The 68,590-nt window shown below is 40.1% G+C and overlaps 9 protein-coding genes and 1 non-coding gene across 13 annotated transcripts; 7 read left to right on the top strand and 3 right to left on the bottom strand.

Moving 5' to 3' along the window:
• Positions 1-8,279: 8,279 nt before the first annotated feature.
• LOC122022372 (DEAD-box ATP-dependent RNA helicase 27-like) lies at positions 8,280-13,305 on the top strand. Of its 4 annotated transcripts, none has more exons than XM_042580340.1 (14): positions 8,280-8,496; positions 8,606-8,674; positions 9,271-9,715; positions 9,936-10,121; positions 10,387-10,572; positions 11,077-11,160; positions 11,315-11,356; positions 11,434-11,505; positions 11,585-11,884; positions 11,953-11,991; positions 12,079-12,183; positions 12,260-12,328; positions 12,405-12,530; positions 12,840-13,305. In XM_042580340.1, the coding sequence occupies exons 3-14, from the start codon at positions 9,347-9,349 to the stop codon at positions 13,017-13,019; spliced, it is 1,758 nt and encodes a 585-aa protein (XP_042436274.1). In that variant the 5' UTR covers positions 8,280-8,496; positions 8,606-8,674; positions 9,271-9,346; the 3' UTR covers positions 13,020-13,305. The 4 variants fall into 4 exon arrangements, with proteins under 4 accessions (XP_042436274.1, XP_042436275.1, XP_042436277.1 ...); XM_042580341.1 differs by having other exon boundaries at positions 9,294-9,715; XM_042580343.1 differs by lacking the exon at positions 8,606-8,674.
• Positions 13,306-13,727: 422 nt separating this feature from the next.
• Positions 13,728-16,192, top strand: LOC122022375. The gene is made up of 3 exons (XM_042580345.1): positions 13,728-14,440; positions 15,063-15,240; positions 15,508-16,192. The coding sequence occupies exons 1-3, from the start codon at positions 13,895-13,897 to the stop codon at positions 16,014-16,016; spliced, it is 1,233 nt and encodes a 410-aa protein (XP_042436279.1). The 5' UTR covers positions 13,728-13,894; the 3' UTR covers positions 16,017-16,192.
• Positions 16,193-16,411: 219 nt separating this feature from the next.
• LOC122022374 (probable aminotransferase ACS12) lies at positions 16,412-20,840 on the top strand. Its single transcript, XM_042580344.1, has 4 exons — positions 16,412-16,933; positions 17,031-17,165; positions 18,252-18,412; positions 18,492-20,840. Exons 1-4 carry the CDS (start codon positions 16,487-16,489, stop codon positions 19,330-19,332), a joined length of 1,584 nt encoding a protein of 527 aa, XP_042436278.1. The 5' UTR covers positions 16,412-16,486; the 3' UTR covers positions 19,333-20,840.
• LOC122022376 lies at positions 19,535-20,674 on the bottom strand. The gene is made up of 2 exons (XM_042580346.1): positions 19,886-20,674; positions 19,535-19,665 (listed from the first exon to the last, which is right to left on the bottom strand). Exons 1-2 carry the CDS (start codon positions 20,672-20,674, stop codon positions 19,600-19,602), a joined length of 855 nt encoding a protein of 284 aa, XP_042436280.1. The 3' UTR covers positions 19,535-19,599.
• Positions 20,841-21,598: 758 nt separating the features above from the next.
• On the bottom strand, positions 21,599-22,913 carry LOC122023100 (GDSL esterase/lipase At5g41890-like). Its single transcript, XM_042581191.1, has 3 exons — positions 22,731-22,913; positions 21,932-22,190; positions 21,599-21,825 (listed from the first exon to the last, which is right to left on the bottom strand). Exons 1-3 carry the CDS (start codon positions 22,911-22,913, stop codon positions 21,599-21,601), a joined length of 669 nt encoding a protein of 222 aa, XP_042437125.1.
• Positions 22,747-23,699, bottom strand: LOC122024110 (GDSL esterase/lipase At5g41890-like). Its single transcript, XM_042582657.1, has 2 exons — positions 23,432-23,699; positions 22,747-23,198 (listed from the first exon to the last, which is right to left on the bottom strand). The coding sequence occupies exons 1-2, from the start codon at positions 23,697-23,699 to the stop codon at positions 23,026-23,028; spliced, it is 441 nt and encodes a 146-aa protein (XP_042438591.1). The 3' UTR covers positions 22,747-23,025.
• A 291-nt stretch (positions 23,700-23,990) lies between these two features.
• Positions 23,991-28,091, top strand: LOC122024109 (C-terminal binding protein AN-like). Its single transcript, XM_042582656.1, has 7 exons — positions 23,991-24,653; positions 25,446-25,614; positions 25,725-25,855; positions 26,415-27,212; positions 27,293-27,340; positions 27,479-27,595; positions 27,792-28,091. Exons 1-7 carry the CDS (start codon positions 24,066-24,068, stop codon positions 27,861-27,863), a joined length of 1,923 nt encoding a protein of 640 aa, XP_042438590.1. The 5' UTR covers positions 23,991-24,065; the 3' UTR covers positions 27,864-28,091.
• A 518-nt stretch (positions 28,092-28,609) lies between these two features.
• Positions 28,610-28,933, top strand: LOC122023101 (late embryogenesis abundant protein 18-like). Its single transcript, XM_042581192.1, has one exon. It carries the CDS (start codon positions 28,610-28,612, stop codon positions 28,931-28,933), a length of 324 nt encoding a protein of 107 aa, XP_042437126.1.
• A 212-nt stretch (positions 28,934-29,145) lies between these two features.
• TRNAM-CAU lies at positions 29,146-29,230 on the top strand. The gene is given in 2 exon segments: positions 29,146-29,183; positions 29,195-29,230. It is a non-coding gene; the product is annotated as a tRNA-Met (tRNA).
• Positions 29,231-44,762: 15,532 nt separating this feature from the next.
• LOC122024586 (rust resistance kinase Lr10-like) lies at positions 44,763-47,254 on the top strand. The gene is made up of 3 exons (XM_042583239.1): positions 44,763-45,507; positions 45,703-45,872; positions 45,966-47,254. Exons 1-3 carry the CDS (start codon positions 44,804-44,806, stop codon positions 47,093-47,095), a joined length of 2,004 nt encoding a protein of 667 aa, XP_042439173.1. The 5' UTR covers positions 44,763-44,803; the 3' UTR covers positions 47,096-47,254.
• The last annotated feature ends 21,336 nt before the right edge of the window (positions 47,255-68,590 follow it).

Here is a 68,590-nt window from a genome sequence, read left to right on the forward strand (position 1 = left end):
TACCTTTTGCCCAATTCCGTGGAGAGAATTGAGGATGTCTTGAATTCTTGCGTGCAGTGAACTTGCCGTCTCACCTTCTTGCATTTTCAGATTATATAATTTATTAAGTAAAAGATCTCTTTTACTTACCTTGGTGTCGGAGGTGCCCTCGTGGAGTTCTATCAGTTTCTCCCACAGCTCCTTTGCGATTGAAAATGGACTGACTCTGTTGAGCTCCTCCTTGGTAAGACCACACTGGAGGGTGCATGTAGCTTTGGCGTCGGCTTCCACCTTCTTGATTGTGGTCGGTTCCCATTTTTCGCAGGGTGTCAGTTTGTCGTCTTCGTCGGATGGGAGTTGTAGTCCGGTCTTGATTATCATCCATGTATCGAATTGCGTCTTCAAGAAGGTTTCCATTCGCCCCTTCCAATATCCGAAATCTTCTCCGAAGAAAAGTGGGGGGCGAGCGATACCGAAACCTTCTTGTTGGGTCATTTGTAATATGCAACAACAAAAAGTAAAGAATGTTTCAAGACTAGGTCTTGGATTAGCAGTGCGGGAAAAATAAGGGAAAACGAGCTCGAGTGGTATTGTACCAATCTCAAGCAAAATCGATTCGATAAAACAATTAGAATGTAGCTAGCAAGCTGATTCTAATTTGACTCCTAAAATCGTGAAAATACCACGAAAATTTGTTTTGAAAGGTGGTTGCACCGATTCAAAACAACCCGCTCTGATACCAATTGTTGGATCGAGAAGCACTAGAGGGGGTGAATAGCGCTCGTGGCTATTTCGTTCGATTCGTAAAACTATCGGAGTTAAAACACGCAGTGGAATAAAGAAAAACAAACAGAAAGAACACAAGGATTTACTTCGTTCGGAGCCTAGATTGACTCCTACTCGAAGGCCCGCGATCCTTGATCACTTTTAGTGGGCAACAACTATAAGCTCGATAAGGTTTACAAGTATAACAATTTATAGCTTAATTTAAACCAGAAATCTTATACCGACAACAATGGATGAAAAAGCGAAGCTCCAGGTCGTCGGTGTCAAGTCGCAGCACTTCAGAGTCGTCGATTTAGCAGCACGCAGCAAGAGGATCACTTGGAATTAGTTGATTAGAGCTGCTGGTCGAACCCCTCTTATAAAGGGTGTTCAAGGCGCCTTGAAAGCCATCCAAGGCGCCTCCACGCTGGCCGAGTCACACGCTGAGATAGGGGCTGAACTGGTCGAACCTTATCAGGTTCAAGGCGCCTTCATGCTTCCTCAAGGCGCCTCTATGCACCAGTCCAAGGCGCCTTGAGCTTCCTCCAAGGCGCCTTGCACCCGAGGCGCCTTGCACCCGAGGCGCCTCCAAGCTCCATGGAGGCGCCTCGGTACTGTTCATCCGAGGCTATTCTTTGCACTTTGGTCCCTGCAAGATACATTAATCCCAAATATACCCTGCAGCACAAAGTTAGCACATAAAACATAATAATATGAGTGAACGACAGTCATCGGACTGTCCGAGTCTGACTTCGGATTTCCAACCGGAAACCCTAGGTCGACCCGACGCCTACTGTTCCCTCTACGGGGAACGTGTCCTCACCTACTCCACTCAGGAGATTTACCTGTTGCCAATGCGATCCTCCAGATCGACTGGACTTTTGCTCGGTGCTCGATGCTTCCGGACTTTCTGCTAGACTTCCACTTCCCGGCTGGTCCAGTCTTTCACCTGGTTCGCGACACCAAGACTTTCCACCTAGGGTTACCCCCCTAGGACTTTTGCCTAAAGCACTCGACCCACCAAGACTTTCCGCATAGGGTTACCACCCCCTATGACCTAGGGTTACCACCCCCTAGGGTTTTTACCTTGCCTAACCACAATTAGGACATACCTGAAACACACAATCAAGTACGTTAGATCACAACACACCTTAACTTTGAATCCTTTGCCATTATCAAAACTCAGGTTCGATCGTCGGATGCTTCCCGCACCAACAATGCATATAATCAGAAAAACTATACGGACACATAGAAACTAATTTTGTTCCATTCTGACCTCTCTAACATTAATTTATAACTTTAATAAGTTCCACTAATTAATTTTCCTTTCTAACTTTGATATGTTCAACTGTAATTAAAATACATCTATTTTACTTAGGTATGAAAAATATATATATTTGGTAAAAAAAAATTATTTGGCGACATTTATATAATCATGAGAATGAGACGAACACATAGGAACTTATTTCATCTCATTACGAGCTTCCTAGGTCCATTAACTGATCTTGGAGTTTTTTTTTCATCACCAAGGTTTGCAACGAATCTAGAAATTCGTTGCAAATTGGCGACGAATTTTAAATTCATTGCAAACTTTGATTTTATACATGCAGAGCTAGTTGATGGACCTAGAAACGTCGGAATTTGATGAAATCAATTTCTGTGTGTTTGTATATTTGTTCTGATTATATAAATGTTCTAAAAAAAAATTTTGTTAGTATTTTTTTTTTTTGATTTTTAGATCACCTACGTGCCCGAAAAATATATTTCGGGGTTTAAAAATCACACATCCAAAATCTATTGGGTCAAAATGATTTTTGAAGACATGTGTATAATAAAGAGAACTATACGGATACATAGAAACTAATTTTGTTCCATTCTGACCTCTCTGACATTAATTTGTAACTTTAATAAGTTCCACTAATTAATTTCCCTTTCTAACTCTAATATGTTCAACTGTAATTAAAATACATCTATTTTACTTAGTTATGAAAAATATATATATTCCATCAAAAAATTATTTGGCAATATTTACATAATCATGAGAATGAGACGAACACATATAAATTTGTTTCATCTCATTCTGAGCTCCCTAGGTCCATTAACCAGCCTCGGAGTTTTTTTTTCTCATCACCAAGGTTTGCAATGAATTTCAGAATTCGTTGCAGATTTGCAACAAATTCTTAAATTCATTGCAAATGTTTGCAACGAATCTAGAAATTCGTTGAAAATCGACAACAAAATCTGAAATTCGTTGCAGATTTGCAACGAATTCTAAATTTGTTGCAAACTTTGATTCTATACATGTGGAGTCGGTTGATGGACCTAAATACATCAGAATTCGATGAAATCAATTCATATGTCTTCGTGTATTTGTCCTAATTATACAAATGTTCTTAAATTATTTTTAGTTAGTATATTTTTTTTGTGATTTTTAGATCACCTACGTGTCCGAAAAATATATTTTGGATTTTAAAAATCACACATCCAAAATCTATTGGGTCAAAATGATTTTTGAAAACATGCGTATAATCAGGAGAACTATATGGACATATAGAAACTAATTTTGTTCCGACCTCTCTAACATTAATTTATAAATTTAATAAGTTTCACTAATTAATTTTCCTTTCTAAGTCTAATATGTTCAACTGTAATTAAAATAAATCTATTTTACTTAGCTATGAAAAATATATATATTTGGTCAAAAAATTATTTGACGGCATTTACGTAATCATAGAATGAGACGAATATATAGGAACTTGTTTCATCTCATTTGAGCTCCCTAGATCCATTAACCGGCCTCAGAGTTTTTTTTTTCATCACCAAGGTTTGCAATAAGTTTCAGAATTCGTTGCAGATTTGCAATGAATTCTAAATTCGTTGCAAACTTTGATTCTATACATGCGGAGTCGGTTGATGGATCTAGAGATGTCAAAATTCAATGAAATTAATTCCTGTGTGTTCGTATATTTGTTCTGATTATATAAATGTCCTTAATTTTTTTTAGTTAGTATATTTTTTTTGTGATTTTTAGATCATCTACGTGTCTGAAAAATATATTTCGGGTTTTAAAAATCACACATCCAAAATCTATTGGATTAAAATGATTTTTAAAGGCATACGTATAATCAGGAGAACTATACGGACACAGAAATTAATTTTGTTCCGTTCTGACCTCTCTGACATTAATTTGTAACTTTAATAAGTTACACTAATTAATTTTCCTTTCTAACTCTAATATGTTCAACTGTAATTAAAATACATCCATTTCACTTAACTATGAAAAATATATATATTCGGTCAAAAATTATTTGGCGACATTTACATAATCATGAGAATGAGACGAACACATAGGAACTTGTTTCATCTCATTCCGACCTCCCTATGTCCATTAACCGGCCTCAAAGTTTTTTTTTTCATCACCAAGGTTTGCAACGAATTTCAGAATTTGTTGCAGATTTGCAATGAATTCTAAAATTCGTTGCAAATTTTTGCAACGAATCTAGAAATTCGTTGTGAATCTGCAACTAATTATGAAATTTGTTGCAGATTTGCAATGAATTATAAATTCGTTGCAAATTGTGATTCTATACATGCGAAGCCGGTTGATGGACCTAGAGACGTCGAAATTCAATGACATCAGTTCCTGTGTGTTCATATATTTGTCCTGATTATATAAATGTCTTTAAATATTTTTTTTAGTTAGTATATTTTTTTGTGTGATGTTTTGGAGTTCGTTGGACCTAGTTAGTATATAAATGTTCATTACCGGTTGATTTTTTTTTGGACCTAATTAGTATATTTGCAACGAATTTCTGAATTCATTGGAAATTTGCAACAAATCCAAAAATTCGTTGGAAATTTGCAACGTATATCCTATTTGTCGCAAATTTCAAGTTAAAATTTATTTAAACAATATCTGTAACGAATCCCGAATTCGTTGCAAATTTTGCAACGAATATGGTTTTTGTTGCAAAATTTGCAACGAATATGGTTTTCGTTGCTAAATTTGCAACGAATAGTTTTTTGTCCCAAAACTTACAATGAATGATTTTTTTTTGTCACCGATTTTGCAACAAGTCTATTTTTTTTTGCTAAATTGGAACCAAATTTAGCGGCGAAATATTTTTTGTTGCAGATTTGCGACAAATTAGTTCGTTCCTAAATTAGTTGCTAATTTGCAATAATATTTATGTTTGTTGCAAAATTCGTTGTAAATTTGGGAAAAAAATTATTCGTCGTAAATATTCATCCCTAAATGACTGTTTTTTTTAGTGAAATAACATAAAGCTTTTTGATGATCTTATTACTAAAACAAATAAACTTATTTATACAAATTGACCAAAATAATAATGGAAAGATTAAATAAGGCATAGAATCATAATAATTATAAACATAGTAATATAATAGACTTGGAAATATTATTTTTCCTATTTGATTCATGTCGATCTTGAATATATGCCAAATATAATAAATCACAATTGATTAAAATCAATTAGAGATTATTTCCATTATTGTCATTATCCCTCGACAAATTCAACGAGAGTGCCTAAACGTTGAGTTTGAGTGCTAACTTGGTGAAATGTTGTCTAGATAATGACTTAATAAATATATCAGCAATTTGGTCTTCCGTAGAGATATAAGAAATCGAACGTTGTCGAGTCGCCACAAGCTCGCAGACAAAATGAAAATTAATCTCTACATGCTTGGTATGAGCATGAAAAATAGGATTTGTCCCAAGATAAGTTGCTCCAATATTATAGCACCATATTTTAAGCGTAGCAATTGGGGAAAAGTGTAATTCTGAAAAGAAGATATTGTAGTCAAATAATTTCTGACGTTGCGTTAGCAATAACTTTATATTCAGCTTCAGTACTCGAACGAGAGACTAAAATGTCCTGGAGATGAGTGGTTAGACGGATGAGAATCAGAATTAGAAAGTGGATCACCACTAGCCGCCGAGTCTACAGGAACTTATGGAGATGAAGCAGGACCCAAGATACCATCCCCCTTGTACTTTCAATATGTCTTAATGAAACAATATGTGGGACTTCTAGTATATTGCTTGGTGATATTAGATAGTTGCCTTGATTATCTGAGGAAGGATTTGAGATAGCAACTGCAAACAGAAATAGAGATTCATCAAAAGTAACATGTCGATAAATATATATCCGATCGATCGAAATATGGAGGCAACGGTACCCATGATGCAAATTACTATAACCAAGGAAAACACATTATAAATAGCGAGGGTTTAACTTGTGCTTAGAGTAAAGTCGTAGCCAAGGATAACATGCGCTATCAAAAATACGAAAGGAGTAATCTGGAAGACAATTATAAAGTCTTTCCAAGTGATACTTATTTTGAAGTAGTAGAGTGGATAAGCGATTAATAAGGTAGACTGCGGTTTGGACGACATCATCCCAAAATTTAAGTGGAACCGAGGCATGATTAAGAAGAGCTAAGGCAATTTCAACCACATGACGATGTTTTTTCTAGACGGATCCATTTTGTTCAGGAGTGTGGGGACAAGAGACTCGATGGATGATGCCAGAGGAAGTAAGATGACGATGAAGTGCTTGATACTCTCCACCCCAATCAAAATGAAGGGAGAGAATTTTAGGATCAAAATAGAGCTCAACTTGTTTTTGAAATCGACAAAAAATATCAAAGACATCAGACTTTCTTTTCATCGGAAAAATACAAGTAAACTTGTTGAAATTGTCAATAAAAATAACATAATAAAGAAACCTTGATTAGATAGAATAGGCGTGGGACCCCACACATCAGAGTGAATAATTTCTAAAGGAAAAAATAGAAGTGCGAGAAGAAGACACAAAAGGTAATTTATGAGATTTTATTTTCATGCAAGCTTCACATAAATGAGAAAAGAAGGCTAAAAAAATTGGTAAACCATACTGGTTAATGATATTCTGAACAACACGTAGAGACGAATGACTAAGACGTGTGTGCTAAGAGAATTTATTAGTGTGTTCTTCAACAAACGCATTAGTATAGGTGGGCTGAAGTTGATAAAGACCGTCTTTAATATTTCCTCGAAGTAGAATATTTCCTATTGTGGGATCCTTCATAAGACAATGATGAGGATGAAATTCAAAAAACACATTATTATTAAGAGCAAACTGACGGACAGAAAATAAATTTTTAGTAATAGAAGGAACATGAAGAGTGTTGCACATGCGAAAAGTACGACTACATGAGTGAAAGGATGTATTTCCAATGTGAGTAATTTTCACACCTGAGCCATTACCTATTTGTACCATGTTGGGTCCAATATAAGGTGAAGCTTCTGTGAGAATATTATACTTTGGTGTAACATGATGAATTGCTTCAGAATCCGGATGTCATCTTGGGTTCTCAAGAGTCGAAGAATGAGATTACCGAGCTGTAGAATACCAAGAAGGTGGTGGTCGATTTGAAGATGCATGCTCTCCTTGTGATATAGTTGGTTGTCCCAATGATGCAGGACCACCGACAAAATTTGAGTCAAATCTTTTAGGACATTGAATATCAATATGTTCAACTCTGAGACAAATTTGACATCTTCTCCGACTATAAGACCAATCAAATCTTCTAGAGCAATGACTACTAGTATGACCAACGATGTGACAAATTTGACATCAATCTAAACCTTGCTTTTGGCCACATTAATATCATTGAGTATCTGACATCAAAAAATAAATAATGGACTTCGACGAAAAAGATGAAAAGTAGCGGTGATGGAACCTCGAGATGTCGGTGCCAAAATTGGCAATAAAGGATGTTGGCGTCGAAATCGGCAGCAAAGGACGACGACATCGAGATTGGCAGCAAAAGAACGTCGACACCAAATACAAAGGACGTCGACGTCGAAATCGATAGCAAAAGACGTCGGTGTCGAAATTAGTAGCAAATGACGTCGACGTCGACGTCGAAATCAACAGCAAAGAACGACGGTGCCAAAATAAGGAGACTTTTGGCAGAAAGCTACTGGAAAGAAATCTAGGAGGTAGAAGGTGCGTAGAAGAATGTCGACTTTTTGGAGTAGAGAGAGATCTTCAATTCTTGAAGAGAGAGAAATAGAAGTCGTGGAAGAGAGGCAAAAAAAAAAAAAAAAACCGAAGAATTATGACTCTGATACTATGTTAAATTAATAGGTAAATGAGAGAAATAACATAAAGTTTTTTGATGATCTTATTACTAAAGTCAATATACCTATTTATAAAAATTGTCCAAAATAATAATAAAAAAGATTAAATAAGATATAAAATAATAATAATTATAAATATATTAATATAATAAATTTAGAAATATTATTTTTCTTATTTAATTCATGTTCAAATATAATAAATCTTAATTGATTAAAATTAATTAAAAATTATTTTTATTATTATGCGCATGAGCAGTAGCGTCATGGAGACGAGTGGAACGGAGCATCATAATTTGTGCAGACATTTCGGCCCATCTAGGAGTGGGCTAATTCTTATTGGGGCCTCAAGTACTATAAATAACAATTACTTCGAGTACCATAAACCCTAACCGTTATTCCATTGCAGCAGCGCATGCGCATCTCCTCTCATCCTCCCGCTTCGCTCCGTCAACCGTCCCGGTCGTGGTGCTCCTCCGACGCTTCTCTGGTTTGCCTCCTCAATCCCGGTTCTGTTCTTCTCTCGAAGGTCTAAGCTGTTGACAATCTCACTTCTCCTGGCGTCGTCGCCTCTCTCTCTCTCTCTCTCTGCGAAAGGGAAAAAAGTGGTACTTGTTTCATAACCTAATGCTATCTAGAAGCACATCAATTTCCATTCATCTCAGTGGTTTATGGAAAATTTTGAATTGAGCAATACGCGTAACTTTTTATCATCAGGTTGACTCTATTCTTACTGATTAAGACTGGCTTTTGCTTGGATAGTGATTTAGCGGGCATACTTGTTTGGTTAGTGATTTAGTTATACTTGTTTGGCATTTTATATAAGTTTTTAATGATTTGTGGCATCATTTTAGTTCTACTCGATTTTGTGCAATTCCTATCCACCTTTTTTATAAAGTTGAATTCCTTTTTAACTGAGTTGTTAATAATCTATCTTACTTGATTCTTAAGAAACTAACTCCAATAGTTGCCTTAATATAGCTCTATACAAGTTTTAGCTACCTTCGTATTGTATTTGACTTTATGCAACTATTAAAGTATATAAACATGTCAACTTATGAAGTTTATGTGCACTATACTTTAACAAGGATGGGTACTTTACATGGGAAATGTAAAACTTAAACATGGGCAAACTGAACCATGATAAAAATATTAAAATTTTGTAAAACTATATTACAAATTATTTTTTTGTTTGGTTTTAACTTGAATGCTGATTTTCTCTGTCATTGCTGTATGTTAAGCTTGTGATCGAGAAACTTAGTGCCAACCTAGTTCCTCTCTCCATAACTTGTAGAAGTATTTGCATTTTTGTACCAAATAGATTTCTTCATGCTGCCTTATTCCTTTTTATTGTCAATTATTATAGTACCTTTTCTTAGCAGTAGCTGACTGTGCAACCAATTAGGCGAGTAGGAGCAAGCACTGCAACCATCTCCTGTGTATTGTACAACACTTCCCATGTCTTCTGCCAAGGAGCTTCGTGAAGTGAAAATGAAGAAGTCAGACAAGAAGCGTAAGAAGAGACCAGATCCTGACCAAGAGGAGGCCAACGCCATTAATAACGAAGCTGGCGGGCTTCCATCAGAAGAACAGAAAGTAGATAAGAACGAGGATAAATCCTCCAATGGCTCCAATGTGAAGCAGGAGACCCATGTGGAGAGCAATGGAGATGATGTTGCAGAAGGCGTGGAGGGGTTAACTACTTATGCTAAGAAGAAGAATAACAAAAGTCATGGGATCTTGACTGCTGAGCCTTTCTCCAGGCTCCCACTTTCTGAGCACACAATGAAGGCCATCCAAGAGATGGGTTTCGAACACATGACACAGGTCATTTTTCATTTATTCTTCAATAATGATATATTGATATCTTCAAACAACTCCATTTTGTGATTTTTTTTCTTACTTCAACTTTCTCCCTTCCCCATACAATTATGTTGCTACCCATCTTTCTTGTTTTTGTTTTGGTTGTGCTGACGAGTTTTTTGTCTTCTAATAATTTAGTTGTAGAATTGTTTTGTGTTTACCATGTCTCATCTTGCGATGGCAGATTCAATCCAGAGCTATCCCACCTCTCTTGGCCGGAAAGGAGGTGATGGGTGCAGCTAGAACTGGTTCCGGAAAAACTCTTGCTTTCTTGATACCTGCAATTGAATTGCTGCGTAATATTGGTTTTATGCCTAGGAATGGAACTGGTGTCATCATTATCTGTCCAACCAGGGAGCTTGCAATTCAAGTAAGACTTTTGTTACTAGTTCGGTGTATGTATTAATGTATATGATTTTGTTCAAACAAAACCATGGATGATTTAGTTTCAGATGGACAAGTTACTTATAGGGATTGGTTATTTTTTATTTAAATTTAAAATATGGATTTGATGATTGTGACTGTGTTTCTCTTGTCTGCAGTGATTCTTATTGAGAAAGTCAACAGAAGTCTTTTAAATGTTTGATGCAATAAGCAATCTAAATTCTCCTACTAACTTATTGTTCAAATGATAGACACATGCTGTAGCGAAGGACCTTTTACAGTACCATTCTCAAACCCTTGGCTTGGTTATAGGCGGAGCGGGGAGAAGAGGTGAAGCTGAGCACCTTTATAAGGGAGTAAATTTGTTGGTGGCTACACCAGGAAGACTTTTGGATCACCTCCAAAACACAAAAGGGTTTATCTACAAAAGTTTAGCGGTATGTTTTTTTGTGTAACGGAACCTACTTCTTTTGATACCATGGAGTTGTTTCATTAGTCATTTTATGGTCCTTGTGTGTTTGTGTTTTTCTTCTGGAATTTGAATGTATCGGTTGGCATTTCAGCATGCCCATCCATATTGAGAATGGATGTGAATGAACACTAGTAAAGTGGTGCTGGCCTATGGGGAGTTGATGTAGTTTGAAGTGGTGGCATACTGAAATATATTATCTTTGTTGAATGTCCTCACTGCTCATTGAGTTCCTTGAACTAAATGATCTTTTTTTCTTCTTGTGTTATTTGCTTGAATCCAGTTCTTTATACTTTTGTTCTACTAATTGCCTGTTTCCTCCATTGCATACCCATTCCGATGGTATTTTGTTAGCATGCCAGTTCCGGCGGCATTGCATGTTTAATCCTAACTATGATATCAATATTATCTTCATATATTCTTTTGATTGACATTCAAATACTAATTTTGAGTGTTTGTGTCTCAAATGTAGTTTCTTATAATTGATGAAGCAGATCGAATATTGGAGGCTAACTTTGAGGAAGATATGAAGCAGATATTTAAGCGTTTACCAAAGGTATGCTATTTAGTTTCCTTGTTAGTCCTTGCAAAAGTGGTGTAAAGTTGGCATAAGATTGTTTAATCATTACATGCATTGTCTGCTCATTCTTTAATGGAATATATAGTCTCCAGCTAACAGCAGCTTAACATATAATAATAATAATATGCAGACAAGGCAGACTGCTTTATTTACAGCCACCCAGACTAAGCAGGTTTGCATTTCATACTTGTTACTATTTTTTAATCATTTTTTTTTTTCATTTTCTTTAATATATAGAAAAATATGCAGGTTGAGGATTTTGCAAACTTGTCATTTAAGGAAAAGCCAGTATATGTTGGTGTTGATGATGGAAGGTCAAAGGTATGTTCCAAATTTGTGCTAATATTGTTTTACTTGTTTGTTTTATCAGTGATAAGGTTGACATGAATTCGTCTCTCAGGTCACTGTCGAAGGGCTGCAGCAGGGTTATTGCGTTGTGCCTAGCAATAAAAGGTTCCTGGTCTTGTATGCTTTTCTCAAAAGGAATCTTTCAAAGAAGATAATGGTCTTCTTCTCCTCATGCAATTCAGTCAAGTACCACTCAGAGCTTCTCAGGTATATACGAGTTGATTGTCTTGATATCCACGGAAAACAGAAGCAGCAGAAACGTACTAGTACGTTTTTTGAGTTCTGCAAAGCTGAAAAGGGTATACTGCTCTGCACTGATGTTGCTGCCCGCGGTCTCGATATTCCTGCTGTGGTAAGTTAAACTTTGCTTCTCTATTGCATTTTCTATTCCTAATGCTACAGCCTCTTGATTGTCTGTAGGACTGGATTGTGCAATATGATCCTCCTGATGAGCCAAAGGTGCGATTAACCAAATCAGATGGAATCCTGTTTGTCTTCGCGTGTGAAAATATATGTTAGTTTGTCTGAATTCACATTATTTTTTAGGAATACATTCACAGAGTTGGTCGGACAGCTCGAGGGGAAGGCAGTAAGGGGAATGCTTTGCTTTTCTTATTGCCTGAAGAGTTACAATTTCTAATCTATTTGAAGGTACATGTTTCCTGCATAAATGTGTCCTTATTTTGATACAGAAGTGTGCTAATCTATTTGGTATGGACTCTGATAGGAAGCAAAGGTTCCTGTCAAAGAGTACGAGTTCAACGCAAAGAAGGTGCCAAATCTGCAATCTCATCTGGTAAAAATCTTAAGCAAACATATTAATGTGTGTGTATATATATACAATTGCAAACTGAACTTTGGAGCGTGTCCAGGAGAAAATAGTCGGGGAAAACTATTTTCTGCAACAATCGGCTAGGGACGCGTATAGATCCTACATCTTGGCCTACAATTCACACTCTATGAAGAATGTTTTTAACGTTCACCAACTTAATCTCAAGGTATGAACTAACATTCTTCTCTTGCTTTGTTTCTGTGAAATCTGATAAGCACGCTTAAATATTTTATAAATTAAAAAAATCCTTTCCTGTGTGTATTCCTATTTATCACTATTCTTTGAGGAAGTTTCCTAATAGACAACATGAAAAAATTAAACTATCTATATTTCCAATTATGTTTCTTCTCTCAATATCTACCTTCCTAATGTTCTATGTGCTTTAGTATTAGTACACGCCTCTTGCTTCTTTCTTAGGTTTGTAATAGTTTTCTTTTGATCTCTATCTTTATTATACTTGAGTTTTGCTTAACAGGACGTTGCTGCTTCCTTCTGCTTTACCACGCCGCCAAAGGTGAACTTGGACTTGGAAAGCAGCGCCTCCAAGTTCAGGAAGAAGATGCGCAGAACCGATGGCGGTCGACACGGCATCAGCTCAAGTAATCCTTACGGAAGACAATCGACCGACGATACAAGACAATTTGTGCGGCACTAAGGTGCAAGGGAACCAATGAAGAGTCAGCACAGAATCAGCTCAAGTAGCCCATGCAGAATGAAGAAGGTACAAGACAATTTGTGTTGCATGATAGTTGGGTGTCCAAAATGGCAGTGCCCAAGATGTATTGTATTGTTAGAGGACGGGTTCTGACGGATTCCAATTTTGTTGCTTTGTATTTAACAAAACATGTAGTTACTTAAATCGATGAAGACAAAAGCATCATTATCATTGTAAGGTTGTCCAAAGAAGGGCACACGAGGCTGAGACACTAGTATTTATTTCACTTCCCTTGTCGCCTACTAACTTTATTTCAATCTATTAACGTCAATTTGATGGCTCATTCCTCTTCCTTTACTAGCCCATCAAGATAGTGTTGTCTGTCCTTTCTTTTCTTCTACAACATAGCAATTGCTCGTACGCCGCCGCCCTTGCACGGCACGGTGAGATGATCATCATTAAGAATATGGGCCGGATCATCTATCGATGATGATGAATACACGTGGTGATTTGGAAGGATTTTATATATTAAATGTGGGGATAACAGTTTAGAAGGAATCTTTATGATGCTTAAAATTAATAATTTAGAAAGAAAAGTAGGGCACATTGAAGAAAAGTTGTTAAATCTTGATAGTTATTTTAATAATTTCCTTAAATAAAATGTTATCTCAATTTAACGAGCAAGTAGATAATCATGGAGAAGCTCTTACTTGCTCTGTCCCAAATTCTTCCACTGCCCATTAATAAATGTCTTGGAACAAGATCAAGCCCATCCATCGCCAAACTTGAAGTAATTCAATCGCCGACGAAGCTGCTTCTGTTCTTCCTCCTCTTCTCGCTCTGGCTCTGCCTCTGCCACTTCAATTGTGGCACCGATGGCTAAGCTGCTCATGCTCAAGGAGTACCTCGAGCTCGACGACGACGGTTTCGTGCTGGGCGTCGGCGTCACTACCATCCGCAGCCTCCTCGACGCCGAGCTCCTCAGAGAATCGGCCATGAGGAACGCAGCCCGCAGCGCCGCGGCAGCTAACGGGAACGCGCTCGGTAAATTCGCCGCCGCCATCGAGGCCGTCAAAGCGCGCTGTTTGCCGTCCTCTTCGCGGCCGGAGCGGGCTACATTCTCGGTGCTCTCCTGGAAGAATAAGACGAAGGAGAAAGATAAGAAGACAAAACAGAGGCTCACGGCGGATCAGAACCCGTCCGCCGCCGTCGGATGGCAGTGTCTCCGGTTCCCGTCGGCAGTCATCAGCAGCGACCAGAGCAATTGCTCGCACGCCGCCTCCCCTGCCCCCTACTACCTCCAAGTCAGCTCCTCCACCAGCGAAGAAAGGAAAGAACACTCACCGCCTCCATCATCCTCGTCCCAACCATCGGGGAACGAAGAAGCCACCTCCATCACCGCCACCCTCTCGGCGGCGACGGTGAGTAACAAGACCCGTATTATTTATCTACAAAATTTCACATCGCCCCCTAAAATTTGCTAAAACTTTCCAATTTAGCCAAACATTTAATCTAAATCACGATTAAGCCCAAACAAGCCTCTTTTTCCCTACAATATCCTATTTAAATCACGATTTAGGGAACGCAAGAGTTAATACTCGTGAAGTTTCCTATTATTTTAGTCCCTAAATTTAATGCTCCCTCTATTATTTAGGGCCCCCGAAGTGACAATTAGGTGCACTGCTTTCCAGCGCTTTAATACTATATAACCGTCGACGGGCCTCCCTAATCCACTTTTAAGGGGGACCTAATCACACTCTAACCATCATTACAAAGGCTTCCAAACTGGAAACGATAAAGCACATCATTAGTAGTTAATCCGATGACAGGGACTGATGCTAATATTCCATTAATTATGAGGAGCCACCGAACTGATAAATAGTAGACTCTCTTATCTTTTCCTTTCTGAGCCTGTCCGCAGAAAGAGTGGGGGACCGGAGCATGCGCGATCGGCTTTTGGTCTGGTCTTGTTTCACTTCCACGGTCTGGACCGGCGGTCTGGTCCAATTCGGCTCGACTCATCTTTCTCTTATTGTAATGCAGGAATTTGATGGAAGAGAGTTGGAAGAGAACGAGTCCAACGACGATGCAGAGAAGATTCGAGTGAGTTTAGTTTCGGTGATCGACTATACGAATAAAAAGGATTGTGTTGTTGTTGAGGAGGAAGAAGAGGAAGAAGATGATGAAGAGTCCTTTTATCGCAGCCTCGACAATATTGAAAGTAAGATTTGTTGATTTTAGAAGCAAATTGGTACGTGTCTTGTTTTAGCATATGAACACTACACGCATAATTTCTTTGGATTCTTCGACTTGATGGGCCCCGCGATATTCAATCAAGAGAAAAAAAATAATATCATATTGTCCTAAAAGTGTAATATTGAAAATTGGAAGGCGTAGAGTACAAACAAACGGGAGGAGACTTCGTTTTGAAATTTTGGAAAATTTGGGGTGCGAAGTGAGATTGTTTTCTACTGATCGTGTGGCACAGGGTCGACGGAGCAGCTGCTGCACCAGATCCGACGGTTCGAAATGCTCGCGGAGCTGGATCCCCCGATGGAGTGTTGCTCCCTGTCGTCGGACGGGGACGACGACGTGTCGTCGCCGTCGTCGCACGCCGAGGAGGAGGAGGGGCGGGCGTGGGAGATGCTCGGGCGGCTGAAGGCCAACGCGCCGCAAGGCGGCGGAGAGAAGCTTCTGATGGACTTCTTCATCCAAGGCGGCAAAGCTGACGGCTGTCTTCTTCTGATGAGGCAGCGTGAGACGACCACAACGACGGAGTTGCTCCGCACGGCAAGGCGGTGGATCGACGGGAGTCCGGGCGGGGAGGTGGAGGAGGACTGCGGCCACGGGGAGGCGGCGACGTTGAGGGAGATGGAGATTAACGGACGGTGGAGATGCTTCCATGAGGAGGTGGACGAGCTGGCCCTGCGGTTTGGAGACGCAATGCTTCAGTTGCTCGTGGAAGAATTAGTGAAAGAATTAGCATCACAATTATAACAATAAAAATAATAATCCAAGATTTTCTTCTTTCTTGTTTGCTGTTTTGATTCTTTGATTCGCTGATGGAGATTGCATAGTTTGATTCTGCTGGTTAATCAAATAAGAACAATAGTTTGGTAATATTATGCGGACACTAGCAGCATATTTGCTCAACAAATAGATTCGTACAAATCTACTGTTAGATTTCATCAGGATCCACACTAATCTCCTGACCAAGATCGTGCAGTTAGATCCCAGCAAAAGAAGTGGCTAATTGTGCGAAAAGTCTACAGTAGTCACCATTTTCCCGGTTCCTGCGGCGAATTTAAATTTTTTCAAAAGTTTATTATTATTATTTTTTATATATTCATCGTAATTGTCGATTAATTATTAATGTCTACTATAAAGAGAAAGCAGAGTGGCTTCTTGTTGGTGCCCTGACAAATCAACCACTAGAATCGAGAAGCGAGCGTCCTCCGCCTCCGTCGATGACCCGCCACGGCGAGCCCCCGTCGGAGCAGCCCTCCGCCACCACCGAGGAGCAGGCGTTGATCCCCTGCTCCGGAGGCGGAGGGGCAGCCATGCGCCTCATCGTCCCCCTCCAAGGCATCGTCCAGGGCCACGGCGGCGGCGGGCTGGTCCTCGGCTCCCTCCTCCCCTGCGTTCTCTTTTACGCCTTCCAGATGTACCTGAAGCGGAGCCGCTCGCCGCCGTTGAATCCCCCCTCTGACGTCCCCGAGCACCGCGGAGTCGTCCGCTCCTCCTCTCGCAGGCGTCTGCCCGTCCGCGATGCTGTCCTCTCCGCCCGTGCCTCTTTGATCGCCAAATCCGCCGATTCGTCTTATGCTGCTGGGGACAAGATGTTCTTGGAGGATCCCTACCATCTTTTCGATAATCCCGATGGGGTTATGCAGCTTGGGTTGGCGGAGAACCGTGTAGCTCTCTCGTCCTCACCCCCCAAATTAGTTTTTTAGGGTTCTTTGGTCTTCAAAGAATTCTTTTTCTTTACATCTTTCCCGTCGTTCAATGTAGTTGTCGTTGGATTTGATTGACGACTGGCTTGCCAAAAATTACAAGGATACGATGCTTGACCAACGGCAGGGCGCATTGAGCATTAAGGGATTAGCTACCTACCAGCCCTTTGATGGATCTTTGGAATTCAAGACGGTGAGCAAATGATCAGTCTTATACTATTGTCTAGTGTTAACATGTTTAAGGCATTTTAGGAGAATTTTACGTGAGTTTCCTCGTTATTTTTTCTTTGTGATTTAAAATGCTTCCTAATTGTGCCATTTCTTATTTTCTTTCTTGCAGTTTCATTTCTGGAGTATCATGTTTGTTACTAATAGATGGCCAAGTGATATATTTATTGTAGCCAACTGTTCTCTGGGCACCCAGCAATCCTTTTCTAGTTTTGCCTTTGTTGGCTGTATTAAGGACATAATACTGATTAATGCATCCTTAATACTGATTATTTAGAAGCATCTAAATGTCTTTTCTTTCACATGGAGTATAATTTTCAACTTTTGTTTGTACTCCAGTAACTTACATTAATCAGATTTATGCTTCTAACCTTTCTTTGTGAATACCTTCTTTCCATTCCTCAAAACTTGTTAAATTATAATCAGTGGATATGACTTATAATGCTTGTAGATCTTGTGTCTCTTTATTACACCTTTGTCAGTCACTCATGTATCCAGAACAGCCCTAAAATATGACCTTAAGTATATTTCTAGATTGCTAGTAGTGGATAGTGATGATGCAACAAAAGAATCAAACTCTTTCAAGTATCATTATGAAGTGGATGATCAAGATGGGAGATTGGAGTCCCTTTTGAAGACAATATTGTAGGGAAGTAATAATCTTATACATAAAAGGAGAAAACTATCTTAATTAATCTATGCTCCTGCATAAGAAAAATCTGCCAGTGTAATCTTTTTGTGTAAAATTTTAGAAAATTAAATTCTTAATTGGCATTAAGTAACTTATTATTTTCATGCTTTATTATGGCTGCATTTCTTTGCACTATGATGAAGATGGAACATCAAAAAAATTGTTTGCATATGATCTGATAATGTTTTTGCTTAAAGAAATGATGTTATGATGATGACATTCTTTATAATGCTTCCTGTTTGCTGAAATTGCTTATGTTTCACTTCCTTGTCTTTTTCTTAGTTGATCTAGCACAAGTAGCATACTCTTTGTGATTTGATTTATTTTTTCTTTTCCATTATGAAATATTTTTTCCGGCAGGCCATTGCTGGACTCATGGGGCAAGTGATGCAAGGGTCAGTCTCGTTTGATCCGTCACGCATTGTTTTGACTTCAGGTGCAACTCCTGCAATTGAGATTCTCAGCTTCTGCCTAGCAGATATTGGAAATGCATTTCTTGTTCCTTCACCATATCATCCAGGGTAAATTGCTCCAGTGATATTGCGAACTTCCTTCTACAATTAAGACATCATATTTACAATTCAACATTTCTAACTGCAGGTATGATAGAAATATAAGGTGGCGAGCAGGCATAGAGTTGATACCTGTCCCATGTCGAAGCACCGATAACTTTAGCATAAGCGTTGCCTCACTTGAAAGAGCATACACTCGGGCAAAAAATCGAAGTGTAAAAGTGTGTGGAATTCTTTTCTCAAACCCCTCAAACCCAGTGGGCAACTTGCTTCGTACAGAAACACTGCTTGACATTATTGATTTTGCTACAGAGAAGAACATACATGTCATAGCTGATGAAACTTTTGCTGGCTCAATTCACGGAAATGAGGTGTTTGTGAGCATGGCAGAGGTTTTAAACACAGATGGTGTTGATAGAACTAGGGTTCATATTGTTTATTCCTTATCTAAAGTTTTTTGTATTCCTGGCGTCAGGGTTGGCATTGTATACTCCTTCAATGAATGCGTACTTGCAGCAGCCTCCAGATTATCTAGGTTCTCCATTTCTGCTCCAACCCATCAATTACTTATCTCAATGCTCACAGATGTCAAGTTCATTGCACAGTACCTCAAGATGAACAGAGAGAGACTTCGAATAATGTATGCATTGTTGGTCAGCAGCCTGATGGAGTTAGGTGTTCAGTGTGTCAAAAGCATTGGTGGTTTTTACTGTTGGATGGATATGAGCAAGCTCATGAAATCATACAGCGAGAAAGGAGAGTTTGAACTTTGGAAGGTTATGCTTGATTTGGCTAAAATTCACTTAACATCTGGAACAGCATACCATTGCATTGAACCTGGATGGTTTCGTTTATGTTTCACAACATTGTCTCGGAATGATGTCCCTCTACTTATGGAACGCTTAAAGAGAGTAATCCATAGGCAATAAGTTTATTGAAGCTGAAAGCTAATAATTTTCTGTGTTGGATAAGTACGAGGCTTAAACATACATAAATGTTTTTGATGCAAGGGAAATCCAAAAGCAAGTCTATCTTGACGCCCTTTCCAGCAGCCACTTTTGATTTTGTTAGTGTAGATACTGTTCAATTCTTCAATGTTTCTTGCGGTATATGTGGTTTATATTAGGAGCACCACATATCTTGTGAAGATTACCGCAGTGATACTATGATGAATTTTTACTTACCAGCTTCTGATATTATGCCCTTGTTTTGTTGCTATTGCGGATGAATGGGAAGCATAGGAGCATGCTCTTTGAGTGTTCCTGTAATGAATAAACTGGTTTAGAATGGAGAACCATGAGAGTTTATGGTTTTGTAATCTACACAAACCTTTATGTGGAAGTAAAGATTGTTCTGTTAGTCGTAGCAATTTCTTGTAGACAACAGTGCGTTTGAATACAATATATTTTCTAGCTCTCGAAATATTACCTAGTCGAATGCACTATATTTATGTAGCTAAAGTGATAAAGCAAAGTAGGTTACCATTCTAACGTCAGTTTGTTTGCCTCTATAACTCAATTTCCGACTCAGCATCATGAGTTCCTCGAGCGTAAATGTTTTTGCAATGGCAGTGTGTTCGTGGTTGAATTTCTTTAACAGAAATGGTTCTGCGCAGGCAGTCACTGAAGATGGAGTATGATCTTTGCCATGGTTGTTGAGAAAGCTAGTATCAGCTAAAGAAACTGGGAATAGGTACTTAACAGTCGAGGTGTCCTTGCTAATTTCTGCTTCTGCGCCGCTTGAAATGCTATGATCATCTGTTTCTGATGCAGTGTGAAAGTTTTCATTCCAGTAGGAGCCATCCTCACTGAAACTTTCCCAAGCAGCTGCCATGATGTCGAAAAATTGAGTTGCTTCCATGCCAGGGACTTCATCACTTAACCCAAAAGTGAAGGCCTCAAGATCTGATGCAACAATTTCACCTTCCTCCACTTCGAAAGGATTCAGATAGGATTTGTTCTTCTCATCGACGAAAGGGTTCACATAGTGATCTGGCACAGGAAGAGGATTCGTTACATTAGAAGTGGTTGAATTTGGCACTACCTGAGCCGGTTCCGGATGGAGTATCGGCTTCCCGGGCTTCTCCTCCCATTCAAATGGCACAGAAACCACAAGCTTGGCAGGGGATGGAAGCAAGGCAATGGGGGCTGTCTCGATGCTCCAGTCTTTCTTCAGCTTGCCTGGCATCTCTTCCCAGAGAAAAGGAACAGAAATCTGCTGCTTCTCTCGTCGCGGATGAACACAGGACTCAAAGAACTCATTCGACTCCATCGTGGCTGGTGTTGTGAATTGTCTGTGTTGCTTGGTGCCATGGGCAGAGGCAGGTATATCTAGGACTGGATTTGTTGGTTTGACAGAACTGTTCCTTTATCAATTTGTTCTTGTTCAACTGTACCAATTGTGGAACTCTCCTTCTAATTCTTAACTGCGTCAACTACTTTCTTCTCAAGTTGAATTTTATAAATAGTTTTAAATTATATCAAATTCGTATAAATTTTTGCATAAGGTAATACATACAAATGAGCTTTTGGTTTTGTTTACTTATGTCAAATTGACCCAAACTGAGCCGGCATATGTCACCCGGTTCAGCATTGGGCCCGCTTTATTTTCCTTTTAAACTGTGACGTTGGTTGTTCGAAGAATCGAAGGGACGAGCGATGGCGGTGAAACCGCCGGCGACGTCGCCAATAAGGCGGAGCCCCCAGATCGTCGGTGACGTCGGAGAGCGAGATCCGAGCCGTGGCTCACAAGTTTTCTCCGATCGGCCGCAGGCTCCATATCCTTCTTTCCCTTTCTCCTCCTCTACCTTTTTCTGTCTTCCTCCTCATTCTATCGGAAATGCACGGCTAGCGAACCCAACCCTAGCGCCGAAATCCTAGTTCTTCTTCATCCGTCGTTGGCATAGCGCCGCAATGCTAACTAAGGGTTCGACTTTATAATGCTGAGGCCTGATCTTTGTGTGATCTTTCAGTTGAAGCATCTAGTCTATTTTTGCACTTGTTTTTTTTTAAAAAAATGATGTTTGGGAAGATGCGTTGAGGATCCAGGCTACCAGGTAGGTATAATGGCTATTGGCGGAAGTCATAGCAAAATGTTTTCTCTTTAAGCTAAGTATACTGCTGCAGCAGATATTACAAGTTTATAATCATGTCTAAAACCTCTGGAAGATTTCTCATGTTGTCTTTTCCAGTACAATTAACCACTATACAACCTTCGTAGGTTGAAGGAAGTTGCATTTGCATCGCCAGCAATTAATTTCTTTGCAATGATAATGTTAGCGGCTTCAGTTGGGTGATATGCATCCCAAAACACATACTTGTTTCTATCTTTGCAGAGGATGGTGCTGGAGTTGCCATCACGGACTCTGAGGCAGAGAGGAGGAAAGCTTAGGCCACAACAAGGATCATATGGATTTTCAAATCCTGGTAATATCAGCATTTGTTAAGTCAATGCCACTGATTTTTCCTATTTCTTTTTCTTTGTGGAAATAATGTGGGCTGGAAAGTTGACAAAGTGAAACATTCTTACCGTATTTGTGATAGTCTTGAATTATATCTAGGAAAATGTCGTAGGTATTCGCATATACAAATACAGATTCAGGACCCAGATCTTCATTTAGCTTGTTGATTGCCCTAATCAACTTCATGTTGTAACCTTGGATTAGTGTGTTTGCAGCTGATAAGCACTCCCCTTTTTTCACCAACTTTATTACTCGAAGATACGGTATGCATCCAATAGGTCCTAACCCAATGACTAGAAACTTTCTTGCCCCGAGCTCATGCAATCTCTGTTAAAATTTGCAGTAATTAATAAATTGATCAAATTTTCCATGATAGAACAGATATTCTAACTTTGATTTGCTACATTGTCTTAACTTTGATTTTTCCGTATGACTTTGCTTTTTGACATCTCAGAATTCATTCAAACTTTAACATGCTGTCAAAGGATTAATCATGAATAGTTTCAATTATTTTTCTCGTTTATTTTGATGATTCATTCTTTGGTTATATCTTCATGACAAACCTATCAGTGCTAGCTACCTCAGATGATAGAATAATTTAAGTTAGATTCTTAGTATAGCATACTTTTTTTTTAAAAAAAAGGAAAACAAATCCAGTCACTTATTCTTCTTATGCAATTCAGATCATCTGAAATTTGAATTTGATCTATTTCAACTTGTTTACAAGAATGTACTAGGTTATAATCCTAGTTCATTTTATCAAAAAAGAAGCTATAAATGTGTCAAGTAATTCTATAACACCCAGTAACCTTTCATTACTACAATAAATCATTCAAATCCTGATGAGTAGGTACTATTTGTTCTCACCTTTAGATGCAGAGTTAAGTTGGAGACCAATATGTCCTGAAGAGCTGTTGGGGCGAGCTTCTTATCTCCAAAGAAATATACGGATGGCTCGAAGTAGTTCAAGATGTCATTAGACCCTGTTATTATTTGGAAGACAGCGGTCTTTAGGAACTCAGTAGCATTCTTTCCCAGAGTTCTCTCCATGTAATCTCTGGTTTCTTCAAAATATTTCACCTGCATGCTCAATGGTATTCTCTCAACCTGAGCATAGTTTGAGTAGAAAGCAGGTAGACAAAGTTGACATCAAATCCAAAAATTAACACCCATTAGAAGAAACATTTGTGAGTTTGCCACATACAAACAAAGATCCTGTCTCGTCCAATATCCCAGAAGCACCTGAAGCATAGTTGATGCCATTCTGAACAGCATTGCTACAGTTGTTGCCGGCTAAATAGGGTGGAGGGAAAGAATTCTTCCCCAAAGCTTGAACTAGTACAATCAATGCATTAAATTTAGAAAACTATTAAGTAATTGATCTCTAGTAAAGCTTCAGTCATCAAGTCATTTTTGAAAGTTACCATCAAACAGACGAGATTCTCTTTTCTTTTATTTTTTTGCCTTACAAGATGATGGGAAAGTAATACGAGGCCTCTGATTTAGTTTTATTTTTTTTTCCAATTTTTTTATTTCCTGCAGTGTATAGGAGACATGTGTATATATACCTACGAGATCACTTGTGGTTCTGCCATTAGTGAATCTTCCTGTAGGTTGGCCGCCAGAAGGCGCGAAATCAATGCCGTAAGGAGGTGAGTTAGCTTTGGAGATGGTGAAGAGATAGTTGTTGTTCCCAACGTCGACAAGAGAATCACCGAGGACGAAGGTGGGGTAGCGAACTGCTGGAGGACGAAGGCCAAGAACAAACAACGGAAGCAGCAGCAGCAGTTGAAGGAGAAGAAGAGACAGGAACAATGCAACAAATGGTGAAGCCATGAGGTATGCCTTCTTCTGCTGCAGAAGCTCTGCTGTGTATTGAATATTGCATAACTTGTGTTCTAATATTAGTTCACAAAGCATGCGATTGGCATGCCTTGCGTTGCAGCTTTGATGTGACACAATCATGAAATTTGGCCTTGGTATCCATTTCTGTGTTTGTGAAGGAGCCAAAAATCCGTTGCAGGAAAGAGGGAAAAGATAAGGGTGGAGAAAGATCAGCCGTCGAAAAGAAAATTAGGACAATTTTCTAAAAATGAACTCCAAGTTCTCTAAATTATACAACGAGACCGAGTAGGCCAGGAAAGATTTAGGCATCGGTCGGAGTGGAGGGAGATTGGGAGAGAGGGGTCAAAGGAGGAAGAGATGCGGCGTCAAGGAAGCGCGGGGTTTCCACCGTCGGATCTCATGGCGGCGGAGGCGCCCCTTGTGGTGGCTCTCAACTGCCTCGAAGACACCTCACTGGAGCAGGAGGCCCTCGCTGGGGTCGCCACCGTCGAGCACGTCGGCAGCGCGGCCCTCGCCGACGGGCGCATCGAGTCGGCCGCAGCTGTTATCCTGCACTCGCTCTCCCTCTTACCCGGCCCCGCCCAGCGCCGCCTCCGCCCTTGGCAGCTCGTCCTCTGCCTCGGCTCCGCCGACCGCGTCATCGACTCCGCTCTCGCCGCTGATTTAGGGCTCCGTCTCGTCCACGTCGACTGCAGCCGAGCCGAGGAAGTGGCTGACACCGTCATTGCCCTGTTTCTCAGCCTCCTCCGCCGGACCCACCTCCTTTCCCGCCCGTCCTCCGCCTCGGCCGGTTGGTTCGGATCGATCCCGCCGCTGTGCCGGGGAATGCGAAGGTGCCGTGGCCTTGTTCTTGGGATCGTTGGCAGGTCGGCCTCTGCAAGTTGCCTGGCCACCAGGATCCTTGCATTTAAGATGAGCGTGCTCTACTTCGATGTCCACCACGAGGTATTCAACTATTAGGAACCTTGGTACTGTTTTCTCTCATATTGTGCTCTGTTTCACAATGTACTTTTGATCTATCTGTTTTCTGAGAAATAAGCCTTTACAAGTTGCTAATATGAACATTCCTTTGCTGTTTAAGTTTGATTTTTTCCTTGCTCAATGAATCCGATTGAACATAGCTACTTGTTAAGCAAAATCCCGATTTCTGCACACAAAATGGTAGGCAACTCGTCGTTGTGTTTCCTTTCTACCGGCCAATATTTTGGCCAATCTATATCCACTAGACATGTGTAGAAGTATTTGGCGCAACATCTGATATTTATGGCTAGCTATGGTAGTGTGGTTTATTATGTAATAATTACTGCAGATAACAGTTATGTAATAATTACTGCATATAACAGTTAGCCTCAGGCAATATACTCAGTACTCACATCTATTGTCAGATTTTAGTGCTGCATATTCTGAGAGCTCCGTGCTAATTTCTTAGTGATATCCTCAAAATGAAATTTTGGCACACAATCTGATCATAATAAACTCTAGTCAGTGTGTAGAGGGCTTAGGTTTTCATGTTTGTATCTTAACAAATAATAAGTTGAATGGTCTTTTGAGTTAAGTATTTGATCTGTAGAAGCGAAATAGAATGTCATTTTCATGATAACAGAATCCAAGAAACTCCTTGGTTGTTTTCTCTAGCTTGATGCGATGAAAATAAGACTGTTATGCGTGTGTTAATTATCTTACCATTCAATTGTTTAAAATTTCATGACTTTTAATATTTTTTGAACATCTGTAAAGGTGACAGACAAATCAAGACGGTCTGCTATTGCATTTCCTTCTGCAGCTCGAAGGATGGACACCCTAAATGATTTGCTGGCAGCAAGTGATCTTGTTTCACTTCACTGTTCACTCTCAGATGCTACCATGCATATTCTTAATGCAGAATGCCTGCAACATATAAAGCCTGGTAAACTGTTTGACATAATTTGACTATTTGGACTATGCGTTTCTTTCAATTCTGGTTGTCTGCATAATTTTATCGCAATCTCAAATAGTTAAGTATCTGTTTTTCCACAGGTGCATTTATAGTTAATACAGGTAGCAGTCAATTGATAGATGATCGTGCATTAAAACAACTATTGATTAATGGTACCATAGCCGGTTGTGCATTGGATGGTGCTGAGGGGCCACAATGGATGGAAGCATGGGTAAGAGTCCAACTGCATAAGATCTACTGCATAAACTGTGTAACCTATGTGAGCCATAAGTGTAAAGATAAGGAACCCAAGATTAATAGTTCTCATAATAGGTGCTTGATGCATCAATATACCTAAGAGTTTACGATTTGTGTTTTATGTTTGTGACCAGAAGTTAGTTCTTTGAGCATGTTCTCATATGCCGATGCATGAGATTGGACTTTTTTTTAAAAAAAAAAAAAAATTCACAAAAATTAAGTTCATTTAGTTGCATCTTTTTCTTTTTCTATACTGCGTGTTCAATTTAGCCAATTCCAGCTGTATTATTGCTATGGAGTGCCACATAAACATGTTGAACGAGGTTTGGCTCTAGCTTATTTTACTTGGTACTTGTCAAGAGCAGATGCTAGTAATGAAGATACTCCTACATGATTTCTTTGAAGTTTTGGGCTATCCTTCTGAATTTTGTCTTTCTTATATCTTCTTTCCTTTTTGTGTACATTGCGTATTATAAAATTAAAATATCTAATATGGCACATTGCTCTGAAGTTTTGTTTTAACCCATTTTCAGGTAAGAGAGATGCCAAATGTGCTAATTCTTCCTCGCAGTGCAGACTATAGTGAAGAAGTATGGATGGAAATAAGGGAAAAAGCAATCACCATATTACAGTCATTTTTCCTTGATGGAATTGTACCAGATTATGCTATATCTGATGAAGATGAAATGATAAGTGGAATTGTATGTAAAGATGAGCAGACAAAGAAGGAAGTAAAAGAAACTCAAACTCAGCAGATTCATGGTCTTGAACAGCAGATAAATGAGAGCCACTTGACTTCAGAATACATCTACAAGAAGGATAACCGTGAATTTAACATTTCTCATGTTTCAGCTGTTTCCCAAAATGTAGGCTCTATAACTGAAGGCAGGCATAGTGGAACAAGTAAAAAGGGTAAGAAGAGACCTGCTCGCCGAAGATCCCACCAGGAACCAGATGATTATTCAGCAGGAGAGAGTGATACTAATTATACATTAGATCAAGATGATGATACGGCAACAAGTGGAAGGGAGAAAGTGTTAGGTTCTGGTTCTAGGTTAACTTCTCCTGAGGATCCTAGAAATAAACTAATGTGCACCTCTGAGCCTACACTAGACTCGTCACCAAAACAGGTGTCAGTAAATGCAGAAGTTAATGAAAATTCTGTTCAACTGCTGAAAGATGGTTTCATCATTGCCCTACGTGCAAGAGATTGCCAAGGATATCATGTCTCTAGACAAAGAAATCAAGGAGGTGGCTGGTTCCTTGATACAATGTCAAACATATCAAAGAGGGATCCTGCTGCAGAATTCCTTGTTTGCTTTAGAAGCAAGGTATTTATATACAAAACAGTTTTTAGTGTTGCTGAATGAAATGCCACTTCATCTCTCTTAATAGCACTTACAATTTCCAGGGCATAATCGGGTTGCGGTCTTTATCGTCTGGTGGAAAACTCTTACAGGTTAGGAATTGCATTTAATGTCTACAAGCTTTCAATTAATGTTCAAACCATTTACCGATGTATTCCGCCAACCAGCGTTTACTTTGGCTACAAATACACAACTTCCATATAACTTTTTCATGTTTTGCATGGTACCAGATCAATAGGAGAATGGAGTTTGTATTTGCGAGTTATAATTTTGATGTGTGGGAGGCTTGGACATTCCGTGGTCCTACATTGGAAGAATGTAAACTAGTTAACTGCAAAAAACCATCGGTATGCACCTTATTTGCATTATCCATACAAGGACACGGGCCATCCTATTAACATCGCCTATTTGATACTCAATATAAGACAAACTTTGAATCTATACTCCCATTTTATATCTATTATTCGTTACCGGCCCACTAGTGTAAATTATGTTTTCTGCTATAATACTTTAATGACATTTTATTTGTTTCATCATGTGTAGGCTGTCCTAGAAGTAAGTATAGAGATCCTTGCGACTGTTAATGAAGACGGCATCACTAGATGGATTGATTAAGTTATTTATGATAAAAGATGCTCGGAAAGAATCAGGTATCCTTGTCTTTCGACAAAGGATTTTCCTAATCTATCTGTTTTCTTTTAGCTGACTCTTGTAGTTGCTTTAAAGTTTAGGAAATGGTTGTGGAAGGTGTTTTCCAATCGTTATGTATCTTTCTTTGTAAACATCAAACTCCAGTGAAGTTCTGTAAACATTGCTCAAAATCTCAATGTCGAAGTTGTTGTCTCCTTGTTTGTTTCCTACCTTCCTCCCCGAGGCCTTGCTGGCATCCAAAACTCTTCAGATTTATGTCGCTGCAAGAAAAGATAAGAGACTTTTAGGGGGTAAAAGAAAAATTAGTGGCTCACACGATCAAACTCTTCCAATTTCTGTCCCTGAAAGAAAAAAAAATAAGAAATTTTAAAGGGGGGGAAACGAAAAACCATATGCTTAAGAATATGTTCTAACCAGAGTTAAATTTCATGGGATTAAACGATAACTATGTTTTAGAAAATGGAGGATAAAATAAAATTTTTAATGGCCATGCTCGTATTACGTGCACATAGTTAGTCGACACGTATCACTAATCATCAAAACGACTGACGTGGACGCGTTACGTGCCAACTACTTGTGCATGCACGACACGTCGCACTCTCTGGATCCTGCCACCTTTATCCACCAAATCTTATATAAATGGTTCACTCGCTCACTAATGGCCATCGAAGTCTCTAATCTACTGATTAAATATTAATAGTAGCAACTGAATGCAATCGGCGGCGGAGAAGATGAAGGATGCGACAAGCAAAGCGAAAGAGAAGGTGAAGGAGTTCGCCGGGAAGGCGGAGGGGACAGCGGAGGCCGCCACGGCCCGGACGCCGGAGGAGCGAGCTGCCGCGAAGGAACGGGCCAAGGCGAGGGAGAAGGAGGCCGAGGCGGAGTATCACGAGGAGAAGGCGGAGCACCGGGAGGAGGCCGCTGCAAAACACGGCATCGCCGGCGTGCCCCTTGCCGGCACTGGACACCGTCACCACCACCGCCCGGTGGGAACGCACCCAACTTATCCAACGTCCGGCGGGAAGTACATGTAATTTTCTAGCAAAATGTAGTATCCGCAGTCTCAACTAAATAAATAAATAAATAGTGTGGGTTTTCATATCAGCAGCAAAATATTTGAAGTTTTCAAAATAAAAAGTTGAAATTTAGAAGTATTGGTAAAAACACAAGCAACTTATTCGATGGCCCCAACTAAAGTATAAATATAGATCCAATAAAATTTAAATAATAGTAGCAAAAATATCAAGGGGTGGTGGCGCAGTTGGCTAGCGCGTAGGTCTCATAGCTTCTGAGAAATCCTGAGGTCGAGAGTTCGAGCCTCTCTCACCCCATTCTTTTTACTATTTTAGGTAATTCTGAAGTCTCAACTATGCAGGTCAAGAGTTCGAGCCTCTCTCTATCTTTTTACTATTTTAGGTAAGAGTTGTGATACTCATCTAGAAAATTCATCTAGATAGACACATAAAGATGGGACCCATCATTTCACTTTTTGTGGGCCTCATCATTTATGTGTCTATCTAGATGAATTTTCTAGATGAAAATTCTAGATGAATATCATTTCTCTTTAGGTAATTCTGAAATCTCAACCATGCAGGTCAAGAGTTCGAGCCCCTCTCTTTTTTTTTTTTTTTTTTTTTTCTGAGGTCAACAATGCTGTGATGTATGAGGAATCAAACCTTCGGGAATTTTTTTTTAATATCACTGTCAATTGGTCCATTGATGAATGATTGCCAAAAACTGAAATTATCATATATTTGGTAAGTTCCTAGCATAAGCTATTCGTTTGTACCATATTTACGAGAAAATATCAGGATTTAGATTACTAAATGATGGTAATAGAATTTATCTTTGAGCAATAGAGTGAGGATCTTTTGAGCAATATAACTGGATTCCACATAGCAATATTACTGAGATTCCCCCGGCCAATAATATCATGATTTCGCAGAGCAATATTGAAACATCCTGACTATTTTTTTTTCTTTAAGATGCGGACGTTCCGAATTATAATTATACTTACAATCATAATATACTTTTGATTTAATTAAGATACTTAAATAATTCTTAAAACTATTAACTACTAGCAACATTAGGTGTTGGTCATATAGCTTTAAAATTTATTCTTTAAAGGAAACATTTAACTGCTGCATAAATTAAACTGGAAAGTGTTCAGGTTATACTATCATTATCATTAGCTTGCTCATTTGTCAATGTCTCCTGCCTTATTTATCTTATTACCTGAAATAGTTAAAATCTGTGAGTCGAGAGACTTAATACATTCAAACCACCCTATACATTAATTAGTTCATCCATGTGTCCAAAAGAGAAAACTTATCTAACTAAATATTTATTCATAGTAAAGTATTTTTCTTGCAATGCATACTAAAGTATGAATATAAACATACTGCATACAAGGACATACAAATGAACATGAACATAAAACTATAGACATGAGCATAAATATACATGGGCATAAACATAAATATATATGAACATAAACATGAACAAGAATATAAGAGCATAGACATGGCATAAGCATTGATAGACATAAGCATACACTTATACATAATCATGAATATAAGCCTTTATGGTTTGGCGCGCTCTCTCGGCGTGAGTCCCTGAATCATATCGTCGTCCCATATATAGTGTTAACTAATTTCTTAGATAAGCTTCCCGGGCTTGCTTGGGACATATCTGACATATCCCCTTGCTCCTACCATAATTGATAAGGATCTGAGCCTTGAAACGAATACTCCTATCCATACATACTTTATATAGTATAAGTTGCCTGGGCTCGCCCGGGACATATCTTACCCATATTGTGAGCTACTCGGGAGGGGATCCCCGGATCGACACTCGAAGCTTCTAGGACAAAAGGTACTCGCACCCAAATTATAGAATGGGAGTGATACACGGTACCCGGGGATCACAGCTTAGCAAGCTCCTTGAGATGTAGGATTTCCCTGAATCAACACTTTGGGAAGCTTCCTAAGCTTGCCTGAGACATGTCCTTCCCATACAACATAACTAATTCTACGGTAAGCTTCCTGGGAGTGGATGCCCAGAACATATTTTACCCATGCATACGTAACTAATTCAACTGGTAAGCTGTCCTGGTGTAGGTCCTCAGGACATGTCTTACCCATACATGCATAACTAATTCTAATGATAAGTTCCCGGGGGTGGGTCCCGGAACTTAACTGGGTAAGTGGCCTAGTGTAAATCCCTAGGATCACACTAATTATACTTGAACATGTACATAAGCATAATCATGATCACTACATAATAAACATAAACATGTACATAAATGTAAATAGGATCATTACATAAGTATAAAATAACCAAAAACATGCACCCAACATAAACTTGATCACTTCATAAGTATAAACATGTACTCAACACAAACCTGATCCCTACATAAGCATGGACATAAACATAGATATGTACATAAACATAATTATGTACCTAAACATGTGATCACTACATAAGCATGAACATAAACATGAACATAAATATGTATATACACATAAACATAAACATGATCATTACATAAGCATGGCTAAGGCATTAAACATGATTAGCTTTGTATCATTTTAAATCCCTAAGAAATAATCAGTGACTAATCTAACATGTCAAGACACCAAAACACAGTTGGCTTCATAGCCACCTAACCCTAGTCCGAAACTAATTTGTATTGTAATGATATTAGAACATAATTTCTAACTTTTAATTGGACACAAGTAGAAGAACCTAAGTAATCTAAAACACGGTTCAAGTAAGAACATGATTATTAACCTCTAAAAACAGTGAGAAAAATAATTCCTACATAATCTGAAATCTACAAATTTTGCAAACTATTTCAAACATAAGAAATTTACTAACTTCTAAGTAGAAAAAGAAAATAACATGATTATGATTGTAAAGTAAGAACATGTTTAGCAACCCCTAACAACTGTGAGGATAATAACATCCGTACGAATTGCATTCTACCAAGTTACAAGAACTAACTGATGCATGCACAAGGTAGAGAACGTGCATGATCACATGGTATAGTACAACTATCAAAACATGAAGATTTAAAGCCTCCTAACACCATTAAGACTGAACTTCGAGAGTATTTAAACATCCATGCATTTAAGGAACTAAATAAATCATAACAAAGTATAGAACATACCTTAAACTTTTACTACCAAAATCGCTCCCCCTCCTCTCCTTTGTTTGGAGTTTGATGATGGGCGGGAATTAGTGAAGATGAAAGCTCTAGAGCCAACGGTTTGGGAGGGTTAAGGGGATCTTTAATTTTCTTTCTTCCCAAAACTCCCTATCTGAATATCTTAGGGGGATTTATATACAAGGTTGTGTCAAGTCTATCCAAAAGGAAATTTGAAAGATTCGATAATAAACTAAAATTTTATACACATTAATTTTTCTATGGAAAAATTCGGATCTATATCTCAAATTTATTACATATTATATATGTGTAATAATTTTTTATACATAGTAAAAATTTATACCTGTATTTTAGTTCTTGTGGATTTCTGATGTTGTAAGGAGTTCAAATATACTATCCATTATTTATTTTGACTTCTTGGAAGTGTTAAAATATAATAAATAAGAATCAGTAAAACAAACCTCCACATTGACCTGATATGAATCATATTAAGCCCAATGTAGGCCTGATATAATTCATATCAGTGCCACGCATGAGGATTTTATCGATTATATCTTTATTACATTTTTACACCTCCATAAAAGTCAAAATAAATAATGGATCAGTTTCTGTCGATTTCTGAGGTTGCAAAAAGTTTAAATATGCTATCTATTTATTATTTTGACTTCTCTAAATGTATTAAAATGTTATAAAAAATTAACTAAACTTTAAACGTAGTGGACTTGATATGATTTCATATAAGGCCTACGTTATGCATGCATGCTTGAAACAAATGACAGGCAAGAGAAGAGATGAGAGGAAAAATAAGATTGAGTTGCATGCATAGGAGAGAGGAAATTAAAGAGAGAGGGAAAAAAGATAGATTTGTCAGGAGGATAAAATGAGAAATGCACTTGAAAAAGTGTACCCTTTGATAAATACTAAAGTAATGTATGCTATTTAATAAATTTAGAAATCTACACGTACCCTTCGATAAATTGTTGAATTCGAAAAGAAGAGAAAAATGTATACACTTGGTGAGGAAAAAAAGGGAAGGAAAGCAAAATTAAATAGAAAAAGTATTGGATTATCTATGTTTTCCTCTTACTGACCTCAATGGCAAGAGAATTTTATCCTCGCCTCCACGGATTGAATGATTGGGTGGTCTTTTAAGTTCATCTTTAAATCTCAGGGCTCAACTTGATAGGTGATCGAAACTACTAAACTAGATTATCACGGTGGAAAGGCAGAGGGAATTTTCGATGTAATGGTGAAATGCATAGAGATCGGTCAGTGTTTATTTTAATAGGTTTAAGTCAATTTTCAATTAATATAAAATAGCACATTAGATATCAAATCTGATGTAGTGATAAAGAGGGGCCCACTAAGTATGGGTCAAACGATGGAGGTAGCAATCGACATGGAGGTCAAAGTCAAGGAGGTCAACGCTAGAAGAGCCAACGGGCTCACCGAAAAGGGGCCAAGTGGATCTATCCTGCAGTGGGCGACTGGGAATGTATTGCCTGACCAGCAAAAGGTCGGTCCAAGTGAAGCGCTTGTTCAACCAACATCATCAAACAGTCATCACAAAGCGAAAGAGCGTGCGTATGATTGGAGCGATAGTCCAGTCGGGCGGGAACAAACTATCAAGACTCGTCACCGTATAGAAGAGCAACCGAGTCTGGCCGAGCGAGGAGTACTTAGGTGAGCAGCTATTCCACTTGACCGAGCAGATGGATCACTGAATATCCTTTTGGGAGTAGTGTCATTGACACGAGACATGGTCAATAGGTGGATTGTACAACGAAAGATTCTATTGTCTTGTAAGGGATATGAATGTCCTGTTAAGGTATGATGTCAAAAGCACTTTCTTGACAGATCCTTTCATAGGACAAATGGGAGAAAGTGCCCATGACCAATTGGAAACATGTATATATCTCGAGAAACGTGTACGTCACCTACCAAGGTATTATATAAAGAGAGTACATACACCGACAGAGGCACGCACTAATCACTATTCACATCTGTGTCTATTGTTGATCCATCTTTTTCTCTTTCCGGTGACTGACTTGAGCGTCGGAGGGCTAATGTCAGGGACCCCTTGCCTAGCTCGGCATTGAAGTTTCTTGTTTTGCACAGCGGAGTGGAGTCTGCTTCTAGTCAACGTAGCAGCCACATCCCTAGCTTGCCATCTTCACGATTTTCAGACAGGATCATATTGATGTCGTCTGTTGGAATATAGCCTGCATTCGAAACACGAAGATGGAGGACGTTGGACGACTCACCACTGTGACTTTAACAAAGGAGGAGATGAATATGCTGATACAAGCCTGAGTGGTAAAAATGGTGGAGCAACAACAATAGATGCTGGCCAAGTGCTAGGTATAGGAGCCCGTAGCCTCAGTAGTGGGTCATCAAGCTGGATATGGAGACCGAGCGGAGCATGTACCTGTTCGGGGATAGAGTAAGAAGCTAATTGACACATACGGAGACGCGCCCAATGCGTAAATCCCCTTTCATCGAGCACTATTCCACACTCCATCAGAGGAGCTAGGCCGAGCGGATAAGGAACGAGGATCCTCATTGGACGACACGCCCATTCGGAATACGCATAAGGGGAAAGCACCAAGGAATGATGATTTATCCGAGCAGATTAATCAACAGTTCTCTCAAGGTATCTTGGATGACCCTTTGCCAAAGCACTACACCCTATTGATGACCGGGGAGTACAACAGAACGACCGATCCGGATGATCACTTGGCCCATTTTGATAACGCGGTCACACTTCATCAGTACATCGACGGGGTGAAGTGTTGGGTCTTCCTCACTACCCTTTCCGGGTCAGCGCAGCGCTGGTTCAGATGAATGCTGATCTACTTGATTCATAGCTTCAAAGACTTCTAAGCGACATTCTTGCACCACTTCGCCAGCAGCCGCTGTTACTAGAAGACGAGCGTTAAACTATTTTCCTTGAAGCAAGGGGTCCAAGGAGTCATTGAAAGCCTACATCAAATGCTTCAACTATGTGACCATGGATATTCCATCGGTATCCTCGGAGATATTGGTGAATGCCTTCGCTCAGGGGCTCACCGAAGGGGAGTTCTTTCACTCTCTCATTCGGAGGCCGCCGAAGGACTTCGACTACCTGCTCAGGAGGGCCACAGAATACATAAACGTGGAAGAGGCCCAAGGGGCGAGAAGGAAGGGGCGCCCGCCGAGCCCACATCAACGCCCGAGCGGCGACCACCGAGCAACCATCAACCACCCAAGCGGCCCTGAGCAAGAGGAGCGCATCAACACCAGGAGCCTCGAACACATGCCATGCAGGATGTGGCAGTCGGTCGTCCAAAAGCGACGAAGGGAGAGTTATGGATGTCAATGTTGTGCTCGTTCCACTAGTTGGCGACACACAACACACGTGATTGCTATAACCTGACGCTAATTTCTAGCAGATCGGCTCTGCGGGGATATCACCATCGATCACCATCTCCTGATCGATGCCATAGATGTCGATCAGTCGACCGAATGGATGCAGAAAGAACGACGGTCGAACCATGCCATCATCAACCCCAAAGAAGAAACAACACAAGTCCCGCCCAAGCTTCTGTTGAACGGAACCAACCCTCGACCTGAGAGGAAGAAAACAAGAGTAGTGCCGCTCGAGGGGAAATCTGAATGATTGTCGGTGGATCAACTGGCGGTGATTCCAACCGAGAAAGGAAGTCGAATATGCGGCGACTATAAATACATGCTGTTGGATGTGGCAAGGAGAAGGCCGATGAGCTTGAGATCAGCTTCGACCCCCAAGACTTAGAGGGAGTGGAGATTCCTCACGATGACGCCTTGATCATTCAAACGGTAATCGCCAACTATACCATTCACTGAACTTTTGTTGATACAGGTAGCTCGATGAATATAATATTCAAGAAGACGTTTGATCAGTTGTAAATTGACCGAAGCGAGTTACAACCAATGACAAACTCGCTCTATGGGTTCACATGCAATGAAGTATTGTCGATCGACCAGACTCGACTGACCATATCGCTCGGAGAGGAGCTTCTCTAGAGGACAAGGATTGCAAACTTCATTGCGGTGGACGCGCTGTCCGTCTACAATGTTATATTAGGCTGACCGACCCTTAACGAGTTCCGAGTGGTGGTGTCTACTTTCTGCCAGAAAATCAAGTTTTCTGTGAACAATGAGGTGGACAAAATTAAAGGCGACCAATTGGCCGCTCAGTGATGCCACATTAAGATGGTCAAGTCCGAAGCAAGAGCTGCGCGGAAGGCCTCGCGCTTGGAAGTGAACACCATCAGGGAAGAACCTCCCGCGCTGGTCTATGAGGAAAAGGAGGAAGTCCAGATTCATCCTAGCTGATTGGAGGGTACCACTTTCATCGCGGTCGACCTGGCAATGGAGAAGAAGGCAGAATTGATCACCTGCCTTGGGCTAAATCACGATGTGTTCGCCTAGTCAACCTACGAGCTCCGGGGCATCTCACCAATTGTAACTCAGCACGAGCTTCACGTCCGAACGAATACTCGGCCTATGAAATAGAGGAAGAGGGACTTCAGTGTAGAGCAGAACTAGATCATCCTGGCAGAGATAGAAAAACTGTTGAAAGCCAGTCACATCCGTGAGGTTCAGTTTCCAAGATGGCTCGCCAACATTGTGCTGGTCTCTAAATTAGGCAACAAATGGCGAGTCCGCATCGACTTTATGATTTGAACAAGGCTTCATGAAGGACTTCTATCCCCTACTAGGATAGACCAGATGGTGGACTCCACGGTGGGTTGCGAGCTTATTTGCATGCTCGACGCATATCAAGGTTACCACCAAGTGCAGCTTGCTCGGGAGAATCAAAAGAATGTCAGCTTCATTACTGCCAACGAAACTTATTGTTACAATGTCATGCCGTTCAGATTGAAGAATGTAGGTACCACCTACCAGAGACTGATGAACAAGGTATATGTTAATGACATATTAATAAAATTCCTCCAAACTGCTGACCTTTGTGTAGACATCGAAGAAACTTGCCGAACCCTGAGGGCATATGAAATAAAGCTGAACTCAAATAAGTTTATATTTGAAGCAAAGAGTGGCCGCTTCCTCTAATACATCGTCACCGAACGGGGAATCGAGGCGAATCCAAGCAAGGTCAAGGTATTACAAGACATGCCTCCGCCCTACAACTTGAAGAAGGCTCAACGGCTGACCGGACGGATTACTACACTATCAAGATTCATCTCTAAATAGTCCGACCGGAGTCATCCTTTTTTCAAGATCTTGCGCCAAGCGACTAAGTTCCAGTGGGACGAGGAGTGCGACAAGACACTGGAAGAGCTTAAGAAATACCTGACATCCTTGCTTGTATTGGCCAAGCTTATCGTTGGCGAGCCGCTATGAATTTACTTGTCATCCACCGAGTATTCTGTTGGCTCGGTGTTGGTAAAGTAAAATGGCCATGAGCAACAACCTATATATTTCTTGAGTCATATATTAAAAGATGCAAAGTTCCACTATATAGTCTCGAAAAATTAGCTTTCGCGCTAGTACTCGTCGCTCGGAGACTCCATCCGTACTTCCTATCACATCCGATCGTCGTGATGACCAACAGCGCCTTGGGAAGAGTCCTCCTTAACCCAGAACCATCTGGACGGCTGATCAAATGGACAACTGAACTGAGTGACTTTAACATACAATATCAGCCCAGGACAGCGATCAAGGCTCATGCCTTAGCTGATTTTGTTACTGAGGTCAAGAACGTCAAGCCGGACGTAACTTGGAAAATATATGTAGACGGATGGTCAACTTAGCAAGGTAGCGGGATCGATATTCTCTTGATTTTGTCATGGGAGGACATAGTGCAATTATCCATGCGGCTAGACTATCGAGCCACAAATAATGAAACCGAGTACGAGGACCCTAATAGCCGGCTTGCAGGTGGCTCAATATGTTGAAGTTACAAAAGCCCTCATCCACTCAGATTCTCAGCTGGTCGCGCAGTAGTTATTGGGGATGTTTGAAATAAGCAGCTCCCGATTCACGCTATATGCAGAAGCTTTCGAGAAGTTGAGGGCAAACTTCCAAGAAGTTATTATACAGAAAATTCCTTGATCAGACAATCAGGCCACGGATAAGTCGACTAAGTTTGCTAGTTTATTATCGCCAGTCATGATAAGCCAGCCGATCGAGCAGGTCTCACTGGTGGCCCACATCGATAGGATGGACGGAATAATCTTTCTGAGCAACTGGAGGACCTTATTGATAGAGTTCCTCCGATCGGGTAGCACTCCAGCCGATCAGGATGAAGCTCACTTCTTGAAAAAGAGGGTTGGACGGTTCACTCTGATTGGAGACCAACTATATAAAAGAGGTTTCTCAAGACTGTTGCTCAAGTGTGTCGGACTGAAGGATGTCGAATACATCCTTTAAGAAGTGCATCAGGGCTCTTGCGGAAGTCATCCGGGCGGCAGATCGCTGGCCCGAAAAATCCTAATGGCGGGATATTTTTGGCCCACACTACAAGATAATGCCGCTCGGACAATGACCACCTGCTTGTCGTGTCAAAAATACCATAACATCCAGCACTGACCGACCTAGGAGATGAAGACATCCGCGGTATCTTATCCGTTCGACCAATGGGACATGAATATCATTGGACCATTTCCAATGGAAACCGATTAGTGTAAATTTTTACTTGTTGTAGTAGATTATTTCTCAAAGTGGGTGGAGGCCGAGCCGCTAGCCAAGATAACCGAACATATGGTCATCAAGTTCACATGGCAGAATATCCTATGCCAGTTTAGCATCCCTCGCCGGCCCGTCTAGGATAACGGGAGGTAGTTCGCTGATAGAGACTCAAGGAGTGGTGCGAGAGCTACGACATTATGCAGACTTTCACCTCAGTAGCCTACCCTCAAAGCAACGGCCAGATGGAAGTCACCAACCGAGAAATCTTTAGGGGATTACGGGCTCGGTTCGACCATGCTGGAGGCAGCTGGGTCAATGAGCTCCCAAGCGTCTTGTGGACCCATCGCACCACACCAACAAAGGCAACTGACGTCACACCGTTTCATCTAGTGTACAGAGGAGAAGCAGTAGTTCCAGTAGAGGTCAAAGTAGAGTCCGATCGAGTGCAACTCTACGATGAGGAGAATGCCGAGCGAAGACTCATGGAGCTCAACTTGTTGGATGAAGCATAGGATAAGGCCTCTGTCTGGCTGATGGTATATAGGCAGCGAATGAGGCAAAACGACAATCGAAGGGTGATCCCAAGGTCATTATAGGTCGACGACCTAGTGTGGAAATGAATAAAGTCGGTCAGCGACGTCACCAAGCTGGAGGCTCCTTGGGGAGGATCTTTCAAAGTCATTCAGAAGCTCCGCTCGAGAGTCTTCTACCTATAGGACAAAGATGGGAGAAAGCTCGAGCGACCCTGGAGCACGAACCATCTCCAGTCCTATAGGGTCGGGTGAGAGGTGAGTGGTTAAATCCAGATGTACTTGTATAAGTGTGTCTTGTGAATGCAGGAAGATAATGAATAAAAATCCCAAGTGTTATAGACTCTTGTGCCTATCAGCCAAGTTAAAAGTTGAGTGGCAACTATAAACCTTTGTCTACGTCAACAGTCGAGTGATGACTATAAACTTGTCTACGTTAACAACCAAATGGTGACTATAAACCCTTGTCTACGTCAACAGTCGAGCGGCGACTATAAACCTTTATCTACGTCAAAATTCGAGCAGAGACTATAAACCCTTGTTTACATCAACAGTCGAGTGACAACTATAAACTCTTGTCTACGTCAATAGTTAAGCAGCAACTATAAACCCTTATCTTCGTCAACAGTCGAGCGACGATTAGAAATCCTTATCTTCGTTAAAAGTCGAGCAGCAACTATAAACCTAAGTTTTTGTATAAACAGCCGAACGACGACTATAAACTCAAATCTTTGACGAATAATAGCTGAGCGACGCCTCTGAAACTAAGTCGGTGATGAATAAGGTTGAGTTTCTTCCTAAAGTCATAAAGTAAAGTGAACAGGTCGAGTAGGGACCAAAGCAGGGACACATCACTATGATATAGTCGTTCGGCTTATTCTGGAATGAGCATGTAAAAGTCTCTGAGAGTAGCTACACTAACGATCAAGAAAGCAGACAATTATACTTAGAAAAATTTCATGAAACACTAAGTGGTACAAAGCCTTGCCGAAGCTGAACGGCGATGCATCGCTTAACAATGGTAAAATCTAACAATGTGAAGAAATATTGAATGATGATGCAGAAAGGAATGCTTGTAAAAATTAATAGAAGAAAGATGCGCCGAACGGACGATCATGCATTGACACCTAGAAGACTTTTACAAAACATTGGGAGACATTACAAAAAGAGGACTACGGAGCAGAGATGGGGGTCACTCGAGGTAATCCAGCACGTCATCTGGCAGTGACTCGATCAGCTTCTCCCGGTTGATCACCTTGTTGGTCAGTGCGGACAAAAGATAGTCACCGTCCTTTAGCTGGTCAAGATTCCCATCAATTCTAAAATTGAAGAGGCGGAGCGCTTGATCCATGAACCAATCGTTGAAGGCATCTGAGCGGAGATAATCCTGCTTGAGGACTTCAAACTGACCAGACTCTGCATCTTGATAAATTTGGAGGACCGACCAGGATGCCTCCAACTCGGCCTTCAACGATTCCAAGTCAACATCCTTGGCGACGAGCTGGACCTTCGTCGTAGCTTTCTCTACTGATTGACTCTCCCTCTCGGCACTCAGCACGGCTCAGCCTCCTTAAGATTTTGAGCCAAGACCCGAACCTCCTTATTCTTGATATCCATGTTCTCAATGGCTTGGAGCTTCTAGGCGTTGGCGGAATTGATCTTTGATTCAAAGGAGCTGGCCTTCTTATTGAGCCTTACCAGTTGCGAAGCCTACTCGGGGCTCTTGGCCTTCTCCGTTTGCAGCAGCTCAGAGCTCTTCTTTAGATTGACCTTCAGTTGGGCCACCTCAGCAGTCAGCTGCTCCGAGCGTGCCCGAGCAGCCTCTGATTGGCCGCTCGGAGCGCTAGCTATTGGACTTCATGCTCTAGAAATGCTAGCCGTTGGTACATAGCCAGACTCTCGACCCAATACTAAAGCAACAATAAAATTGTAAGTGTTGAATGGATAAAAGCAAGTAAATATAAAGGCAATATACATACCCCAGTGACCATCTGAGTATGGCTGTTCGTAAGATCCCCCGGTAAGATGACCGCCATGCGGGCCCTGACATCAACCCTTACTTGTATTAGCGGCCCTTGAATCCAAATCTGGTACTTGGGGGTATGAGACGCGACGTCATCTAGGCTACGCCATTCATCAGTGGACAAATGGATGATGACTGTTATTTGCCTCTGGCCGCTTGGACTAGAAGGCTCAGAAGTTGCTCTCCTCGTAGACTTGGACATCGGGGATGGCCGAATGATGGATATTTATGCGGCCGACAAGGATTGTGGTGGCATGAAGGCAATCAGCGGTGCATAGATGGTCCTCGACGGCAGCTCGAATAACGAAGGTGTCTGGTCAGAGGATAGTGAAATATGGAGCGATGCGACTCCCTGCTCAGGAAGAGCGAGCGTTGATGTCTCACCCTGCTCGAATGATGGACAAGAACCGGTGTGGGCAGGGGCTTGCAGGATGGAAGTGGATGAGCCAGAGGAAGCTTCCCCACGGTGTCTCTTGTGTCGTATCAAAGGTTCACCAGAGGTAGCAGACTCTGAGGCCACTACGATCGACAGCATGGAAGGCTGTTCGGGAGGCAGGTTAGCTGTGGCAGCCGCGACTCTACTAGCCGCTGTCTGACTTCCTCCACCCTCGCCGGCCGGCGCATGTGTCTCACTCGCCTTGTCGAGCGGATAACCAGAGTGGGTGACCGACGCTAGGCTGCGACTCTCTAACTCAGCCACAATCGCTGCATTGATCTTTGCATTCGTGAGCCTGCTTTTGCTAGCCAGACGCGCCCTCGGTATGATTCAAGCTGTAAAAAAGGAAGAGAAATCAGTTAGATTTAAAGATGAAGAAAAGAAAAAGCATACCTAGGCTGGACGGTAGCCATGTTCGGATTGGGCTCAGGCCGAACAGATACATGACACACTCCAATAGCAGTCGGTGAATGTGATCCTTCTTACCAGCTAAACTAGATGCTACTTGGAGATAATCAGATCGGCTTCGGTATCTCCCGAGCAATGGAGGCGTCATCACTTCCAACTACCAGCTGGTTGAAAAGTTGGGTTGCTTGGGAAACGAACAAAGAAATAGTATTTCCTCCAATGTTTATTGGAGGATGACATTTTGTCAAAAAAGACTGAGCCCACTCGGACTTAAAACAAGAAGGTCCCCAGCTCGAATAGTTTAGGGTAATAAAAATAATGAAAGACCCGAGGCATCAAGGGAATGTCGTGTAGGCGGAACAAAACTACTACCCCGCACAACAACCTAAAGGAGTTCGACACTAATTGACATAGGAAGATGTGGAAATATTTACAGACGACGGAAAAGAAGAGATGAAAGGGAAATCGAAGGTCCACACAAAACTGATCCTTAAAGAAGGTCAAGAAGTCAGCTGACAGTTCGTATGACCTGTCGTAAATAGAGGGAATGCCAATTTGATAATTAGATGGAAAATGGTATGTGGATTTATGTCGGTCTATCTCCTCTCGTTAAACCTAGACTCGGTTGAAGTGTACCAGAGCTCGGGACGGGCACAGACGATTGTTGAAAATCGGCCATCGAAAATAAAGAAATCGAGAAAAAGTAACCCATGGATTCAACGAAGGAAAGAGAGAAGAACTTTATTGAGAAATGTCGCCGGAGAAGAAGAGGAGAAGAAACGTTGCAGAGATTGCTCGAAGACGAAAGCGCTAGGCAAAGTGAAGATGACGGCGAGCAGATGAAGGTTTATAAACCTCGTGGCCGATCGCTTAGAGCCGTCCGATTGAGGGTTGCAAAAAACAAGGATGAAATCTAACCGTATAATTTGAAAAGACGTCTATCACATCAGCAGTGGCTATCCACCTGTCATGTTAAACGTGCGACGACATAAGATATGACACATGACAGTCGGCTACGGGAGAGCATTAATGAGACTTAATTAAAAGATATGTTCGTGTGCTCAGCCATAATGATTGAGGATTTACACAATTTTCTAGAAATTTAAATGACGTCAGCCACTATGAAAGGATGCTCATTCGAGACTCGTCACTGCGTGCGTATGACTGGAGCATTAGTCCGATCGGGCGGCAACAAACTATCGAGACTCGTCACCGTGTGGAAAAGCAGCCAAGTCCAATCGAGCGAAGGAGTACTTAGGCGAGCGGCTATTCCGCTTGGTCGAGCATATGGATCACTGAATATCCTTTTGGAAGATAGTACCGTTGACACGAGACATGATGAACATGCGGATCATATGACGGAAGCTTCTACTATCTTATCAGGGATATGAATGCTCTGTTAAGGTATGGTGTTAGAAGCATTTTCCTGACATATCCTTTCATAGGACAAATGGGAGAACGTGTCCACGACTAATTAGAAAATGTGCCCACGTCTCTAGAAGTGTGCACGTCGCCCACCATGACACTATATAAAGGGGATCCATACATCAGCGGAGGTACGTACTATTCACTATTCACTCCTATGTCTACTGTTGCTCCATCTTTTCCTCTTTCCGGTGACTGACTTGAGCGTCAAAGGGTCAACGCTATAGACCTCTTCCCTGACTCAACACTGACATTTTTTTATTATAAAATGGAATAGAGTCTACTTCTAGTCAACAAAATAGTAACATTTCCAGCTTATCATCTTTATGATTTTCAGATAAGATCAAATCAAGATGATTATGTTAAGATAACATATATTATAATTTATCGGTTGTATTTTATTTTACCGTGGGACGATAATACTAAATAGGGTTGTAAATGAACCAACTGTTCGTGAACAAGTTTAGCGTTCGGCTTGGTAAGAGATTGTTTATGTTTGTTCAATATACATAAGATTAATTAAACAAACAAGCTTGAACAGATCGTTAAGCTAAACAAACAAGCTTGAACACATGTGTTCAGTTCATTAACATTCGTGAACAACGTTCGTGAATAATATTCGTGAACAACATTTGTAAACAACGTTCATGAACAATGTTCATGAACTATATTCATTAATAAAATTCTTTTCAATATGTTAAATAAATAATAAAATAAAATAAAATAAAATAAATAAATTTAAATTATCAGGTTCAATAACCAATCAAACAATTAAAAGTTTCAAACAATCAAACAATCTTGAATTGAGAGTTTGAAAACATTTAAACAAATCAAGCTCGAACCAAGTTCAAGCCAAGCTTGAATTGAGAACTTAATAATATTTAAACGAACCAAGCTCAAGCTAAGTTTCAAACAAACTTAAGCTCATAAAACATAAATCAAATTAATCTTGAATACTTATTTTAAAAATTTAATTTATTTTAAATTAAATTTAATTATCTTATCAAATAAATTTGAACACTTTAAAATTCGACTCAACTTGAATTATTCATCACCCTAATATTAAATAGGGAGGTAAGTAACAATCACACGTACTCCTTAAAATTTTGTCCTCCCTCGCCTGCCAACATTGACAAACTCAACATCGCGCGTCAAATCAATTTCCAATTATTGTAGTCTCCCTTGAGATAGATCCAACAAGATTACTATCTTCCTATCCATTGTCTAGAAGAGCCTCTTTCCATGGCCATGGCCTTCAAAGCATCATCGCGCAGCTTCTCCGCTCTGCTTCTGCCGCTACTCCTCCTCCTCTCCCTGGCTGCTGTCACAACTACGGGGCAGCAGCAGCAGAGCCTAGAAGCTTGTCCTCCCTTCTCTTGCGGTCTGTTCCACAACATCAGCCACCCATTTCGTCGAACAACTGATCCGCCTCGGTGCGGGGATCGGAGGTACGAGCTCACCTGCGACGACAATCAGTCCACCATCTCTATCGGCTCCACCCACTACTTGATCACTCAGCTATGGTACGAAAGCCGCTGGATCCGGTTGGTGGATCCGAACTTTGCAGGTGGAAGCTGTGGCCTCCCTTCCCAATCTTTGACGCCTTCCGATGATTATTCCAGCTTCGGCGTATTTTCTCCCGCGGGAGATGTTTGGGCAAGTTTCATGAACTGCACGAGAAGAATCGAGGGCCTGGCTTCGTATCGACCTGTTCCTTGCTTGAGCAACAGCAACACTTTTGTCTACGTCGTCGTTGCCGATGACGGAAATAGATTGTCATACCTTTATCCATCATGTCATTTTCTGTCGATGATTCCAGCGATAGATGCCGAGTCCTCAACGAGGGATGCATTCCGCATTCTACATAAGGGATTTGATTTGCGATTCTATGAAGCGTCGAATGATTGGAAAAGAATAATCCGCCAATGTGCGATTGAATCCAAAAGGTAATTGAATGCCTTGTCATGCCGTTCTTTCCAAGTTGCTAATCACCCAATGACTGATAAAGCCATTCATTCGTTCACACTTTGCTTTTCTCTTTTTGGTTGTTTTTCCCCTTTACTGACTAGATGATGTGCAAAAAAATAGTTTTCAAATTGCATGCAGCTATCTGACTGCTTTATTAAACTGATCTCATGCAGCTTGTTCTTTGATCTACTAAGAGGCAAGCACATGCTCTCCCAAGTTTACTTCCTCCCCTATAGTGAGATACACTTTGCATTTTGCATAGGAGACCACTACCAAAGGGCTTTCATTACTCAAATCACAATTGCAGTGGTGGTATTCATCCAGATTGTGCAGCTCTTAGCAGGTACACATTGATGTTCTTCTTGTTAAGCCTCCCTCCAATCCGATCCGATCCTTGTATTTGAAAGTTACACTTGTTTTTCTTTTCTTTATGCAGTTTTCTTGATACTGGGCCGATTAGTCATAGCGCCCATGATAGTTTGGTTCTTGCTTGGTTACAAACTATGGAACAGGGGAGTCGCAGTTGACCTTATAGAGAAGTTTCTTCGGCGCCAGCAAACACTGATGCCAACAAGATACGCCTACTCTGAACTCATAGCAATCACAAGGCATTTTAGAGAGAAGCTCGGCCAAGGTGGCTTCGGCTCAGTCTTCAAAGGAGAACTTCTAGGGGATCGTTTTGTTGCAGTTAAGATGTTAAGCAACTCCAAATGCAATGGCGATGACTTCATCAATGAAGTTTCGACATTAGGTAGGATTCATCATGTGAATGTCGTGCGGTTAGTTGGATATTGCTCAGATGGATCAAAGAGAGCTTTGATTTATGAGTATATGCCTAATGGCTCACTTGACAAGTACATTTTTGCTCCCAATGGAACTAATGGTCACTTTTTCACCTCAGAAAAACTCATTCAAATAGCAATTGGTATTGCACGGGGCATCGATTACTTACATCAAGGATGTGATATGCAGATTCTACACTTTGACATCAAGCCTCATAATATACTTATAGATCATAATTTCACTCCGAAGATCTCTGACTTTGGACTTGCAAAATTATATCCAAAAATCAATGCTCTAGTATCAGTTAGTGCTGCAAGGGGAACAATAGGCTATATTGCTCCGGAGTTGATATCTAGAAGCTTTGGAAAAATCTCTTTCAAATCAGATGTTTATAGTTTCGGAATGCTACTAATGGAAATGGCAGGAAGGCGAAGAAATGTGGATCCTCACGCAGGGAATTCAAGTCGAGTTTACTATCCATCATGGATATACGATAAGTTGACTCAACCAGATGAGGTTGAAGTTGTCAACAAGTTTGAGATACAAGACTTGGAGAAGAAATTGGCAATAGTTGGATTGTGGTGTATTCAATTGAGGCCTTCTGATAGGCCAACTATGTCTAGAGTGATTGAGATGTTAGAAGTTGATGATGTTGATTGCCTTCCAATTCCACCTAAGCCCTTCCTTTCATCAGGGAATTCATCTACGGATCGATCTTCAATACTAACAAAACATAGCTTTGATTCAATTTCTATTGAGTTATCATCTGTGGTTTCAGAGTGAACAACTAGTCATTCTATGGATATGTTATTATTGTTATTTCTAGGTATTGATGTATATGTGAATTCTTAGATTTATTGCTTATAGGATGAGTTAGAAGTAGGAAGGGTAACCATGTATTGATGAATGGAATGTATTTATGAATCTAAAGACTTTCTAAAATTGATGACACTTCAAATGAAGAAGAACCACTAGTATACTATCCATCACTTTTTTTATAAGTAAATTGTGTTAAGAACTTAGTAAAATGTACAATCTAGGAGTTCAAATATCTAAACACATGCATTTGAATCTCTATGAATATCTAAACACATGCATTTGAATCTCTAAAATGTACAATCTAGGAGTTCAAATATCTAAACACATGCATTTGAATCTCTAAATCCATCACTTTTTTTATAAGTAAATTGTGTTAAGAACTTAGTAAAATGTACAATCTAGGAGTTCAAATATCTAAACACATGCATTTGAATCTCTATGAATATCTTGTCAAGATTCAACACCTCTCTATCAAAATTATAATGATTCTTAGATTTCCAATGAGATATTTCATTACACAACATGGTAAAAAATTTTATTTTTTGCAATACACTCCGAGTCTGTAATCTCGCTTAATTTTGAAGACTCGTAACATCCATCTCACAGTGTTCATATCCTATCCGATCCTACTAACTGAGCAATTGAAGAAGGGGTGTTTTTGAGTCTCATTATTTCCTTGACATAGAGGGCGTGCCTTACCTGACACATAAGGAAGTCTATCCTTAATATGCAAACGTTTGTGAGCTAGTAGCCATATCACACAAAGTTATGCTTGGAGCATAATGCTCGACTTCTAAACCATTATAGTCCAAATTGATAGTTGATTCCTCAGTCAAAAGAAGTCATGCATTTGCAGTTAACTCAATCATAAGTGTTAGGGTTCTTCAACAAGATTGATAATTAAAAAAAAAAAACATGAAAACAAAATTAATGAATGGTATCCCAAATTCTCTTTCTTCCTTACTTTCTTGCTTGAAGTGCCTGGCACGACACGCAATCAACGTTGACTAAAGTCGTTGCCAACTACAAGACAACGTTGACTGACAATGAAACGTGATAGCCTGCAGATCAATTTCCAATTGTTGTAGATTTCCTTGAGATATATGAAGAAGGCATCTGTCAACAACAGCATCTGGACGGTCTCCACGGTGACACTTATTGTATAAAAGGAAGATAACTTATAGGAGATTTTATCTCATGATGATAAAAAAAATGAATATATTCGTCCTTAATATCCTCGTCAATTTATCTCAAAATCAATATAAAAGAGATAAATCATGGATGATTACTAATCTTTGAAATAATGACTAGCACATAAAAAAAATATTTACCTCAATTTTATCAAAATTTGAACTCCAGACCTCATGATGATATCACTTTATATCCTAGTCATTAGACCGTTTCTATAATTACAGGAGGAGTTGAGATAGAGACAGAATTTAAAATTATCTAGTACTGATAAAAGCCGTTAATTTAGGTTGGATATGTCAGGTTGATGTGTTTTACCTAACAATTTAAATACGTTAGATTAAAATTTTATCAAATTAAGTCCATCATACCCTGACCCACCTAGGCTCACAATTCGCATGGGTTGGCTCGCCATGAGATTGAGTTGACTTGTAGATTGAGAAATACATATAAATCAAGTTTTATATTAATTTATTATTTTTTTACTATAATTTTTAAATAAAATAGTACTTTTTAATAAGTACTCGATTATTTTCATTTATATTTAAATTACATATTTCTGGATATAATTGAAAATATTTTATTTTCCAAGTAAAATGTTAAAGATATGAATCTTTTTTTATTTTATTTTTAATATTTTTGATGTGTTCATGGGTTGATCCACCTAATCCATAAACTGTTTTGGATTGAGTTGTGTTGGAGATTTCTCAATCCGCCAAAATGATTGATCAACCTACTCCGCCCTATCAAATGATTGGTCCATCATGAGCCGATCACCCCATCACAAATTGACCTATGTGACAACTCGGCTGATATTATAATTAATATCATAAATTAATTAATTAATTTAAAAATATAAACAAAATTAAAATTTACGTGAATATTAATTTTCTCAAAATATATAACAAAGGTATTTATTATTTAATACATTTAAAATTATTAAACATAGATACTATTGAAATTGCGCTATTCGAATAAAATTTTATTGAACTAATGATTACAATCAAACTCATGAATTATTATTTCGTTATCCAATTTTTAAACTAATTTCTAACTCATTAACTATTTTTTCGTTATCAATTTTTCCAACTAATTTTCTGTCAACATAAATAACCATAGAATCGGTTAAAAAATATTTCTTCATCTTATTACGAAGAATTATTTTAATAAATTTCATAGTTAAAAATATTCATTATGATACGACGATAGAGATAGACTCCCCAAGAATGAGTCAAGATGGGGAAGGTCAGCTAACGTGGAGGTTAAAACGATCAAAGGCACAGGACTACAGATCATGTGAGGTTGGCCAAACGAGCCTTCAAGGCCGGTCGGATGTGACCGTCCGAACAACCATCATTCGAAAACTTACGGCTAGGGTTAAGAGATAAATACTAAATTTCCCAACCCATCATCCCGGCCGATCAGACAACATGTCCAGTCGATAAAAAAGGCAACCCTCTGACAACAAGAAGCTGAGTGAAGGACAAACCGAGAGCTTTGTTCAGTACAACAAAGCTGGTTGCCTCTCGGCCATGTAGAACCCGGTTGGCGTATAGTAGGACCCACAGATACATATCACTGTACTCTTTTGGAAGTTTATGCCACCGTTAACAAAGAATATCCAATAGAGATTTGCGTGCTCATTTAAGGAAAGATGTCAAAGATATTTTTTGATTAATCTTTTCCTAGGATGCTTTGGAAAACATACATATGCTTTGGGATGCATACACAGAAGCTATAGTGACACTATAAAAAGGGGTTTTCATCTATAGGCAGAGGTATGCGATACTTTATTATTCTATATGCTCTAGGCCACTGTTCATTTTTCTACTATTTTTCTCCACTAAACCGCGGACTGACTTGAGTGTCAGAGGGCCAATACCAGAGACCCCTTCTCAGCTCGGCACTAACACTCCTGTTTTTGCAGGATAGTGCGGAGTCTTCACCCAGTCAACCACATAGCCATGTTCCCATCCTACCATTTACTCAACTTTCGGACAAGATCATATTTGGAACCGTCTATGAGAACTTCGCCTGATCTAGAACATGAAGATGGAAGACATTGGATGACTCACCATCGTGATGCTAATCGAAGAAGAGCTGGAGATATCAATGCCCGAGCTGCAACGATGGTGCAGCAACAATAGGAGACTGCAATTGACTGCTAAGCACCAAACGACTTGGCTGTATTGGTGATAGGCTAGCGAGCTGACCAAAGAACCCAAGTGGAAGACCCTATGGGTCGTAAGGTGAACCACCAGCGAGCACTGAATGAGTCGATCCCTTACCACAGGGGCGTCTAAAGAGCAAGGACGAACCCAGTGGACGGAAGGATCATCTTTTGAGAACGTGCCCCTCTGGGATATGCGGAAAGGCAAAGCATCCCGACTCGACGACTCTCCCGAGTGAATCAACAAACAGTTCTGTCAAGAAATCCTCGACGATCAGTTGTCACCTCACTATAGACCTTTGACGATTGGAGAGTATACAAGGTCAATTGATCTCGAGGACTATCTTATTAAATTTGACAACATGGCCATGCTCCACCAGTATACCGACAAAGTCAAGTGCTGAGTATTTCTCACCACGCTCTCCAAATCGGCACAAAGGTGGTTCAAATGATTGTCGATCGGCTCCATTTGCAACTTCAAAGACTTCCAAATGACTTTTCTCCAGCATTTTGCTAGCAGCTGTCGTTATCAGAAAACGAATGTGAACCTGTTTGTGATTAAGAAAAGGCCTAAGGAAGCATTGCGAGCCTACATTAAAAGATTTAATCAAGTGACCATGGACGCCCTATTAGCCATTCATGAAACCTTGGTAAGCGTCTTTTCCCAAGGACTTACAGATAATGATTTCTTTCGCTCACTCATCAGGAAGTCTGTGAGAGACTTTGACCACCTACTCAGAAGGGCCACGAAGTACATCAATGTCAAAGAGGCCAATTCAGCTCGAAAAAAAGAAGTGATCCCTGAGCTGACATCTATCCCAGAATGCCAAACAACCCACACCCATCAACCGCCAAAAGGGCCTTGAGTGGGTGCAATCTATCAACATCCGGAGCCCCGAGCCCATGCGATCTAGCATGTGGAAGCTGAGCGGGCAAAAGTCACTGAGCCCCAACAGTGTGTTGGTCCCTTGGCGAAATCTATTCTCAAACTTTACAGCTTTATTAGTCTAACACTTGTATACAAAAAAATAAGAGACTGAAAAAGAAGAGGTACAAAAGGGTTACTTGGTTTGCAATCAGGGGATTGTTAATCTAAGGAAGTTGAAGCTCACTAAATAATTTCCTTTAGGCAGAGAAGTTTCTTATAGTAGTTGAAGCACTCAATTACAGAACAAAACTAAAGAGAAATTAATTACAAGTGTTGTTCCGACCTTCTAGGACAAGGGTTGTATTTATAGCCCTAGTCAAGGTGCCTGGAATGTCGGGGCGTCTGGGGGGATAAACTTTTATCCCCATCACAATAGGACGCATCACGTCACGTTTGGATAGTTTTTATGGTCCGGGTGCCTAGACCAATTCCGGGTGCTCAGACCTTGTTGAACCCGCATTAACGACGATACCGAAACAAGGCCCGAGCGCCCAGACCGAAAAGTCAACATTTCGGTCCTGGTCTTCCACTCCAGTTTCGCTCACATTTGTTTGGGTCTTCCGCTCCGGTTCTACTCGCTTGGGTGATTTCGGCCATCTAGAATAGTGTTCACCTGAACTCATCTTTCGGTCTTCTCGAGCAATGATAAAGAACCTTGTAAATGGATCACCTTGAAATTCAGCTTGGGGAAGGGTATTGACGCCAAACTCAAGCAAGATGAGAAGGTGAGTGATAAGTCATGGGGTTTGATCGCCACAAGTTTCCTTGATAAGATCAGAATTAGTTCTTTGCCTAAGAACTAGAAGGAAGCTCTCACGAAAGAGAAACTCAAATTTTCATTCAAACTTACTTGATTTGCCATACAAGAGTTCTCCTATTTAATATCTCCTAAGATCCACTATGCACTAATTATGCAATAAATATCATGCTTGCATGCATGGTATTTATTATCCACTAATGCAACCACTAATCCTTAATACTAGCTTAATGCAACCATGCATACATGATATTTATTTTACCAGCTTAGGAACTCTAAAAAATGCATTAAAACCCCACAAAAGACATCAAAAGTCACTTTAGAAAACCCCCCTAAAAAATGCATATGAAAATGATCCTCATGTTGGTCCAATTTCACTTTCAAATTGAAGGAATGTGATCCATTTAGTTGTTGTATGCATTGATCCTCCTTTTCCTTGAGCCCCATTATTAAGCCTTCCTAAGCTTGCTTCATTCTCTTAGTCTTGGACCTTGTCATGGGTCCCCCAATTCCCTTCAATACCTCTTCTTGGCTTACATCATTCCCTCCTTCTTTAGGTGAATTCATCCTCGAATTTAGGTCTTCATCACCTACATCAAAAGGACTCAAATTAGCCGCATTAAATGTTGCACTAACACCATACTCACCGGGCAAATCAATTTTGTAAGCATTGTCATTAATTCTTTCCAACACTTGGAATCGTCCATCTCCTCTTGGTTGAAGCTTTGATTTCCTTTGGGTAGGAAACTGTTCCTTCCTCATATGAACCGACACCCAATCACCAGGTTCAAGGACAACTCCTTTTCTCCCTTTATTGGCTTGATTTGCATATTACTTCATTTTCTTCTCAATTTGAACTTTAACTTGCTCATGAAGCTTCTTCACATATTCTGCTTTTGTTTTGCCATCCTTGTGAACTAAAGAAGAAGTGTTAGGTAAAAGAACCAAATCAAGAGGTGTTAGTGCATTGAACCCATAAACAATCTCAAAAGGAGAAAGTTGAGTAGTAGAATGGACCGCCCTATTATAAGCAAATTCAACATGAGGTAAACATTCTTCCCAAGACTTAATATTCTTCTTAATAATTGCTCTAAGAAGAGTAGAAAGTGTCCTATTTACCACCTTAGTCTGGCCGACAGTTTGTGGGTGGCATGTGGTGGAGAAAAGAAGCTTTGTTCCCAGCTTGTTCCATAAGGTCCTCCAAAAATGGCTTAAAAATTTGGTGTCACGATTTGAAACAATGCTCCTAGGCATGCCATGAAGTCTTACCACCTCTTTGAAAAACAAATCTACCACATGAGTTGCATCATCTACTTTGTGGCAAGGTATGAAGTGTGTCATCTTGGAGAATCTATCAACTACCACAAAAATGGAGTCCTTACCTTGTTGAGTACGTGGTAGCCCTAAAACAAAATCCATAGACAAGTCGGTCCAAGGAAAATTAGGAATAGGCAAAGGCATGTAAAGTCCATGAGGTAATGTCTTAGATTTTGCTTTTCTACACAGAATGCACCGTGCACAAAATTTCTACACATCATGTTTCATGTGTGGCCAATGAAAATGTTCAAGCAGCATTTCTAAGGTCTTTTGAACCCCAAAGTGTCCCATTAAACCCCTCTCATGTGCTTCCCTAACTAGCAATTTACGCGTGGATCCTCTAGGCACACAAAGTCTGTTATTCTTAAACAAGTAGTTATCATGCCTAACAAACCCATTTTGTGATTTCTTTTCACACGCAACATATAATTGGGAAAATTCATTATCATGTACATACAATTCCTTAATATGTTTAAAGCCAAACAATTTAGTTTCAAGTATAGCTAACAAGTTATACCTTCTTGAAAGTGCATCTGCTACAACATTTACCTTTCCTTGCTTATGCTTAATCACATAAGGAAATTGTTCAAGAAATTCAACCCATTTGGCATGCCTTTTGTTGAGCTTCCCTTGTCCTTTCAAATACTTCAAAGATTCATGATCACTATGAATGACAAATTCTTTAGGCAAAAGATAATGATGTCATGTTTGCAATGCTCTAACAAGTGCATATAATTCTATATCATAAGTGGAATAGTTGAGAGTGACACCACTTAATTTCTCACTAAAATATGTAATGGGATGACCATCTTGGAGTAAAATAGCCTCAATACCCACATGAGATGCATCACATTCAATTTCCAATGATTTGGAAAAATCAGGTAAAGCAAGAATGGGTGCATGTGTGAGTTTATCCTAAAGTGTTTGAAATGCATTTTCTTGATTCTCTCCCCATCTAAAATCGATGTTTTTCTTAACAATTTCATTTAGGGGTGCTGCCACTGTGCTGAAGTCCTTCACAAACCTCCTATAGAAACGTGCCAACCCATGGAAGCTCCTAACCTCACTCACAATTTTAGGAGTTGGCCAATCTCTAATGGCCTTAACTTTCCCTTCATCAAGCTGCACTCCTTTAGAACTTATGACAAAACCAAAAAAAATCACATGATTAGTGCAAAAAGAACACTTTTCCAAGTTAGCATATAGTTTTTCCTTTCTAAGGACATGCAAGACAGATTGGAGATGTGCAATATGATCAACAAAACTCTTAGAATATACCAAAATATCATCAAAGTATAATACCATAAATTTTCCAAGAAATTCTTGTAAGACATGGTTCATAAGCCTCATAAAAGTGTTTAGTGCATTAGTTAACCCAAAAGGCATTATCAACCATTTATACAATCCATATTTGGTTTTGAAAGCTGTTTTCCATTCATCCCCTACCCTTATCCTAATTTGATAGTACCCACTTTTCAAATAAATTTTAGAAAAGAAGCAAGCACCATGCAATTCATCAAGCAAATCATCAAGTCTAGGGATAGGATGTCTATACCGAATTGTGATGTTATTGATGGCTCTACAGTCAGTGCACATCCTTCATGATCCATCATTTTTAGGCACCAAAATTACGGGTACAACACAAGGACTTAAACTTTCTCTAATCCATCCTTTTTACAATAACTCCTCCACTTGATTTTGTATCTTCTTTGTTTCTTGAGGGTTGCTCCTATAAGCTGGCCTATTGGGCAGAGAAGCGCCAGGAATAAGGTCTATTTGGTATTCAATCCCCCTCATTGAAGGCAAACCGTGAGGTACTTCCATGGGAAACACATCCTCAAAATCCTGCAAAATAACAATAACATCACTAGGCAAGGAGTTAGTATTAGATTCCAAGCAAGTTTCCTTGGATAATAGAAGAAATATAGACTGCCTTGTCAAATAAGCTTTCTTCGCCTCACTTCCTCTTGTAAACAAATTTTCTATTTTTCTCTATTTCTTTTCCTCATTCTCTCTTTTCTTTTGAATTTTGTCCTCAAAATCAAGTATTTTCTTTTTCACACACTCTTTCTTTTTCTTAAGCTCTTGCTCTTCTTTTTCTCTTTTCTCTCTCATTTTTATTTGATCCTCACAAACCTCCCTAGGTGATAACGGTACAAGTGTGACTTTGCGAGAATTGTGGACAAAAGAGAACTTGTTGGAGAATCCATCATGGTGAGCTCACCTATCAAACTGCCAAGGTCTTCCAAGAAGAATGCGGCTTGCCTCCATAGGCACAATATCACATAGAACTTGATCTTCATATTTGCCAATGGAGAAATTAATCAACACTTGCTGGTTCACTACCAATTCACCACTATTACTTAGCCATTGGAGTTTATATGGTCTTGCATGTGGTGTAGTCTTGAGGTTGAGTTTGGTGACCAACCTAGTGCTTGCCACATTGGTACAACTTCCACCATCAATGATCATAGAGCATGTCTTACCTTGAATAAGGCAGCGGGTATGAAAAATATTTTGGTGCTTGCTGCCTCCTTAGAATTTGAAGAAGAACTCTCCTTCTTTGGCTTGTCCTTCCAACTTGAAGAGTAGTTTGGAGAAGATGATTTCTTCATTACGTCCTTTCTCTTTAATTGTTGCTCTATTTTCATTGCTTGATGCACCAAGTCGTCAAGCTCCACATAATGTTGTAACTCCACAATGTCACCAATATCTCAGTTTAGGCCATGGAGAAACCGAGCAATGGTAGCTTCCCTATCCTCCACAATATTGGCCCTAATCAAAGCCACCTCCATCTCCTTGTAGTAATCATCCACACTCCTACTCCCTTGGGTGAGTCTTTGCAATTTGTTGTGCAATTCCCTATGGTAGTGGGAAGACACAAATCTCCTTCTCATCAAAGTCTTCATTTCGTCCCAAGTGTTGATAGGATGCTCTCCATACCTTCTTCTCTCCTTTTGCAATTGATCCCACCAAATTAAGGCATAATCGGTGAACTCAGGGCAGCCACCTTTAATTTCTTTGCATCATTATAATTGTGGCATGAGAAGATTTGCTCTATTTTCATCTCCCACTCAAGATATGTTTTGGGGTCATTCCTCCCTTGGAAGGAAGGTATCTGGACTTTCACACCTCCTAGATCATCTTCTCATCTATGGTCTCTATCTCCTCTTTCACGTCTTCTTCCCTCTTCATGCCTCCTTCTTTCTCTTGGTGGATCATAGAATGGGTCACTTTGATGAGAGTCTTCATGATTAGAATTGCCCCCATGGTTGGAAACTTTTTCTCCTTCAAGTCGGCCCATCCTTACGTGTATTTCTTCAAGTTGTCTTTGAAGCATTCTCTCAAATTGTTGAGTAAGTGCATCCATTTGAAGCCTATTAAGATCTCGCCTAGGGGAATGAGGTGATTTTTCCCCACTTATGCTTGCAACAAAAGAAGATGACAAGGAAAATTACAAAAGAAATGTTAGACGAATCTCACTACTCTACTCACGTAATTGCACTCAAATTTATCCACTCAGCTTCCTTTATAAGCTCTTAAGGAAAGAACCTTATCAATGTCTTTCTCAAGACAGCAAGTAGACAATCAAGTGTGTTGGGACCAAATATGTAGCTAGAGGGAGGGGGGTGAATAGCTCGGCGCGTGCTCGGTGTTTGACGTTGCTTGTTTCTTCAAAGATGTGCAGCGGAAATACAAAGAAACAAAATACACAACACTAACAAATGGATTTTACTTGGTATCCACCTCACAAGAGGTGACTAATCCAAGGATTCACACACTCACGCACCCTCCACTATGAAAACCCTCCTTTATGGTAACTACCAAAGGCGGAGAAGCCCTACAAGTTCACACTACAAGAAGAAAAGGAAAGGGAAACAAAATACAGCACAAGTTTACAATAAAACCCTAACCCTAGCTTTCTTCTTCAGTTGTAGATCCGCCTCTTGACTTGGAAAACCTCCAAGAACCTTCAAGAACTGACGATCTGAACTTTGTGGAGAAGCTGTGGGAGCACTGTGATGATCGGAGATGAATCGGTGAAGTTCTTACGAAGAAGACGCACGCCAACAGCTATATCCTGCGCCAACGGTCGAATCTCGATCGATTGGATTGCTCCCAATCGATCGGGGAGGCTTTGGATCGATCAATTGATCGATCCAGAGCGCCTCTGTGCTTTCTGGAATAGCCTGGATCGATCGGCTGATCGATCCAAGGCTTATCGCGCACAAATAGCAGCTCCAGATCGATCCACTGATCGATTGGGACCTCTCGATCGATCCAGAGGGGTTCTGTTCATGGGGACTAACCCGATCGATCAGCCGATCGATTGGGCATGATCCAATCGATCGGCTGATCGATTCAGATCTGCTAGATCGATCGGCTGATCAATCCGTATCTGCTGGATCAATCGGCTGATCAATCCAGATCTTGGTTTTCACCCAAAATCAAGTCCAAAGTCCTATAAACCAACATCCAGTCAACAATGACTTGTTGGTACATAAAACCTAGCATCCGGTCACCCTTGACCAGCTAGGACTCTCTCACCAAGTGTCTGGTCAATCCCTTTTACCCACTTGGACTTTTCTCCTCTTGCCAAGTATCCGGTCAATCCCTTTGACCTACTTGGACTTCCAACAGATGTCTGGTCAACCTTGCCCCATCTGGATTTCCCTTGCCTGGCTTCACTCACCAGGACTTTCCCAATTGCCTAGCTTCACTCACTAGGTCTTTTACCTGGCTTCACTCACCAGGACTTCATTCTGCCTAGCTTCACTCACCAGGACTTCCTTCTGCCTAGCTTCACTCACTAGGTCTTTCACCTAGCTTCACTCACCAGGATTTTCATCTGTCTGGCTTCACTCACCAGGACTTCCTTCTACCTAGCTTCACTCACTAGGTCTTTCACCTGGCTTCACTCACCAGGATTTTCATCTGTCTGGCTTCACTCACCAGGACTTCCTTCTGCCTGTCTTCACTCACCAGGACTCCCTTTGCCTAACCTCCAAGTTAGGACTTTCACCTGGCTTCACTCACCAGGATTTTCCAGTCAAGTATCCGGTCAATCCTTGACCTACTTGACTCTCCATCACAACTGGTCAACCTTGACCACACGAGAATTGTATCAACAATCTCCCCAAATGAACAACTGCACCTGCATTGTCCATATCATCTACACCCAATATATTGTCAAACATCAAAACTCAAACCAAGACTCACGCTTGGTCAACCAGGTCAACCTTGACCTAAAGGATATTGCACCAACAATCTCCCCTTTTTTGATGTTTGACAATACCTCTTGTTAAGTTCAGAAATTAGGCTAATCCCATAGCCTCAATTCCCTTCATGCCAATATATATGAATGATGGTTCCCTTCATTCTCCTCCTTTTCTAGAGAGCAAACTCCCTCTTTAGGTACTGAAGGCCTAACTTAACCATGCATTCTCCCCCTATTGGCACACATCACAAACATGCCCTCATCTTTGGGCACACATCAAGAACAAACTCTCCCCCTAAAGAGTTACCCAACATTGTTTACAACTTCACTCGTTGCTCACAACATAATAATGAAGGTCTCATACACTTCATTATCATCAATTGCTCATCTGTGAGCAAACACCACTTGAGTAATGAAGATATCCACTCTCCATTATATTCCAATGCCCAACCTTGAGCCTTTTCTCTAAAAGAAGGTTAACCACCTTCCAAGGTGTATGAAAAATAATTTTCATGTCCTTAAAGAGTACCTCCCCATAAAGACATGGTCGTACCTTCTGTCATTGCACCAACAATGACTCGGAATCCCTAAACCTTTAGGAAACCCAAATTTAGAAGTTTTGAGGTTCACAAATTTAATAATGAAACCAAACCTCAACCTAAACTTCAATTTAGTCTTCCTCAACCAATTCATCCTTGTCTTCAACATGAAAACACCCTTTTTATGTATACAAATGTATTTTGAGGGGTTAGGAATGGTTTCCTAGACTAAACTTGGTTTGGAATGCTGAAATCAGGCTTTCCCAGCCAAAATCAGCATTTTCAATCGATTGGAGTTGGGTCCCAATCGATTGAACTGTCTTGAATCGATCCACTGACCGATCCAGCGAGCTTCTGCTAGCGAGATTTGCCTTCTCAATCGATCGCCCGATCGATTGAGGCAATTCAATCGATCGGGTGATCGATTGGAGTTCTGATAGTTGCTGAAATTTCATTTCAGTCAACTTCAAAAACCCCTAAAAAATTCTACAAAAATCCAAAAATTGTGAAAATTTGTGTAGACACTATTTAGGGTATATATTATCATGGAAAAATAGTTTTCTAAGAAAATACTTCATATTTTCAAAGATTGACACAAACTAGAGAACTTGCAAAAACTTTTATGGTTTCCTCTAGTTTCTGCTCAACTATTCAATGATGATCACTATCAACAGATAATCTTCATCAAGGTTTTCCAAAAATATTTTAAAATTATTTTCAAAACCAATATCCCACCATGTTCCTTGGGCTTAATGCACATGACTTGTACATTAGTTTTCCCAATAATGGGAAAACACATAACTATGTGTTTTGATGAACTTAAAACTCAAAAGAATGCACTAAATCAACATCTTGAGTTTTGTTCATCATCCTAACATCTCACTTGTATCTAATGTACACTAAAACACATACACGTCACCTTATGGGTCTTTGTGAGATGTAAAGTTTGGTTTTGCCCTAATCTAAGGATCATGTATATCTATCTAGGCATTTTTGAATAATAAACATCCACCAAGGATGTTACTTGTTAATTAATGCCATTTGTCCTTAAATGTAAGGAATTAAAAATTAATGCATGAAATGATATGACATACATCAAAATGAAATATTTCTCAAAAGAAATTTCCTATAACTATATGATGTAAGGATGACATGACATGGTATTTTTGTGTTTTTTTTTTCATAATAAAACATGAATGCAAAAGCAAATAAATATGATGTCATGGCATTTGATGGGCAAGCAAAACATGACAAGTTAGCGTAGATAAAATACCTAGATTACCTATCTAAGTATCCTTAACCCTTAGCTAATTTAAAAATTTAAACCCTAGATTTGCCCACTATTTCCCAAGAAAATGTCAAACACCAAATTTGACATTTCTTTTGCTTTTCCTAATTTGTGCCAATTTAAATTAAGCATATTCCTCAAATTTTGGCACACTTTACTCTTTTAAAGAGTAATCAATTGAGTTAAGGCTTAAATTTGCCTTTAACTTCCTAAGAACATACCAAAAACCCAACTTGGTAGTTCTTATGATTTTCTCAAATTGTGTCATTTAAAATTTCATTCAATTTCTCAAAATATGACACATTTTACTCTTTCCCAGAGTAAACCCTTTATCCTTTTAATTTTCAAAGGTTAATAATAACCTTGAAAATGCTCCTCGAGTGTCAACTTCATCATGATTGGGTTAACTACCCTTCCACTTAGAGTTGACACTCTCTAACCCATCTATGGGGTAGAGAAGATGCTCCTAGGAACCCAAAACCTATTGGTGCTCCTTGGATACTCTAGGTACTCACTAGGGATAACTTCCCTAGATACCTTCCTAGTGACCTTGTTTGACTTCTTAGAAGCCTTGGTCACATTTTCTAGGTCAACACTAGGGATTGCCTCCCTTGTGACCTTCTTTGTGACTTTCTTGGACTTCTTAGAAGTCTTAGTCACATTTGTTGCAAAAATACTCTTAGGAATAACCTTCCTAGTATTCTTGACTTGACCACTAGACCTAGGATTTGTTCCATAATTATATGGAACTCTATGGTAAGTAATTACATCCTCCTTGGTTTTAGGTTTGTATCCCAAACCCTTATGACCATTGGATGACTTTGATACTTCTAGACCTAGGTTTTGACTCTTGGACCCTTGTGTCATATTTGTTATTTTTCGAAGAGTCCTCTCTAATTTGTCAAGTCTTGACCTCAAGACTTGATTTTCCTTCCATAATTCTTCAACCTTAGGTTTTTCACTAAAATCTTGATTTTTCTTCTTCTTAGGCACATACCTAGAATCCTTAGAGTTCTTACCTAAATTCCTATCTACCTTTCTAAACATAGGTTGAGGGGTTTTAGCATGATAAGCTACATGATTTTCCTTAACTTTATCATGCCTTCTATTTTCATGGAAAATAGCATTTAAATGATATAAATTAGATCTAGTATGTTTTTTACCATGATTTAAAGGAGTGGGCTCAATAAATGTTACCTTCCTTTTTACCTTGGAGGCTCCCCCTTGAGTTGAGCTTCCTCCTTGAGCCTTGACCGCTTCCTTCCCCTTGGGACATTGACTCCGGTAATGCCCCTTTTGATTGCAAGAGAAGCACACAATGTGCTCCTTGCTCTTCTTTGTTCCGGGAACGGTCTCTTTGGGCCTCTCCTTACCCTTTTGTGCCACTTGGCCCTTCTTCTTAGCCAATTTAGGGCATTTACTTTTGTAATGCCCGTGTTCCCTACATTCAAAACATATAATATGATTTTTATTTTTAAATGACCTATTTATACCTTCTTGTGTAGGAGTGGCACTTGCTCCTCCCTTTGACTTGGAAGTAGAGGCTTCCTCTTGATCCGAAGATGATACTCCTCCATTTGGTTTTGCTTGACTTGTGGAGGTGGAAACTTCTTCTCCATTTGACCCAGATGTAGAAGCTTCTCCTTCTTCTTGATCCGGTGCCACCGAAGGTCGCTCCCCCTCAATCCTAGAGGTGGAGGATTCACCTTCTTCTTCATCCTCTTGTGCATGAAACAAGGAATATGCTCCTTCCTTGCTCTTTTGATTGCACTCCTTTGAGGATGAGGATTCTTGGACCTCTTCTACGGAAGTTGAGCATCTCTCAACCTCGGAATTTTCCTCCTCTTGGTCTTGCTCCAATGAGTCACCCTCTTTGAATTTTTCTTGGATTGGTACAGTAGAGGGGATCTCATGAATAGTTGCCAACTTGCTCCAAAGCTCCTTGGCATCCTTGAATTCTCCAATTTGAGCCAAAATGTGGCTAGGCAATAAGTTGACCAAAAGCTTGGTCACTTTATCATTTGCCTCGCTCCTTTGAATCTACTCCTTGCTCCATTTGCTTTTCTTGAGGACTTTTCCCTTGGAGTTCTTTGGAGCTTCGAAGCCTTCCATAAGAGCAAACCATTGCTCTATCTCCACCATTAAGAAGTTTTTGATCCTTGATTTCCAAAGATCGAAGCTTGTAGATGTGTACGGTGGAGCCACCCTTGTGTCAAATCCAAGTCCATCTTGGAATTGCATCTTGAAGTTGAGCTTCTTGAATTCTTTGACTTTGATAATTTTGCTCCAACTTCTTCACCCTCTAGCTCTTCTTGTTACGTTTGCCCCTTCCGACGATGATTCCGGTGAAGAGCGGCCTCGCTCTGATACCACTTGTTAGGACCAAATATGTAGCTAGAGGGGGGGTGAATAGCTCGGCGCGTGCTCGGTGCTTGACGTTGCTTGTTTCTTCAAAGATGTGCAGCGGAAATACAAAGAAACAAAATACACAACGCTAACAAATGGATTTTACTTGGTATCCACCTCACAAGAGGTGACTAATCCAAGGATCCACGCACTCACGCACTCTCCACTATGAAAAATCTCCTTTATGGTAACTACCAAAGGCGGAGAAGCCCTACAAGTTCACACTACAAGAAGAAAAGGAAAGGGAAACAAAATACAACACAAGCTTACAATAAAACCCTAACCCTAGCTTTCTTCTTCAGCTGTAGATCCGCCTCTTGACTTGGAAAACCTCCAATAACTGGCGATCTGAACTTTGTGGAGAAGCTGTGGGAGCACTGTGATGATCGGAGATGAATCGGTGAAGTTCTTATGAAGAAGACGCACGCCAACAGCTATATCTTGCGCCAACGGTCGAATCCCGATCGATTGGATTGCTCCTAATCGATCGGGGAGGCTTTGGATCGATCAATTGATCGATTCAGAGTGCCTCTGTGCTTTCTGGAATAGCCTGGATCGATCGGCTGATCGATCCAAGGCTTATCGCGCACAAACATCAGCTCCCAATCGATCCACTAATCGATTGGGACCTCTGGATCGATCCACCGATCGATCCAGAGGGGTTCTGTTCGCGGGGACTCACCCGATCGATCGGCCGATCGATTGGGCATGATCCAATCGATCGGTTGATCGATTCAGATCTGCTGGATCGATCGGCTGATCGATCCAGATCTGCTGGATCAATCGGCTGATCAATCCAGATCTGCTGGATCAATCGGCTGATCAATCCAGATCTTGGTTTTCACCCAAAACCAAGTCTAAAGCCCCATAAACCAACATCCAGTCAACCATGACTTGTTGGTACATAAAACCTAGCATCCGGTCACCCTTGACCAGCTATGACTCTCTCACCAAGTGTCTGGTCAATCTCTTTTACCCACTTGGACTTTTCTCCTCTTGCCAAGTATCCGGTTAATCCCTTTGACCTACTTGGACTTCCACCAGATGTCTGGTCAACCTTGCCCCATCTGGATTTCCCTTGCCTAGCTTCACTCACCAGGACTTTCCCAATTGCCTAACTTCACTCACTAGGTCTTTTACCTGGCTTCACTCACCAAGACTTCCTTCTGCCTGGCTTCACTCACCAGGACTTCCTTCTGCCTAGCTTCACTCACTAGGTCTTTCACCTAGCTTCACTCACCAGGATTTTCATCTGCCTGGCTTCACTCACCAGGACTTCCTTCTGCCTAGCTTCACTCACTAGGTCTTTCACCTGGCTTCACTCACCAGGATTTTCATCTGCGTGGCTTCACTCACCAGGACTCCCTTCTGCCTGGCTTCACTCACCAGGACTCCCTTTGCCTAACCTCCAAGTTAGGACTTTCACCTGGCTTCACTCATCAGGATTTTCCAGTCAAGTATCCGGTCAATCCTTGACCTACTTGACTCTCCATCACAACTGGTCAACCTTGACCACACGAGAATTGTATCAACAATCTCCCCAAATGAACAACTGCACTTACATTGTCCATATCATCTACACCCAATATATTGTCAAACATCGAAACTCAAACCAAGACTCACGCTTGGTCGACCAGGTCAACCTTGACCTAAAGGATATTGCACCAACAAAGTGAACAAGAAACCAACAAGAGAAATATGAGTAGAACAAGAGAAATAAACGGATAAAACTAGAAATTCAGCAATGATCAAGAGCAATGAAAGGAATATCTTTAAATCCAGATTTTATAAAGAAAGAATATTGAGTCCTTTCAATTCACAAATCCTCCTCTCTTTTTTTCAATAAAAAACCAATGACTCTAATGATTCCTTTTTTCCCCGAATTTTCCTTTTTTTTTTTTTTTTTTGAGTTGAGGACCCAAATAGTGAACAAAAATTTGCGACAGATAGGGATGGAGAGATTAACAAAGATGGACAAGAAAAAAGATGAAAACAAGACACAAACTTAAAAATCAAGGAGCCAAGGCTCTGATACCAAATGATAAAGAACCTTGTAAATGGATCGTCTTGAAATTCAGCTTGGGAAAGGGTATTGACACCACACTCAAGCAAGATGAGAAGGTGAGTGATAAGTCATGGGGTTTGATTGCCACAAGTTGCCTTGATAAGATCAGAATTAGTTCTTTGCCTAAGAACTAGAAGGAAGCTCTCACGAAAGAGAAACTCAAATTTTCATTCAAACTTACTTGATTTGTCATACAAGAGTTCTCCTATTTAACATCCCCTAAGATCCACTATGCACTAATTATGCAATAAATATCATGCTTGCATGCATGATATTTATTATCTACTAATGCAACCACTAATCCTTAATACTAGCTTAATGCAACCATGCATGCATGGTATTTATTATACTAGCTTAGGAACTCTAAAAAATGTATTAAAACTCTACAAAGGACATCAAAAGTCACTTTAGAAAACCCCCTCAAAAAATGCATACGAAAATGATCCTCATGTTGGTCCAATTTCACTTTCAAATTGAAGAAATGTGATCCATTTAGTTGTTGCCTCTATTGTGCGTTGATCCTCCTTTTCCTTGAGCCCCATTATTAAGTCTTCCAAAGCTTGCTTCATTCTCTTAGTCTTGGACCTTGTCATGGGTCCCCCAATTCCCTTTAATACCTCTTCTTGGCTCACATCAAGCAACCTTCTGTTCCGGCTTCTCATCCCTCAGAAACGTCACGCGCCTCCTTCTCGTTCGCTCGCGTACTCTTTCGCAGCACCTCGTTGCTCGGACGTACCGAGCCCGTCAACTCTCTCTCATGCCGTCCTTCTCGCTAGCTGCATCTTTCGCTTGACTTACTGTACTCCTAAGTTCTTGCACACTTAGACACAAGGGTTAAACCACAACAGGACCTAACTTGACTTAGTTGATCACATCAAAACTACCTTGGGGTACTAACAATCTCTCTCTTTTTGATGTGAGCAACCCCAAGTTAAGTTAGGGTAAATTATAAACAAATAATAGTTATGAATATTTACAAGTACAAAAATTACAAAAAAATTTATACTCCCCTCCCCCTTGACTTAATCTTCAATACTCCCCCTTTGATCACATTAAAAATGGGGTACTTTAAAATGCTACTTGGAAAGTCTAAACTGAAAAGTCTAAGGGAACACTCCAAAAAAAAAAACTGGATCTATAAAGTTTTTTTAAAAAACTTTGAAAAAATTTACTTAAAAAAATTGAATAAAGAGAAATGACTCTCGAGATAATTTCTAAATTCAAAAGTATGAAAAAAAAAACATAGAGTAATAATGCATTAAGAAAATTTTTGAAAAATTTCTTTTAATAGAGAATATGATATACTTTTAGTGAAAAATAAATTTTGCTAAATAATTAAAAAAATTTAACACTAAAAAAATTTAAAATTTTTCCTACAAATAAGTGATAAAGTTATCTTTCTCAGAAAAATTAACTTCTAATTAAATTCTATCAGAAATTTTGGCAAACACTCGAAGGCATTAGTTAACAATTAAATGTTTTACAGTTAGTAATTAAACATTTATTTCAGTAATTAGTTTCCAGGCTGTGACGAGGCACTAGGCGTTCTTGGTTATTGGAACAACAACCACTTTTAGACAAAGCTTTTTAATGAAAGTAAATATTTAATTTTCTCTCTGAAAGCCAAAAAATAATTAATCTAAATATGACTTTAGAACCCAAAACAGATTCCTTCCTACCGGATTAATAAAAAATTTCTTAAAAATATATTTCTGTGATATTTTTCTAATTTGGCCCTTTTGGTATTTAAAATACCAATTTAAACCATTATATCTTCTAACATTTTGAATATGTGAGCATGCATGATTTTTCAAATATTCTATTTCTATTTTTTATTTTTTATTTTTTATTTTTTATTTTTATTTTATCGAAATCTTCTAATCGACAAGATATAGCTAAGGTTGATTTTAACTCTTTATTTTCTTTTTTCTAACTTACAGTAATTTTTTGATAATATTTTTACGAACTGAAATAACTTGTCAGGAGGAAGAGACTGTACTTGACTTACCTTGTCGATCCCATAATCTGAAGCTCCCCCTAAAGTGATGCTTTTTTCCGATGTCGCTCCCCCTTCATCGATGCTCTCAATGCTCATTTCGGATGAGCTTGTTTCGTCTTTGTCTTCTTGGTGACTTGCCACTAGCGCAAGTCTGGCGAGAGCTTCTTTCTCCGATTCGGATGGTGTTTCATCCCAAGTCGTCTTTAGATTTCTATACTTGTCGATTTGAGCTGGCTTCTTGCTCTTTTCCTTGTCCTTGTCTCTGCTATTCAATTTTAGGTAGTTATCTTTCACATATCCTTCTTCATTTTAGTGGTAGCATCTTACTTTTTTTTTTCTTGTACCCTACACTTGATTAAATTTTTTACGATAGCTGAAACCTGTTTCGGCAATTTGCATATATTGCGATAGTTAATCAGCAATCGATCAGACACAGAGTCATCTGTATAATGGTAAGTCTAGGTATATATGTCGTAGACATAATACCATTAGACAACTACTCTCAACGGGAGTTATCACTGTTAATTATGTGAAATCAAAGGATAACCTAGCAGATCCGCTAACCAAAGGGTTAAATCAAGAGTTAGTTGCAAGCTCATCACGAGGAATGGGTTTGATGCTGTTGTCAGCAATTAGCGCAGAGGACACCCAATTTATGTTGACTGGAGATCCTAAGAACTAGATTCAAAGAGACAACCAATCTGCACTAACTAGACACACTGTGGGGGATAGTCCAATGAAACAATGACTAGATCAGGGTAAGCCGATGGACTTTTAATGATCAAGAAGAGTAGATGACAACTCTTGAGGGATCACCTATGTGAGAAAGAAGTGGAGCCGCTTCGAAGAGAATTGGAGGCACGATTCTTAGAGCTTTTCACAGAACTAGGTGTGTTCATGGCCAATAACAAACACATTCATGAGAACTAAGTTGTATCAGGGAGAGTCTTGGGTGAGATTTATCACTGCTTACACAGACGACAGTATAGTTCAAGGACATCGTGTCTACTATTAGCCAGTAAGCAACCAGATCTTCACAAGTGAAGGTTCAAAGGGTAAAACCTACCTATCCTATACTTGACTCAACTACTGAATGCTATTATATACCCTATCTCCATTTATGTGGGGGATTATTGAATATGTGTGAATGGAGAAGAGGTGGAATAGGATAGAAGCTCCATTGTGAATGAGACTTTAGTCCTACATTGGAAGTTTCTTGTCATATTATTGGTTTATATTGATTCACATGTATTGAGGATGTAAACAAATGCATGGGAAGAGGCTCTCTCTCACGCGCGAAGGGGGGGGGGGGGGGGCAAATCCAAGGCATGGATTACATTGAACTATGTTGACTTGTGTGCAGGCACGACCTGCGCGTGCTGAATGCCGGATCGGTCGGGGTAAAATTTACTCAAGTGGAGCAACCAACATTTTGCCATGTAAACCTTTTGCTGCCATGTAACAGATACATTAAATTCGAGATTAATGCAGAATCGAAACGGTCGAGTGATAACGAGTGAAACGGTGGGCATTCCACTGCCCATTGGTCTGAGCTCCTATATAAGGAGGCTGCGATCACAGGCA

Source organism: Zingiber officinale, chromosome 9B (assembly GCF_018446385.1).
Source record: "Zingiber officinale cultivar Zhangliang chromosome 9B, Zo_v1.1, whole genome shotgun sequence".
Classification (NCBI taxonomy): Eukaryota; Viridiplantae; Streptophyta; class Magnoliopsida; order Zingiberales; family Zingiberaceae; genus Zingiber; species Zingiber officinale.

What these genes read in the sequence shown, in the direction of transcription:
- LOC122024586 (XM_042583239.1), top strand. Translation starts at nt 44,804, where the DNA reads ATGGCCATGGCCTTCAAAGCATCATCGCGCAGCTTCTCCGCTCTGCTT. An exon ending in TGTGCGATTGAATCCAAAAG is followed by an intron (nt 45,508 to 45,702) that starts GTAATTGAATGC and finishes GATCTCATGCAG; the next exon opens with CTTGTTCTTTGATCTACTAA. An exon ending in GATTGTGCAGCTCTTAGCAG is followed by an intron (nt 45,873 to 45,965) that starts GTACACATTGAT and finishes TTCTTTATGCAG; the next exon opens with TTTTCTTGATACTGGGCCGA.
- LOC122022372 (XM_042580340.1), top strand. Translation starts at nt 9,347, where the DNA reads ATGTCTTCTGCCAAGGAGCTTCGTGAAGTGAAAATGAAGAAGTCAGAC. An exon ending in CCAGGGAGCTTGCAATTCAA is followed by an intron (nt 10,122 to 10,386) that starts GTAAGACTTTTG and finishes TTCAAATGATAG; the next exon opens with ACACATGCTGTAGCGAAGGA. An exon ending in ATCCTCCTGATGAGCCAAAG is followed by an intron (nt 11,992 to 12,078) that starts GTGCGATTAACC and finishes ATTATTTTTTAG; the next exon opens with GAATACATTCACAGAGTTGG.
- LOC122023101 (XM_042581192.1), top strand. Translation starts at nt 28,610, where the DNA reads ATGCAATCGGCGGCGGAGAAGATGAAGGATGCGACAAGCAAAGCGAAA.
- LOC122024109 (XM_042582656.1), top strand. Translation starts at nt 24,066, where the DNA reads ATGCGGCGTCAAGGAAGCGCGGGGTTTCCACCGTCGGATCTCATGGCG. An exon ending in CACAATGGATGGAAGCATGG is followed by an intron (nt 25,856 to 26,414) that starts GTAAGAGTCCAA and finishes ACCCATTTTCAG; the next exon opens with GTAAGAGAGATGCCAAATGT. An exon ending in TTGTTTGCTTTAGAAGCAAG is followed by an intron (nt 27,213 to 27,292) that starts GTATTTATATAC and finishes TACAATTTCCAG; the next exon opens with GGCATAATCGGGTTGCGGTC.
- LOC122022375 (XM_042580345.1), top strand. Translation starts at nt 13,895, where the DNA reads ATGGCTAAGCTGCTCATGCTCAAGGAGTACCTCGAGCTCGACGACGAC. An exon ending in CCACCCTCTCGGCGGCGACG is followed by an intron (nt 14,441 to 15,062) that starts GTGAGTAACAAG and finishes ATTGTAATGCAG; the next exon opens with GAATTTGATGGAAGAGAGTT. An exon ending in CAGCCTCGACAATATTGAAA is followed by an intron (nt 15,241 to 15,507) that starts GTAAGATTTGTT and finishes CGTGTGGCACAG; the next exon opens with GGTCGACGGAGCAGCTGCTG.
- LOC122024110 (XM_042582657.1), bottom strand. Translation starts at nt 23,699, where the DNA reads ATGGCTTCACCATTTGTTGCATTGTTCCTGTCTCTTCTTCTCCTTCAA. An exon ending in AACCACAAGTGATCTCGTAG is followed by an intron (nt 23,199 to 23,431) that starts GTATATATACAC and finishes TGATTGTACTAG; the next exon opens with TTCAAGCTTTGGGGAAGAAT.
- LOC122023100 (XM_042581191.1), bottom strand. Translation starts at nt 22,913, where the DNA reads ATGGAGAGAACTCTGGGAAAGAATGCTACTGAGTTCCTAAAGACCGCT. An exon ending in ACTTAACTCTGCATCTAAAG is followed by an intron (nt 22,191 to 22,730) that starts GTGAGAACAAAT and finishes AAATTTTAACAG; the next exon opens with AGATTGCATGAGCTCGGGGC. An exon ending in TCAAGACTATCACAAATACG is followed by an intron (nt 21,826 to 21,931) that starts GTAAGAATGTTT and finishes TGATATTACCAG; the next exon opens with GATTTGAAAATCCATATGAT.
- LOC122022374 (XM_042580344.1), top strand. Translation starts at nt 16,487, where the DNA reads ATGACCCGCCACGGCGAGCCCCCGTCGGAGCAGCCCTCCGCCACCACC. An exon ending in TTGGGTTGGCGGAGAACCGT is followed by an intron (nt 16,934 to 17,030) that starts GTAGCTCTCTCG and finishes CGTTCAATGTAG; the next exon opens with TTGTCGTTGGATTTGATTGA. An exon ending in GATCTTTGGAATTCAAGACG is followed by an intron (nt 17,166 to 18,251) that starts GTGAGCAAATGA and finishes TTTTTCCGGCAG; the next exon opens with GCCATTGCTGGACTCATGGG.
- LOC122022376 (XM_042580346.1), bottom strand. Translation starts at nt 20,674, where the DNA reads ATGGAGTCGAATGAGTTCTTTGAGTCCTGTGTTCATCCGCGACGAGAG. An exon ending in AACAAACTGACGTTAGAATG is followed by an intron (nt 19,666 to 19,885) that starts GTAACCTACTTT and finishes TATTCATTACAG; the next exon opens with GAACACTCAAAGAGCATGCT.